Source organism: Natrix helvetica (assembly GCF_964273705.1).
Source record: "Natrix helvetica genome assembly, chromosome: 1".
Lineage (NCBI taxonomy): Eukaryota > Metazoa > Chordata > Lepidosauria > Squamata > Natricidae > Natrix > Natrix helvetica.
In genome coordinates, this window is record NC_138548.1 from 322,441,336 (window position 1) to 322,513,424 (window position 72,089).

Here is a 72,089-nt window from a genome sequence, read left to right on the forward strand (position 1 = left end):
CTATTTATGCAAGTTTAACACATCCCTCACAGATAATTATGGGAGGGAACATCATCTTCCTATAGGTAAATTTCATATAAAAATTCCTACAGTAAGCATTAAATGTAGGTGGAATTGTCACATTATCCTGAAACAGCATTCAATCAATCAATCAATGTACGGTCCAGGGCTTGGACAATTTGTTTAAGGAACCCCACTTTACCCTCCTGGGAGGCAGATCTAGCCAGCAATTTTTGATCTGGAGAGCTAATTAAAAGGTAACATCTGGTTAGTATTTGGATGGGAGACCAGAGTCCAGAGCTGTGGTCTTGACCGGGAAGTTTAAAAAACATAAATCTAGTAAATTGCTTTGGCTTCATACCAAGAATATTGCAATGATCTATCCATATAAATTATCAGGAATCAAGATGAATGAAAAGATAGGATTTCTTTTATACTAGCTTCTCTTCAATGGGTCCATGGGTCTCTTACTGCTGTCTCTGATTATTATTTGTAAAGGAGAGAGATGTGAGTACACAGTGATAGAAAATTATTCTATTTACTATGAAGAGCTTGTATAGCAGTAAGTGTGGAAACTGAACCAAAAGTCATTTGGCTGATTCCTGAATCTGTCATTAATCACTCCATGACAGTGGAAGCAATTCTCTTTTGCCTCAGTGCCAATTTGCCTGTGACCTCCCTGGAAAGAGGAAGCTCAGAGCCCCTTCATTAACTTTCATGGCCCTTGAGTAAATCTTGTATTAATCCTGAGGTAACCCAGGAAATTTGTGTGTTACTTGAGGTCTTGTTACCTCACAAGCTTGACTTTTACCGGTGCATATGAGCAGAAGTTTTGCATGCCTGTAAATAAGGTTATTTATCCAGATTCAAAAAGATGCACTTGCCAGTTAGATAACCTTGTGAAGGGGGAAATGAATAAGTGCTGCCCAGACTCTCCCAGTGATTGTGAGAATTTTCTCAATCCCATTGAAGTCTAGCCATTATGTGTGCCTTGGTCTCCCAAAAAGCCTATTGGGCACTGTTGGCAACAGAGAACTCTGCTTCCAAGTTTCACCCCTTGTCTTTTATATATCTTGTGTTCCAAGCAATCCAGCCTCTTTACTGTGATAGTTCAAGCAATGGACAACCAGCAAGCATAATTAGGACATGTCTACATTTGTGCCTCTGCATCATTCCTATCTACCAGCTCTGAGACTTGCTGTGGGTAGGAACGGGATTGGTCTCTACCTATTGCAGTCCTGTGGGGGGGGGGGGGAATTCTATCTACAAAGTAATGCAGAATAATATTGTTATAACCATAATGGGTTATAGGAAAACCATAATGGGTTATAGGAACAACTATTAGAAAATATACATGAAATACATTTAATTTAGACAAGTGTTTAGTGTTGCTGCTGCAGTGGATTTCTCTGCTAGGCAGTAGTTAAAGTAGATGATTGCTAAATTCTATCCCTAACATTCTATTCCACTGTTTTATTATATATTATACCTATTAGCCCTGCTCATTAGATGCATTAACAGATAAGGAGAGAAATAACAAAGGCAGTGTAAGTAGCTCTAGGTCAGGGGTGTCAAACTCAAGGCCCAGGGGCTGGATCCAGCCCACGGGACACCCAAGGAGCTGCCCTGGAAACAGCAAAGGACTCTACCAGTGAAAACAGAGCTTGGGAGGCTGCGTGTGGCCCTTGCGAGCTCCGTTTTTTCTGGCAGAGGGTTGCAGGAGCCCACCGCAGTTGAAAACAGAGCTTGGGAGTCCATTTTTGCTGGCAGAGCACTTGGGCCACCACAGGCGCCCCTGACATGAGTGATGTTGAGCTGGCCATGCCCACCCCAGCCTCCCAAGGTCAACACAACCCTCATGCAGCCCTCAATGAAATCTAGTTTGACAGCCCTGCTCTAGGTTGTTTGCATATTTGCATCTCATCTTCTAGAGTAAGGACTTACGTGAATCAATCTGCTATCTTGTTTAGGATGTTCAACATTTTCTCAAATATGAAAACTGTTGCTTGAGTAAGATCATCTCTTTGTTCCTACATCTGCTTTACAGTTGAAACTAACTTGGGATCTTTGGACACATTTGCAAAGACCCAGCACTCTGGAAAAGGCTCTGAAGCTGGAAAAGGTGGAAGGAAAGAGAAGACAACCAGGAGCAAGGTGGATGAATTCAATTACCATGGCAATGAGTGAGCCATTGGGAGACTTGAAAAAACTGATTTGGGATAGATCATCATAGAGAAAAATCTACTTAGGTGGTCACTAGGAGTCATTTACAATGACTAAATGGCATATTAATCATCAAAGTCTTAAAGTAATTTATGGACTATTTTTTTCCCTTCTGGCTAGCAGAGAATAGATAACTAGCAATAATAAATGGACTCATATTTAAATCTCTCTATACAACAGTATAGATTTACCATATGCCTTTCAGTGAATTAATTTTACAATATGTTTATTTTTACAGTTTATTTATTAGTTACATCTAGTGAAGCCAAAAAACTATAGCTTCATTCATTTCAGAAAAAAATATTTTCCTTTTGTAAAATAATATTAAATAACTTGCACAATTAATTCCCTTAATTTATTTAGTTGAAATCCTTTGCTGTCACTGCTTTAAAAGTGTCCTGCATTTAGTATAAACATCAAATGTAATTTAGTATAAACATCAAATGTAATTTGTTGTTTGATGTTCTATTTAGTTACTTTTCTCATGCGTTTGACTACACCTCCTTTGGGGATAGAGAAAAACATTCAATATCATTACACCCAACTTCTGGAACAGATGCCAAAGAACCAAACTCCCAGCCTGTAGGAACAAAATGCTCTAATTTGTGTTGTATTTGTCCTCCCTTTTTGTTAGTGGATTGGCAGATAAAAGAAATAAAGGTGTGGAGGAGATGTGAGGTGACGTGGGGTTATAATCAGGGGTGGGTTCTGGCATCCAAATAGCTGACTTTTGGTTAATTTTGTTGGCATTTGAAGCTGGGTGGCTTCTGAAGTTAAAGGAATTGGCAATGGATGTTCTTGTGTGTCGCTGTTCTTACGTCATTTGCCTTGGCACCCAACAAGCTTCCTGCCAGCTGGATGTGTTTTTTTTTACAATGTTTTGCATTAAAAATAATAAACACATAGGAAGCTGAAATCCTAGCCTCCAGAATGATTTTGTTTCCAATAATACCTCTGAAAACAAATAGCTTCTGTAGATATTCTTAGTCAAAATAACTGTGACAACTGTCTCCTCCCTTTTTTGTATGTTTGGATATGTTTCCAGCTGCCCAGGAAAAAAATGACTCCAAAATATCCCAGGGACATCCCAGAAATGCTGCTGAAGGAATGTTCGGCCATATTTTTGCCCATGGTAGTCATTTCATTAACATACCTTCTGCAACCATTTAAAAAGGTCATCTACAGAATAGCATTAACCTCATTTCCTAATAAATTTGAAATTTCACTGATACAATTCATGGATATGGTAAACAATCTTCTTTTCCTCAAACTGAGAGGATCTTCATAGTTTGCAATGAACCATTCAGCACTCTCCTACTACTCACACAATCTTATATTCAGCTCTGAAATAATGTTACCTATTTGTGTCCAAATAGGTATAGGATTCACTCCCTAAAGTTCCTGTTTACAAAACCAGCGAAATGTATGAGAGTCATTGAAGGAACAGGTAAGAAGACTTGCAGTTTGAGCAGATTTTACTGTTTTTTTTTCTTTTGCCTCAAAATAATCTAAAACTCTCCAAACTTCAACAAAACCCTCTAAAGCATCTCCACTCATATGTAGGTGCATTCTTTTAATGGATTTCCTTGCAATGATTCCTTGCAATCATATGTTTAGAAGTTATACAACATTAAAAAACAGGCTTGCATAAGAGTGCAGCTTTGGTGCATTAGGCTGTTACATGGGTTAATTTGCAGATTATTTGCTTCTTAATGTCTGTTGTAGGACCTGAAAAATCACAAAAAACTTCACTGCCTTAATACGGTAATGGAAAGCAGCCGTGAATTGTGCCTGTCTAAGATCATCACATTCAAATTCTGTTCAAAGTACTGTAGAAAAAAGTTAATACATTGTGATACTTGTTCTTATATTGCGCTGTTTTTTTTAAAAAAAAAATCATCTAACGCTGTCATGGGGAATAGTTTCTCCAATTTACACATTACTGGATATATTTTCTGCACAGGTTATTGCTAGTACTTTAATCATTTGGAACTGCAGGTCTTTTAAAATCAGTCTAACTATTGTAAAAGCCAACTCTTCTAGATCCAGTGTTGCTTAGCTAATAGATAGAACCAGAAGGCTTTGGTGTGAACTCTTAAGACTATATGTTGTTGCCCCCTCATTGTGAATCTATACAATTATGTTTGACAATTTAGTGCCCAATTGGAATCATTATTTGGGGATTAGCCTATTTTATTTATTTTGATAAGCCTGCTTTAGGCTGTAAGGAGTTTCAAAGCCCAGTGACGTCAGTGTATTCGTGACATTCATCTCTAATAAGCTATAATACTTGAATTTGAAAAGTTTGTGCATATTTTTTAACCATTGAACGCATATGGTTATATAAAGGATCAGAGTCAAAAATTAGCATGAATAAATGAATATGGTTTTGAACTAGTTTTATTTTTAGGGTGTTTAATGATTTCTCTGACTATTATTTCTTGATTGTTTTTGTACTTTAAAAAATTGTAAGCTGCTCAGGATCATAGCAGTGAGATGGGCAGCCATATAAATTAAATAAATAAACAAACCTTGAAAGGCCATACACTTTATGAATGAGTGGTTGCTGTGAATAGCAATCTCATATACATATCATTTTGATATTTTCTCAGGCACTACCACCAAGTTGATCCACTTTGGAAATTTCTCCTCAGTTCCATTCTGAATCACAACCCACAGTAACAGAAGTAGACTTCCCATCATTTTGTAATGCTTTACCCAATCCAGGATTTTTTTTTTAAAAAAGAAAGTTTATCTTGATTTAAAATAGAACATTCAAAATACTTGCTTAATTTTAACCAGGCTCCAGAGGTCTGACATATTGACCTTTAAAGTAATAATAGTTTTTTTTTATTATGGGGAGGATCACATTTTTATGTTGGTCATGCAAAGGTCACTGTGGTGGGGATGGACATTTTTATGTTGTATATGTATCCCTATACTTATTTCAGCAAGGACTGTTTACACATAAAGAAAGAAGAAATGCATTCATAGAGAATGTACCAAAAATGTTGGTTCAATCAGTAGAAATGGCTTGGTGGAATAAGAATTTATCATTCATATCAGTCACTTTTTAAAATGCCATTTCAAATACACATTCTTTCTTGGCTGGCTTCGAGGCATTCTGACAACCCAATCAATGAAACCAATATAACTGTAGTAGAATATGAAGGTGAAAAATATTTCTGAAATACAGGCTCATATCTAAGACAGTCATTTATTGGGAAGCTTTAAAAAATCACCAAGGATTGGATGCAGAAGATCTCTTAGATGTATGTTATATATTTTGGCCAAGTATTTGCATGACAAAAATAATTAACTTCAATATGATACTTAACTATTGGGACCAAAAATTTTGAATTCGAGGAGATCTAAAAGACAGTACTGCCAAGTTCGTTAAAAATATATATGCTGATAAGCATATTTCCAACATGACCGAATCTTATATTAAGATCAAAATGGTAGCATTCTTCCATACAATCAGAGCATGAGAAGACTGAGACTTGAACAGTTCAGGAATGGTAACTTGGAGAGATTTAGATTGCATACTTGTGGATGCCTAAAATTATTGAACTTTATGTCTTTAAAAAAATTAGAGCCTGACCTGCGTATTTGCATTTGAATTGCTTTTCTTTTTCTTCTCATCTATCTTTTAGTTAAATACATCCCAATTGTGTTGATTTCTGGATTATTGTTGAGTTTCTTCCTTGAATATTTTATAGTCTCAGACAATTAGCAACTGTCTAAATTTATACCTCCCTGGTGGAGATGAAAGCCTAGGCCAGGGGTGTCAAACTGGCAGCCCACGGGCCGGATCACACTGGCTCCACAAAGGCAAAAATGTTGCACTGTATCACACGATGTCACATGGCATGATAGAGTTTGACACCCATGGCTTAGGCCAAATGATTTTCCAAGACTTCAAGACAAAATTGTGGCTGATACTTCAATTACTTTCTTGAATCTGAACATTTTTCTTTTTAGAGAGGTTGACTTTTGAAAACAAGAAGGCTGTTGAAGGCACTGAAATACTAATATCTCTCTTTATAGTTTTCCAGGTGTGCCAGCTTGACATCACTTGTCAAAGTAAGTTTGCAGCTTAGAGAATTCAGTAGAGAGATTTCCACAAGATGCCTGTTTTTAATCTTTTATCAACCGTGCTCTGTGGAAATAAAACATGTGCCAGCTCATCTGAAGTTTAATGCTTGTTGAAATCACCTTTATTTCCCAGAATTTTGGGATGTGCTGCTGCTTTCATTTAGAATGAGAGCCAGGGGCATCTGAAAGGGCAATTTAAAAAATCAAGATGGCAGTCACAACCATGCATTTGATTGATTATGCACCATCAAGTCATTTCCAACTCCTAGCAACCACACAGATAGATTTCCTCCATGACGATCTATTCCCAACCTTTTCTTTAAGGACTTCCAATAGTCACTTATTGCCACTGTAACTGAGTTGCAATGAATATCGTAGTGAATTAAAGAGGAAGGTTTTAATTGAAGGAATATGGCTGCCATACTGACTTTTTAATATCACTTCTCTGCAGACAACCATGAGCAGAACTGTATACTCTACAAACATAATTTGGAATTATATTTTTGAAGACTTTATGGCACTCTGAAAAAAAAGTAAGACTATGTAAGACTGGCATGAGCTTGAATAAGGAAGTTCTCTAAAGCAGCCAAATTAATAGCAGAAAAGTGCTCTGCTTCAGTGTTTCTTCCCAATTATATCTGACATGTGCAAAAGCTTATTTATAACCATTGCTTATATTGTTCTTATTTGAATGCTTGGTCTATTGTATTTTAAGGTAGTATTACCTCATTGGTTGGCACAGCAAGAACCATAGAGTAAAACTTGCAAACTGTTAGTTTTAGAAAGGTCATTAAATGGCCACAATATTGTGAAATGGTTCTTCTCATAATCTAGGAATTGGTTGAAATAGGAGGAAGATGATCTGTTGAATATGTTCACTGCCTTGGGTTGTTTTTAAAAATAATAGATAGGATACAAAACTAGTTACTTTACTGATCTCTGATGTTAAATTTTGATTTAGACCATTGTTTTGTTACTACTTTGTGCATTATCACATAGTTGTGGTACAGTTGCTGAGGGGAGGGAGGGAGAGAGAGAGAATAAATACAGATCAGACCTTATGTAGCTTTTCCTTTTTTCCAAGCAAATTGAATTTAAGCAAATTTAAGTTCATTGTACAGTATGTGAAGTTGTGGATTAGAGTTGTATTTTTCCATTCTGATGCAAAATGGCTAACTGAACTCTATTTTACCTTTTATTTTATTGCTGTAGGAAATTAAATGTTTTTCAATAAAGTTATAGCTTCCCTCAGGACAGCTCAAACTGGAACTGAAGTGCCCGAAAATCTATTCAGGTTTCTGCTACGAAGTTAACTTTAGATCAGAAATGAAGTGTAAAATGAAAGGTCAAAATACTGGAGATGTTTACACTGTGAGTTATGATCTAAAAATCAGACCATAAAGATCATAAAGCCTTGCAGCATTTCAGAAATCGTTGCTTAGAAAGCTAAAATGATAATCTGTTGTGGAGGACAGAGATCAAAATGAATTTCAGTGTATTCCACTTTTAATCCTCAGCATTGTTGTTGCAACACCACTATAATAAGCAGCATTGATTGAACAGAAGTAGCATCATTCAAGGTGTGACAATTTTATCTGCCCGAAGCACCCTTTCAGTTCCCTCTTATTGGATATATAATTCCTGTCCACAAAAGAGTTCCCTTTTTGATGCAAAATATATTCTAGATTAGATAGATATAGAATCTTATTAACTTTACTATTTGATTGCTTGCTTATTCAGTTCTTTTTCTGATTTTGCTAGAATTTTGCCCCAATTTTCCAGTTAATTATTTTTGATGTTTTGCTGAAGTTTAATAATTAAACATCAAGCTATATTTTTGCTAGCTGAACTAAGAGGGGTTGTTTGCTTTGATTTGAATGTTGGGTGCTAATTAAATCAGAAATTACTCACAGAAACTTTTCAACATATTCCTGGTGAATAAATGCCTCTTGATTTGAGAAACTTGAACGTGAGATAAATAATATCATGTTTATAGGGTGCTTTTATTGATGCTAATGCATGTAGAAATTGCATAGTATTCTATGTAAGAAGCAGGAACATTTTATTTCTAAAATAAGAATGGCTAGAGGGAAAACAGGAAAAATCATGTGTAAATACATTTAGTTCTGGAGAACAATTACACGATCAATGTTATGTGCTCAAATATCTTTTTTATCACCCAGGTTAATCCACAATGAAATCATCTTGGAAAGAGATGCTAAAAATGTAGTTTTCTTTGCTGCCTGTCCTGCAAAATACACACTCAATATTTGTGTCAAAATCAATTTTCCATTAGTCACAATCAATGGATACCAGCAGGCAGGATTTCACTACCTGTTCTCCCTAGATTAATTCCATGAATTAGTCTATCACATGGTATATTATTATGGTATATTATTATGTAGAATAGAAAGAAGGCATAGAAATATCTGGACATAAATATTTAATTTTTCTCACCAAGGCATAAAAGAAGACAGTGGGAACAATGGAAATACATGCAGGAACCAAAGCAATCTTTTTTTGGATTATATCATGGATTTTTCTACTTTTATCCAGCATTTACCACTGTAACTTTCTTTGTATTATTTGGAGGAAACTAAATTGCCCTAAATTGTTATTCAGTTCAAATGTTTGCCTAACAGTTTGTTGAATGTGAAGAACAAAGTCCAACATCCTAAAGTTTTGCTTCATGACTACTGTTAGATAGGCAGGTAGAGGGCATGGCTAAGGGGATTTTGCTTAGATCAGCTGGTGTACCCTTGCACTTTCCTGGAACATGATACCCTTGCAACAGTCATCCACATCATCAACTACCCATGTGCCTACATTTGAAAAGTATCCAGAAGCTGCAATTGGTACATAATGCACCAATTCATTTAAAGACAAGAAAACCTTGTTATAACTCAAGTGGTGGCTGTGGCAGTGGTATTATTTCAATTTCGATTAAGGCTAGCCACTCATTTACAGTTATTGCCAAGTACAAGTCAAAGAGGCCTTTGGAATTTGATGACCAGGTAGAACCAACCATTCCAGTGTTTATCTGTCGACATTGAGTGATAGCATGTCATGTATCCTACAGAACACCTTGTCTGCAGAAGGGCAGATGAAGTCTCCCATACTGTGTTTCAGAGGGCAGTCATGACAGAACATTACTGCAGGGAATTTGGTGGTGGATGAATTTTGGATTTGAATGGAGAAAATTTTCATGTTTGCTTCTAGGTAATGTGTTGTAAACTGCCAGTTTGATTAGGCAGTTAATACATTATTAAAGCTGGATACAGTTTGTGCAGAGACCAGCACCTATCATTATTTTGAATGCCACGTTTAGAAAAGTAGAATTAGCAGAATTAGTGTGTTTTTTAAAATTACTGTACTTGACAAATATCTTGGTTCAGACATGAATTAAAATCACTGGATTACCCTGAAATGCTGTAGACATGCTTCTTTATGGTGGCGGGGATAGTGTGTAGCAATTTATGATGTGATATCACTTAGCTGTGTACAGCAAAGATCAAATTCATTAACAATCTGCTTTCAAAAGGGTTTTGTAGTGGAATATAGTTGGGATTCTGTCTATAAGTGAAGAACAATAAAGAAAACTCCTTTTAAACAACTCCACATGTTGTTCTTGGTTTTCAGGCCCTGACAGATTTAGTCCAATCACTGATGGGAAGTATAATCAAAGTTGCACTGGCTAATTGCTTGGGATGGGTCAGAAATCAGCTAAAGCTTTGCTTACTATTTGTAACTTTTAGCTGGCCTAGTAAAACTATTTCCTGAATTAGATTTGAACTGAGGCAAAATGCTCGCATGTATTTTTATGCAGCACATAACATTATTTGTCAAAGCAGTATTTAACAGCCAGAGCTCATACTGCATAACTCAATCTTCAACTTATTGTTCAGCATTCAACTGCCATTTGTGACACTCTTGTGTCAATGTTCATTTGTTTTCACAAAGGGGGAAATTAGACTTTAATTGGCTTCAGAACATTCAGAACAAAACATGTAAAAAAAGAGAAACAATTGGCTTAATCTTGCTTAGCTAGTTACGCTCTGAAAAATACATTTGAATGGCACTGTGGGAGATAACTGTCATTCATTTAAAGTAAAAAAAATGCAGCAAGGTAGATTATACTGAAGGTTAAACTCCTCTGGCTGAGTAGCTTGTGCTTGATCTGAATCACATTGACATATTCATCCATGGTTAGGGTCCCCAAGGGAAAGCACATCCAAATAAATAAGTCGAAAGATTAAAAAGGGAAATATTCTGAAACAAAACATACATAAGGCATTAACCACAGTCACTTGCTAAGCTATAGCATAAAATCTGCAGTGGATGGTTCTCAAAGAATGAAAAAATGGACTTGAATGCAGAAGGCTAATACCAGTGCTGCTGCCACTGATTTTACTATTTTTGCCGCCCTCCCAAAAACCTCAAACTCAAACCTTTATTCACATATGTAGGCATTAGTCCTGTTGAATTAACAAATCACAAAATAATTGTTTCTGTCCACTCAATTTGTCCTAAGCATCCAGATACGTTTTCATCTGCATAGGTCAGGGTCATTATTCTTTGGTTCTATAAAAGGACAGGTGGACACCTATTCCATTTATTCCATGTCACAATTACACAAGTCCATATTTTTTCCCAACATACAGGTTTGAACCTAAGCAAACTGGGCCCAGTTAACATTGAGTGCAGCACGATGAGAAAATATGCACTTTTCATACACTGGAGAATAAGGGCAAAACATACTAGCCATTTCCTGCTTGCTCCATAAACCTATTGCAGAATAACTCCTAATTTTGTTTTATAGAAAATCTGGAACGATCAAAGTGCTATGGATTTTATTTCAGCTGTGCTGTAGCTGATCTGAAAGGATTTAGGAGATCTTCAGGAACATGATTTGTTTCAGATTTGAAACAACACAAATTTTATTTCACTACTGTATGGGAGAGATCATCCGTGGTTTTGGGGTTGAATACCATCTGTACGCTGATGATACTCAGCTGTACGTTTTAACCCCAAATCACCCCAGCGAGGCTGTCGAAGTGATGTCCCGGTGTTTGGAAGCCGTCGGGGTCTGGATGGGGGACAACAGACTCAAACTCAACCCCTCCAAGACTGAGTGGCTGTGGCTACCGGCACCTTGGTTCAGTCAGCTGACTCCAACGCTGGCCATAGGGGGCGAACAATTGCCCCCTGTGGAACGGGCGCGCAATTTGGGCGTCCTCCTTGATGCCCGGCTGTCAATGGACGACCATGTGGCAGCCGTGGCTAGGGGGGCGTTCCACCAGGTTCGCCTGGTGCGCCAATTGCGCCCCCTTCTGGACCGGGATGCCCTACGCACGGTCACTCATGCACTGGTGACGTCTCGCCTGGACTACTGTAATGCTCTCTACATGGGGCTTCCCTTGGGACGCGCACGAAGACTGCAGCTAGTCCAGAACGCAGCCGCGCGGGCAGTCATGGGGAGTACTAGGTACTCCCACGTAACACCGCTCCTGCGCGAGCTGCACTGGCTACCTGTGGTCTTTCGGGTGCGTTTCAAGGTTTTGACCACCATCTTTAAAGTGCTCCATGGCATAGGGCCTAGTTACCTGCGGGATCGCATCCTCCCACATACATCCCTGCGGCCAATTCGCTCTCACAGGGAGGGGCTTCTCCTGGTGCCGTCCACTAGGCAATGCCAACGGGCGACACCAAGGAGTAGGGCCTTCTCTGTGATGGGCCCAACCCTCTGGAATGACCTCCCCCCCAACATTAGAACCACCACTGACTTCCGCTCCTTCCGGCAGAAACTGAAGACTCACCTGTTCCGACTGGCTGGTCTGGCATAATTCTTAACGTCTACCTCCTGGCATATATATTTCCTACTGGTTTTTTAGGGGACTTAATTTTATAAGACACTTGGGTTTTAAACTTTGTATATTTTAAATTATTTATTTAGCAATTACAGTTCTGTCTATTTTATCCTCCTCTTATTTATGTATTTATCCATTTAATAATTTTTAATTGTTATTATATATGATGTTTTTGATATGGACTGTACACCGCCCCGAGTCCCTTTTGGGAGAGGGGGCGGTCTAGAAGTGCTAATTAAATTAAATTAAAAATTAAATATGTTGCTCAATTACATCTTACAGCTAGTGTAGCTTTGTAAAAATGTTAGGGAGTTATAATTAAGCAAGAACTGGATGGGTATAGAGTCTCAACTTCTAATTTTGCTAATGCAACTTTGATTATGTGATTCAAAAATAAATCAGAACCCGTGATTTATATGACTGTTTCATCATAAATACTAAAAAGGGCAGCTGCTTAAAAAATAATAGAAATTTTGGACTATCGACAAAAGAAACTTGACTGGAATTTGACTTAGAACCTCCTTCCTGTCATTTCATTTGACTTTAATGACAATATAGATAGTTGTTAAAGTCATGTTAAAGTGGAATCTGTTTAACTGGACTTTCAAAAAGCTCATTTTTCAAAAGATTCATCAACGTTTTTTGAGTAAATGCAGCAGTTCTAGAGTAAGAACCACTAATAATAATAACTGGCTGAAGAACACAAAGCAGAAGTAAAATAGCCAATTCGTTCTCAAACAAGTAATTAAAAATATGTATTCTTTAAGATCTTTATTGGAAGCAATTAATTCGACGACCAACTTGACCTAACAAAGTTGACCACATTTTCTGCATGTTATCAATAGGGTATGTGGCTTAAAAATGTACTTAAGACTGCAGTGCTAAAGAATATGGCTGGATCCTATTCTCTTTTTAACTTACCTTAATGGCAATGGTAACTTCTGTGTATTTCATGCTTCATGTTTTAGAAAGTAAGCAAAAATAGCAATAAAATTAGCACTTAGACTTATATACCACTTCATAGTGCTTTACAGACCTCTGTAAGCGGTTTACAGAGTCAGCATATTGCCCCCAACAATCTGGGTCCTCATTTTACCCATATCAGAAGGATGGAAGGCTGAATCAACCTTGAGCCTGGTGAGATTCGATCTGCCAAACTGCTGGCAGCCGGTGATCAGCAGAAGTAGTCTGCAGTACTAAATTCTAACCATTGCGCCACTGCAGCTCTAAATGTATTTCTAAATGTAAAAATGTATTTCTATAAGCATAACTATTATGAAATTTATATAAAAGCTAAACTTTTTCTTCAGCAGGCATATTTCAGATTAATCAATATTTCTTAATTTTCTATAGAAACTGTGAATAAATTCATATTTACTAAGGATTTTTGAAAAATGATTCTAATTTGACCTTAGAGAGGTATCATTTTATAGAAGATTGAATATATTTTACGTCAAAATGTAAATCACCCAATAAAGCTGGTGATTCAACCTAAGGATACATTATTGCAACTCTTCTAAAAAAACAAACAACAAAACTATAATTTATTGTACTCTCATCTTCATTCTATGCCAGGTGTTGGTGGATTACACAGAAAAAACTACATTATTTAAAGTTTCTACTAAATATAATAAAAGATAATTAACATTTAGTTTGTTACATTGTAAAAGTGTACATATTTTAATTGTTTTGTTAGCTTTACCTAAGTTTCTTCAACTATTAAAAAAGAAAAATCAATTGTTGATAGTCAAAAACATTCAAATCAGTTGATACAACATTACAGTACAGCCAACTAAAATTGTTCAAAATCTTGTCATCTTATCTCAAGTTTAAAAGAGTCCTTAGACCAGATTATGACAAAGCTGGTTTAATGTATTTTCAAGTTGCAATCATTAAGATTTTGTAGGATACTGTACTTCCTGTTGATGGCTTCAGAAGAAAGGGGACCAAGCGACTTGAAAATCAAAGGGCAATCCTAGCCTTTAATTTTTTTTAATAGTTAGATCAACTTTGTTAAATTAAGCACAACTAAAAAATTGGAAGCTAGGTGAAGCTGCCATTTTTGTGTGAAAACAATTGCGATACGCTATACTAAAAAAAATTGAAATATCCACCTGTCCTCACCACTCTGCCAAAAAACTAGCAAAGTCAGAAAATACAAAAGTCTTCAAACTTGTCACTTTTGCAGAATAAAGCAAAAAAGTCATTGTGCTCCTTACTACCAGAAGCAAAATATTATCTTGAGTTACCACATATAATAGCTTCTGGATGTGTCCACTTGAGTTGGCTTGGTTTCTGCTGAGCCTTCCTTTTCTTTTTCGCAGTCACCTTCCCAGAGATTAATAAGTGGAGGATAGAGTTCATTCAAAGGAATAGAAGAGGTCTTTTGCATATATTTTTTCAATGAATGATGATAGTTCTTCCTTTTAAATCTTTTTGCAACGTAGACAGAAACAGAGGCAAGACTAATAACAGCAAACATCGATCCCATGACTACAGCTAGGGCTGTGCTCGTCTCTTGGTCAGTAATATCAAGGGCAAATGCTGCGTTTTTTGTAGTAACATTTACACAAGACTTCTGAGTTTGCTGATGGATATTAGATACTGTGAGACAGACTTCATAATCTGTGGAGGGTTGCAAATGGGTAAGATTGTATTCATGAACATCAACTGGGACCCTTGCAGTGTATGTAATGTGCGGGTTATCAATCTTCATAGTTGCAGATGACCATTTTAAGTTAGATGTCATAACATTAGAGTTAGCTTTCCAAGAAACCAGGATGGAATGAGACTCCGCTTGCTTGACATAAATTTTCAGCACCTGAGTACCATCAAGAAGTGTTCCATTCACTCTCATAGTAGCCACTCTTGTATCTGCACCTTCTATATTTTGAGCTACACATGTGTATCTTCCTGAATCCTCCATCTGGATATTTGATATTTCCAGTGTGCCTTCACTACTAATCTTATATTTGTCTGAAAGGGTTTCCACAGTTATTTTATTCCCAAGTGGAGTAACCCAATAAATCTCAGGCTCAGGTTCTGCCATAGCCCGACAATCCAAAAAGACAGTCATACCAATGTCCAAATTCAAATGGTTTGGGAAAGTATCATGTGAAATCATTGGAAGACACTGTTCACTGGAATCCTGTACTAATACCTCCTTTACTTGTTGTCCTTTGTATTCTGGTGGCATAGCACAAAACATTGATAAGGGTTCCATGAAACGAATATTGGTCTTGTTTGAGTTGATCCAGTGAATGACACAGTCGCATCTGAGTGGATTACTGTGAATACTAATCTCCCGTAAATTTGGAAGGGATTCCACTGTTTTTTGGTAGACCGCATTCAAGGCATTATTATTAAGCATCAAGCTTTCCAGAGCAGGTACATTCCGAAATGCTAAACGATGTATGTAAGATAACTTTGGATTATTGGTTGCTTCAAGCTTTGTAAGTTCAGGAAGATTGTCTAGTGCATACCTATCAACAGATACCAGCTCTCCCATGTTGTTGATCCCAAGTTCTTTCAACCGAAGCATGTTTCTGAAATCTCCTTCTTGAATTTTATGGATTGGGTTTTTGTTAAGATCTAAAAATTTTAAATTTGGGACTTTCTCAAGTGCAAGCTGAGGAACTTTAGCCAATCTGTTATCATAAAATGAGAGACTTTCAAGACTATCCAAGCCTACTAGACCATTTCCAGGGATGTCAGTCAGATACATTCCAGCCAGAACTAGACTTCTTAAATTTGATAGTGATTTGAAGTTCATATCTAGTATTCCAATCACAGGATTTTCTCCAATCATCAAAATTTCCAAGTTAGGTGTAGAATCAAACCAACGACCATCAATAACTTTTAATTTATTGGAATTAAGATGAAGCCTTAGAAGATTCTTCAAGCCTGAGAATGCATTTGTGGAAATTGTACTGATTTGATTATGGTTAATATAAAGTTCCTGTAGATTGCACAGATCTTGTAGGCAATAATCTGTCATCTCTGTGATCTGATTTTCCTCCAAGTGTAAAGTGGTTAATTGAGAAAGATTTGATAATCCCACATCTTTTATGCTAGTAAAATTATTTTGTGAAAAATCCAACTCTGTTAAATTGAAAAGTTGCTGGAGTTCATCTGTGGTCTTGGCAATATTGTTGCTTTGTAAGAGAAGGACTTGAGTATCAGTGAAAAGGTTACTGGGGATTTTTGTTAAACGAAGATCATTGCAGTCAACTGTTGGAGCTTCCCTGTAGGTTGACTGAGGAGTAAACCAGGGTCTTATTTCACAGACACACAATTGTGGGCATTCATTATTTTGTATGGAAGTTGCTTGAAATGAATTTATGAGCAATCCCAGTGCCAGCTGGCAAATCTTTAATGCGAAACTAATATGAGCCATGTTGTTTTCTTCTAGCTTCTCCTTATTAATCACAAGAGCAGATAAAATATAGCCTGACAGTGTAGGAAATCAAAAGTTTTTGTTTTAAACGTTTGGGCATCCAAAGAATGGAAGATTTTCTTATGATTTTATGAACAGCAAATATTCCAATGATTTTTTCATTAACCTTCTTGTTTCTATTTTCTTTAAGTTGCTTCTGTCACTATAAAGCAGTATGTCTGAAAAGAAAAAAAAATAAATTTCAATTCACACATTTCAACATTAAAATCTTTCTTTACTTTCTTTCGTTTAGTCTAAATATCAGTACTTTTCTGCATGCAGACAATATTTAATGCAAACTTATTTAAAACCTGCTAAAATCTGAAATACACTAGAAATTTACAGAATTGACCATGAAGTGGTTGCATTTTTCAAACAGATTTTTTTTAAATGCAGAGTTTAAATCAGAATCCAAAGTAGTTAATTAAAAAAAAAACCTCTGGCAATATACCACATTTTTGTACTACTTGATAGAGCAGCCTCAAAGCACATAACATTTTTTTTACAATGTGGTAAGATACAATATCTGCAGTATAGCTGCATGGTTTTATTCAACAAATGAAAGTTGTAGATTAGTAATAGATAATGTCTATAATTAGTCCATTTGAAAAGCATAACAGGATGCCACTAGCACATTTTGCTGAAAAAGATTTATAGAAATGTATTAACAGAGTCTGTAGTTCCTTTTCCAAAACATAGAATAGCATCATTTTGTGTTCAGTAGTATCTTATGCTCATTACAAGTACAACCCAAATAGATTTTGAGAGTTTCATAAACAACTAGGTTGTCCATGACAATTTTGAAAGACCTAAAAGAACTGGTTCTATGTTTAGGGCCCTGCCTGTGTTCACTGAACTATTTCTTGGTGTACCAGTGATGTGATATTTAATATTTCTCAGATGCTTTATATTTTAAGTTTTGTAATGCTTGACATTGTTTTTATTTGATTTTAATGCTGGTCACTGCCCAAAGTTGTTCATTGAGATGGTGGCCATATAAATTGATTAAAAAAATTAATTAAGCAAACTATTTTCCTCTGTACATATATTTTTCTACAGAATAATCAGATAGAGATGAGTTTTTGATTAAAACAAAAACATTTTTTAGTTTTCAAATAACATTAGTTTTAGTACAATTGTTTCCATAAATTAACACACTCCTTATGGAAATAATTCAGATTCAATTTTATTTATGAGATTGTTGGTTTTCAAATTTCTATTTAAGGAATAAAAATGATTCTTGCTTAGTTATACTGTATTAGTTAAACAGTAAAACAGAAACACAGCATGATTTAGAATGAATTTTGTCACAAAACCCAAATAAACCATAATCGAATGGGAAAAAAACAATAAAAATAAAAATAAAAAATTAGTTAATTCTAGGTGATAAATAAGTAGAATGTGGTAGCTCTTATAGAATGTTGTCGGTTTTAAAATGTTTATTCGTTGGCAGTTAACCCATTATGACATTTATTATAATATAAATAGGAATGATTCTAGATAAAAGTACTTTCAAACAAATATAGTTAAATGAGAATGTTGGTATATTGACGGTATAAAGATTTTTGATTTAAAATGTACAATTCAATTTAAATGAAATATAAAGAATGATTGTAGTAATGCACGTAATTTAATTGTAACCAACTGACATGCTTGCTGGAAGATGTATTGAAGAGTGTTTTTTGGTGTGTGTTTTTTGTTTAATTAAAACAATAAAAAAATTTCTAAAAAATAAAAAAATAGAATGAATATTGTTCCTGTAATATTTACATACCATTGTTTATCATATATTGTGCGGTTGTATTTTGAGTCCCCCCCCACACACACACAAATAAATATTTATTGTTTTAGGCAAGCAGCACTTAGTTAGCCGACCTTGGTTGGACAAGGTAAGCAGGAATATCTGTCTAATATATGATAATATATTGAACTATGAATGCTAGAGACTAGATTGGGAAATAAAATGAATTCTATCACGTTACAGGAAAGCTTAATTTGCATACTTACCAGGAGTCAAGATTGACTCAATAGTCTTCACCTAATCCTTTACAATGAGGATTTAACAATGAGTTAAAATTTACAAATATAACTTAAAAAGTAAAATTTAATTCCTACTTAGAGAAAATGTTCTTTAGCAATATGTTGCACAATATTCCTATATATACTGTATGGCAAACCATTAATTGTACAAATGAATTAAATCTATTGCATGCTAATAGATTACATACCTAGATTGATTTCACATTTCTTCTTTGTTAAATGTAATTGCAAAGAATCGCTTAAGGTGTCAACAGCAGAAAATGCTGTTATAAATAATGCATTATAAATAAATGGTGGGGACTTGAACATATTGGAGTAAGATTATATTTATAAATACAGTTTTTGGCCGTTCATAATAAATCTCTACTTATCCAGGATATTCTAATTAAAATGAAGATGCCAGTTTACATAGCCAATTCTAATTTAGCAATGGCTCTATTGGAAAAAGATCAAATTTTAGTAAAATACATCATAGAAATAAATATACCAATGAAAACTTATCTGAACAAATAAATCTGCAATTTTCAGCTGACAAACATTTTGCAGAAATAGAAATGCATTTTTATGAATGGTTATAATGATGCCAGGCAGCAAAGTATATTGGATTAAACACTGTTGCAAGCAGCTGATGAAAATCAACTTGAATTAGAAAACTGAAGAGTTTTATTCTATTCAGAATTTTAGAACGTGCCTTAATCAATTCAGGCAAAGTTTTGTTTCTTGCTTTGTTTCTTTAAAAAGTGTGTACAACTTTTATATAGTTACGTATTTTATCAAATGGTGATCTGGCAATGATCTGGACTTGAAAATCTGGTTATGCACAAATATACAGCAAAGTGGATATCTCTTAAGAGTAAAGATAAAGTAATAATAAAGGATTTTCTTTGCTCTGATAATATTTGAAAAGATGTCTCAGTTTGCAAAGACTAATAAAACTGTCTTAAGAAGGAATCATTTAAGGAATTCTTAAATTCTTGTTTGAAAATTGGTGTATTGTGCTTAACAGATCTGCAACTGTTCTTGGCCTGCCTCTGCCTGATGGTTAAAGTAGTTATTATTCTATTCTACTCTTATTTTGTTGATGATTCTATGTCAATGATATGTAAATAAAGCAATTAATTTCATATACAGTTGCTTATATTATACCAAATATGTTTGTGAAATTAGTTTTTAAGTGCTGGATGATTATTAAAATGCTCGAGACAAGGAACTACATGTCAATCACAGAACATGCACACAAGTTCTAAAAAGAGCAATTTTACTTTGATTCAGAAAGCATTTGGCATCTTTCAAGCAATTTTCAAGAGACCTGTTTTGAAATAATTTTCAAACCAAGTCTGTCCAGCAGATCAGAAAAAGCAATGCCCCATCAAATTATGCTGGGGTATTAAAATATGTGATTTCTAAAAGCTAGCATCTTGGTTAGAAAGCTCCCCCTTGTCAATAAGCATCCACGTATGAATATATCTGTATGGTTAATAGCAAAATTAGTTATAATAAACTAAGCAGATTGGTATCTAGAAATGATTAACCATCAGATACTGCTTGAAAGGGACTTTCAGGAATTAAGTACCTTTGAAAACCTTAAGACATTGTTTCCAGTTCTGACTTTTTATGGAAGAAAGAAACCATGCTCTGGAAACTCATATGTTAACCTTCCTCATCTGCTAGAAGGAGCCTAGCAAGAATATTCAATGAAGGGTGCAACATTGTCCGTTCATATTTGAAGTATCTCAATAACTCAATAACTATTTGTAATGTAAATACTCTGTTAAACTGAAATTCCTTTCTTTTCAAGAACTCCAAGTTTAAAAGCTTAAAGCTATTAAAGCTTAAAAATAGCGTGCAACTCAGAATTTTAACAATTATCCTTAAATTCGTCAATGCAAGAGGTCGCCATTACATTTCCGAAGGGCAAATTATCTGAAGCCAAGTCAATAGCACAGGTTTTCTATGGTAGCCCTTCTCCAATTTTGCACCATTAGAACTTATTTAGCCCAAATTCTTAAGATTGGCACTTCAAGCCCCAAAATGTGTCTCTAATGACACTCTGAGGCTAAACACAGGGTTCATGAAAGTAGAGATAACACATACTAAACTACTGGTTTAAACAATTCTTTTTCCTTCTTGGTCTTGCCCTACTAACTATGAGGGATGATTTTTAGTCAACATAGAAAATGATAGGTGACTAATAACATTTCATCCTTGGGATTCTCTCCAGATCTTCTACCAGCATGGGATATGATCAGGTCCGGGCACTCATTAAAAGCGTGTAGCAGGAACAGAGCATCAATTAGACCTAACCAGGTCTCCAATCTAATCTCCAATGAATCCAACAAGTATTCTGCCTCTCTTATGGCATATGTGGCCATTCTTGAAGTATCTAACTATGCAGTGCCTTTACTCTGGTAAAGGCATGCCCTCACACAGCTGTTCTTGAAGGCGGATACAGGAAGATTCCCTATCCAGAGAGACAATGCCTTTGTAACTTTAGAAACATAGAAACCACAGAACATATATTTCTCCAGTGCCTGTATTATAGAGACATTTGTATTAGCCTAATTTTTTTACTTTTTTTACTGAATTAATGGTAAATTTACATAGGACAATTCTACATCTGCCTACTTCTCTTAGATATCAACCTTGCTACAACATTCAGCGTTGCCAAGTTCTGCATAACAGCATTTGAAACATATCAGAAGATGACCTGTGACAAACACAGTTTTAATGACCACCCTAGACAGTTATAGAGATTTTTTTGTATTAGATTGATTGGAATTTTTTGTGTTTTATGCTCTGTCATATTTTTGTGTCCATTTATTTTCACCCTGCTTTTTAGATTGTTTTTTGAGGGTTTGATATATATATATATATATATATATATATATATATATATATATATATATATATATATATATATATATATATATATATATATATATATATATATATATATATATATATATATATATATATATATATATATATATATATATATATATATATATATATATATATATATATATATATATAAGCTTTTTTTGTAATTTTATTTTTGTGTTTTAGATTTTTTTATGGTTTTAAATACCTTATACTTCCCTCCCTTTATGTTGTTCGTTGACAATAAAAAAGTTTGATTTAATTACAATATTTTTTGGCAAAATGGAATGCAGGAATGTGTGCCCACAATAAACTATTTTGAGACTATAACATTATACGGCAATGTAATAACTACTTACGCGTTTCCAACTTTGTGTGTGAATGTAAAGGCACACGATTAAGACCATCCATTCAGGATGATGATTCAGTAAAACTAGCAGATGATCTGAGCCAAATGAGAGCATTTCTTTTTAAACCGTATACATTATGGAAGATAACACAAGATGCGGTGTTAACCACTTGTTTATATGACAAAGTGGAATTGAATTTCAAAGTCTAGTCTATTAATGGTGGTTACTCATGATAAATATATGCAATTTTCAATTTCAAAAGCAGATTGCTTATATTTCTGAATATCAACCGCTAGGTATAACAGCAATAGGGAGAATCTAATTGGCCATTGTAGAAAGCAATATTATAATAAGCTAGACCTGGCTTGATTCCAAAAGGCTCTTTCATTAATTTCTCCATAATATAATTTGCTTCTATGCTATTACTTTTGTTAGATCATTTTGTTGGATTGTTACCATGCCAAGTTTGTTGCCATTTGGGAGGCAACAAGTTTCCATGAGGGAGTGTCAGATCTATTTGGAGGCTTTTTGCTGGCTTGGTGGCACAATTAATAACAACTGCATTTTTAACTGAAACAGTTATGGTGCACAGTCATCCAAAGAAAGCAACCAATAAACTACAACGCTGCTTTTTCCAACAACCCTTAGCTTATTTGGCCTTAGCAAAATAAGCTTCACCAAGCCATATTAGAAAGATAAGAAATAATAATTTCAAGGCTTTCTATGTAACCAAACTGATGTTTGTTCTGTTCCCATTGGGAGCAATAGCCTCATAAGCATTTAAAAACCATGGGGAAAAAATTAACCCTGGGTGGCAAATACAACTATATATTAGTTGATTTTGCCATGGGAAACTATAGTCAATCATTTCATTTCCCCCCAGAACAAAGTCTTATGCCAGAGAGCCAAGAATTTCATCATTCTGTACACACATGGGGATAGGAACGTACTGGTTATGAGATACTTTGAAAGGGAATTAACATTTTTAAAATAACTGCAGTGCAATTGAGAAATTGTTAACACTTTTTTTCAAAGAACACTCAGAAAATACAGTTTCATGTTATTTCCATTACCTCCATATTACAATCACTTTATCCAGTGTGGGGGAAAAAAGCTAATATTAAAATCCTCCCCTCCTCTCAGGTTACTATATCAAAGTAAATTCAAGTTCAGAATTCTAGATACTAATTGCTGTTATCTTTCTTGAAGGAAGATTTAATGCCATTGCCTTTTTCAAATAATTCAGTGTGCATCACATAGGATTCTGAGGGACTTATGTCTCATAAATAAGAAGAAACTGGGGCTCTCTATAGTAGTTAATTGAGCAAATATCTTTCCCTAAGTCTACTTAGGAAGGATTGTGAAAGTTAGATAAGTAATTATATTTATTAAAAACCTTACCATTATACATTACTTGATGAAGGACACTTTCAATCCAATTGCACTAGCATATTATGTAACTATACTGGCATGATTGGATTGATAAATGACAATTTACAAGACTATTATATTACAAAGTTAGAAGCATTGTCTATAAAAAGTTTGAAAGAATAAGGTCATGAATAAGAAATATGATTTTTCAATATATTGGAAAATTCAACAATCTTCACAAATCATTTTGGTTAATTTGCTTAGTCAACCTGCAAATAATCCTCATGCCATCATTTTCTTAACTATCCCCAATCCTCCAATTATCAAATTTCTGAAAAGTAGGTGGGAAAGGAGAGTAGAAATTGCGATTGTATTTTATTTCTCTTTCAAAGAATTTGAAACTTGGGGTATAGCAACCTGATGCCCTGTTATGCAAAGAGTTATATAAAAAACGGTAAAACAATTAGTATTGAAATTAGACTATCTGTTCTATTAATGGGGCGATTTCTACCAATGCCTCCTACAAAATCCAACCCCAAATTATATCCTATTTCAGTTATATAAGGTCTTACAATAGAGCAAACATGAAAGATTAAATAGTCTGTTCATTTGCTTCAGAAATATATTTTTCAATAGGGTAAATGGGCATTAAAATAGTCAATCCTAGTTGGAATAAGCATGAAGTGATGCTCTTGGAGCAGGACAACCTTGCACTCAGATTATTAGGACCTGAGTTGGAGATAACTGAGCAGAGAAGAACTCAAGAGTTATGCTAGCTGGCATGAGTCTAGTTTGTAGTTGCTATGAAGAATCATAAATTCTGTGTTTAAGATCATTAGGAAGTGAAATAAACTATTAGCAGCATCATATGAATCAGTGTTGCATCACATTTTATCAAAAGAAAGTAGTACAATTGGACATAAAGTGCTGACAAAAGCAAACAAATAATCAGCAGTTGGCCAAAGAGAGAGTTTAGGGCAGTGATAGCTAACCTTTTTGTTGTCGTGTGACAAAACTGCACGCACACGTGCGACGGTGCCGCATGAGTGCCCATACCCATAATGCAATATGCACCCCGTGTGCCCTGCCCCGTGCATGCATGTGCAACTCTCCCTCCCCCCTGCACATGCATGTGTGACCCCCTCACATGGTCCATTTTCGGCCTAAAGCCTCCTGGGACCAAAAACGGAGCACAGGGAGAGAATGCTGCATCCTCCTGCAGCTGTTTTGGGCCCAGCAGGCCTCCCTGAATCCTTCTGAGACAAAAATAAATGGGGCACCCCCTCTGTGTTCCCCCTTCCCCCACACATGTGCACATGCACCCCACCCCTCCATGCATGCACACACATCTCCTGCATGCACTCCACCCCTCATGCATTAGCAGCAGAGACCCAAAAATCAGCTGGCCGGCAGGAGGTGCACATGCATGCACGCTGGGGGTGACAGCTCGAGTGCTCCCAGAGAGCGCTCTGCATGCCACCTGTGGCACGTGTGCCGTAGGTTTGCTATCATGGGTTTAGGGTGTTCAATTTAGTTACAAAAATCCATAAAATGATATCTTGAAGAGAAAGTTGAAAACCAGTGGACTGGTTCAAACAAATAATAACACAAACTTGTTCATGCAAATCATTATTGTCGATTCATTATTAATTAGGATTGTATGAAATCAGATCAGTTAAATACATTCATAGAAATTAAAACTGACTATCACTAATGGTTAACAATAAGCAGTAGTAGGAACTAACAATACTGCTCCTTTCAAAGACAATCACTCGGGTCCAATTGCTGTTTGGTATCCTTAATGTGTGCTTACCGAGTACATCAGGTTAGCCATGGTTTGAATTAAGATCCTTAAGATCCAGTATATAAACCTTTGGAATAATTAAGCAATGCAATTATATAATGGCCTTTATATGGCAAAAGCCAGGAGCCAAACAGCATAATTAAGCATTCGTTTTTAATTCTTAAAAAACAAGGATGGCACTTTAAAAGAAAAAAGAAAAGAAAAAGCAGAACTAGAAAAAAATGAAATTAAAAAATATGTTCCAGGTATAAACAATCTTAATAGTTTTACCTAGAATTATTCTTCCTGAAATGCATGCATTCTTATTTGAATGCAATGCAGCTTCTGGGAGTTTCCTACCACCAAAGAAAACATTTGTAGATTTAAGATCATCAAATCAAAATTAATGATACCATTCCTAAATGTGCATTTATTAAATTACTAATGGGATAGGCTATTAAGATAATATAAATTGCGCTATAATAACATATACAAAGTTAATTTGTTTTTTTTATAGCTTGTCTCTTCAAAAATAAACTAACCTGGAGAATATATTTTATTTCAATTTAAATGATAGCAAACTGTTCATGCAGCCAAATTATAATTTACTGGAAGTGTTCTACTTATACCCCAGAATATGATGAAGGAAATGTTCATTTGAAAACTGCAGAAACTGGATAAAAATAAACTTCATTATTGATACAAATAAACAGTAAATTAATCTTGTACTAATTTAAATCTTTGTCAGTTGGAAGTCCTTTTTATTTTTAGTTGAACCTTGATTAACAAACTTTGAAACAGGTTTTGTAACATTATAAATAATACAGCATTAAAAATAACAGATTTTTTTCAGTATTGTGACTCTATATCTCAAAAATATATATTATTTTATGTCTGTCAAAAGATTTATTTTAACTTTTGTCCTCCATTTGCAACAGTACAAATTCATGTCATACACAACTGCCTATATATAAAAACTTGGTTTTCCTGCTGGAAGAAAGAATATTTGGCACTTGTATGTAATATACTGCTAGGAAATATATCTTTCTAACATCTGTTCCATTCACTCTACCTACAAAATATTTTCCAATGCAGTGACCTTTGGGCTATTACTATCTCTTAGTTTGATGTAATTTGTACACATACTAATTAGGCTCCAAAATGTTGCTGTTTTGAAATTAAAGTACCATTAAAATCAGATATTCATAAACTATAGCAGCACAAGCTTTTTATAATGAATATTAAAAAAAATTGCAAGGCATTGTTGTATTTTGTACTTCATTCTATAAGCTTGTTACATAAGCATGCTTTTACATTTGCTTATGGAGATTTATGCTTGTTCTTCTTTATGTTTGGGAAGTATATTTCTCTTCTGTCCTCACCCTGGAAAAATGTGTTTATATGTAATTACTGTATATATACAAATATTTGCCAATTAATTTCCATCTACTAGTCCAGCTTTCCTTCCTTTTTACAAGCTTATGTGAATATGTGCTTGTTTCACCAAAAATGCCTGTCTAATTAACATTTCTTAGAAGGAATATAAGCTTGTTTCTAAACTTATATAAACTCAGTTACTTTAAAACACCAGCTTACAAACATCTTAAAATCTAACAGCTATTCTTCGCATACAATACGAAGTTACCTTTTATTAAGCTTCTGTACAAAGGAACAACTGTGTATTTTCAGGAATCTTCTCAAACATCAAAGTTCAGAAGTGTCAATACTCTTCCTATCCAGGAATGGGACAACTCGCCACAGCCAACTTTCAGTGGCCTAACTTGCCATGGACAACTTGCCACAAGACAACTCGTTGCAGGACAATTTAACAATTCTATTTAATTATTTAAAATAAATAAAAATTATTTTAATTTTTGCCATTCAAATTTCATTCTGTCCCTCCTTTTGCATCCTTCCTTTAATGATTCTATTCCACCATATCTTTGATATAAGATATCTTGTCCCCCAGCGAATTGTCCTGTGGTGAGATGGCTGTGCTGAGTTGTCCTGCAGGAAGTTGGCTGTGGCATGTTGGCCATGGCAGGTTGATTATGATGAGCTGGTGAATTGTCATAGGCCCTTCTATCCTGCTTCTTCATAGTCCATAGGAAGTATTACCAAGCTCCGAAAGGTGTTTAGCCAAACCATTTTATCATGGTAGGGAGACATATTTAAGCATCACTTTTAACATTCCTGCATTGTGGAGTATCTTCATATTATGCATGCAGATCTTGGGTGATGGTAGCTGAACAGGAATACAGTATAAACTGTATGTGATTATATCTGATAATAAAAGATTAGCAATTATGAAGGAATTTGTGTAGGACATGGATTAAGATGTTGGACTTGGATTGGAGAGACCAGGTTTTAGATGCTCTTCTACTATGGAAGCTCATTGGCCAGGTATGAGCCAGTTACCCCCATCAGGGCTCACCCACCATCTTATCCAGTTATGTGAAAAATAGGAGGGAAGTCTGTATGCTTCCATGAAGTCTCAAATTAAAATCAGGCTATACTAATAAATATTCATTCATTCGGCCCTTCTGTTTTTTCAAATATGTAACACTGAATTTATGTGTGTTTTGTGTGTCAAACTAAGATTAAAAAGGTAAAGATTCCCCTGCACATGTGTACTAGTCATTTCTGATTCTAGGAGCGGGACTCATCTCCATTTCTAAGCCAAAGAGCCAGCACTGTCCGAAGACGTTCTTGTGGTCATGTGGCTGGCATGACTAAACACTGAAGGTGCACAGAGCGCTGTTTCCTTCCCACCAAAGTGGTCCCTATTTTTCTACTTGCATTTTTGCCCTATTGTAACGGTCGCGGGGAGGAGGGGATGCGAGGACAGGATAAGATCTCAAGGTCGGTTGGGAGACCGGGGCTGTTGGTTACGCCCGGTCGCTTGTACCAACCCCTGCAGTCTAGGTGGACAGGTCATACAGAGCCAGGGCCTGCGGCTGATGCTTTGTAACGCAAGGTCTGTTACCAACAAGGCCCCCCTCATTAATGAGTTGATTTCAGAGGGGGAGCTAGACCTTGCAGGGATAACGGAGACCTGGTTGGGCCACGAGGGTGGTTTACCCCTCGTGGAAATGTGCCCACCGGGTTTCCGTGCATTCCATCAGCCTCGGGCCCTGGGTAAGGGTGGAGGGGTGGCGGTGGTTATGCGGGAATGTTTAGAGCCGAGGGAGTTCACTGTTCCTCAGATACCCGGGTGTGAGTCCCTTGGTGTGAACTGGGGCCCAGGGAGGCAGTGGGGCTTGCTGATTGTATACTTGGCTCCTCGCTATGCATCAGCAGCCCTGCCCGAGCTCCTCGAGCTAATCTCTGCGACGGCAGTTGAGACTCCCAGACTCTTGGTCATGGGGGATTTCAACTTGCCGTCAATGGGAGCGGCTTCCGAGGCGGCTCGGGAGTTCATGGCTTCCATGACGGCCATGGACCTGACCCAATTAGTGCAGGGCCCCACTCACGAAGGGGGCCACACACTGGATCTCATTTTTGTATCTGAACAGTGGACGAGTGATCTGGGAATAGGGGATTTAGTCATCACGCCCCTGTCATGGTCAGACCACTCATCCCTCCGGCTGGACTTCCCTGGCGCTATCCCCCACCGCGAGGAGGCGGAACCAGACCCTATAAACTGGTACCGCCCCAGGCACCTGATGGAATCTGATAGATTCCAGACGGAGCTTGGGCCAATTCCTGTAGCCTTGTCCCGCTCCCGCTCCGAGGACCTAGTGACCGCCTGGAATAGGGCGACGACTGGGGCCTTGGACCGGGTTGCGCCTTTGCGACCTCTCCTGCGGCATCGACCCACCCGGGCTCCTTGGTTTACTGAGGAGCTTAGGGTGATGAAGCGCCACAGGAGACGTCTAGAGAGCAGGTGGAGGTCCTCACGCTCCGAATCTGACCGAACACAGGTAAGAGCCTATTTGCGGACTTACCTTGTGGCAATAAGAGCGGCCAAACGTAGACATTGTGCTGCTCTTATTGCGTCCGCGGATAACCGCCCTGCCGCCCTGTTTAGGGTGACTCGCTCCCTTCTATCGCAGAGGGTGCGGGAGACACCCTTACAGGGTAGAGCAGAGGAGTTTGGGGAATATCTTCAGGACAAAATCGATCAGATCCGGAGCGGGTGGACCTCCGTCAGTGGACCAGACGAGCCGCCAACAGCGAGTCTTGAGAGACCACTCTGGGAGGAGTTTGACTCTGTTGCCCCCGAGGATTTGGACAGGTTGTGTGGACGGCTGCGACCCACCACTTGTTTAACGGACCCGTGCCCCTCCTGGCTGGTACTGGCAGCCTGGGAGGTGACACGAGGCTGGCTCCTGGGCCTGGTGAGCGCATCATTGGGTGAGGGTTACTTACCAACCGCCTTGAAAGAGGCGGTGGTGAGACCCTTGCTCAAGAGGCCTTCACTCGACCCAATGGAGCTAGCTAACTATCGTCCAGTCTCCAACCTTCCCTTCGTGGCGAAGGTTGTTGAGAATGTGGTGGCGCAGCAGCTCCCGCGACACCTAGACGAATCCGATTATCTAGACCCACGCCAGTCCGGCTTCCGACCCGGGCACAGCACCGAGACAGCCTTGGTCGCGTTGGTCGATGATCTCTGGAGGGCCAGAGATAGGGGTTGCTCCTCTATCCTGGTCCTATTAGACCTCTCGGCGGCTTTTGATACCATCGACCATGGTATCCTATTGCGCCGGTTGGAGGGGATGGGAGTCGGAGGCACCGTTTTGCGGTGGTTCGGCTCCTACCTCTCTGACCGGAAGCAATGTGTGTTGACAGGGGGACAGAGGTCGTCCCTGAGGCCACTCACTTGTGGGGTGCCACAGGGGTCGGTCCTCTCGCCTCTCCTGTTCAACGCATATGTGAAGCCGCTGGGTGAGATCATCCGTGGTTTTGGGGTTGAATACCACCTCTACGCTGATGATACTCAGCTGTATATTTCAACCCCAAACCACCCCAACGAGGCTGTCGAAGTGATGTCCCGGTGTTTGGAGGCCGTCGGGGTCTGGATGGGGGACAACAGACTCAAACTCAACCCCTCCAAGACCGAGTGGCTGTGGTTGCCGGCACCTCGGTTCAGCCAGCTGACTCCATCGCTGGCCATAGGGGGCGAACAGTTGTCCCCTGTGGAGCGGGCGCGCAATTTGGGTGTCCTCCTTGATGCCCGGCTGTCAATGGAGGACCATGTGACAGCCGTGGCAAGGGGGGCATTCCACCAGGTTCGCCTGGTGCGCCAATTGCGCCCCCTACTGGACCGGAGTGCCCTGCGCACGGTCACTCATGCGCTGGTGACGTCTCGCCTGGACTACTGCAATGCCCTCTACATGGGGCTTCCCTTGGGACGCATCCGGAGACTGCAGCTAGTTCAGAACGCAGCCGCGCGGGTTATTATGGGAAGTACTCGTTACTCCCACGTAACACCTCTCCTGCGCGAGCTGCACTGGCTACCTGTAGCCTTTCGGGTGCGTTTCAAGGTATTGATTACCATCTTTAAAGCGCTCCATGGCAGAGGACCTAGTTATCTGCAGGATCGCATCCTACCACACACGTCCCTGCGACCTATCCGCTCACACAGGGAGGGGCTCCTCCTGGTGCCGTCTGCTAGGCAATGCCAGCGGGCGACACCTAGGAGTAGATCCTTCTCTGTGATGGGCCCAACCCTCTGGAATGACCTCCCCCCAGACATTCGAACTACCACCGACCTCCGCTCCTTCCGGCAAAAGTTAAAGACTCACCTATTTCAATCAGCTGGCCTGGCACTGTCTTAGTTTTACCTCCCGGGATTTATTTATTTTAATTGGGTTTTAAGGGTTTTATAGGCTTTTAAAGTATTATATTTATTATTCGATTACAGTCTCATAACCTCCTTCACCAGTATTAATTTAATTGTTTATGTATGTATTTTATAATGTATTTTAGTGACTGTACACCGCCCCGAGTCCTCTCCGGGAGAGGGGGCGGTCTATAAGTGTGAATAATAAATAAATAAATAAATAAATTTTTACATGATTTCGAACTGCTAGGTTGGCAGAAGCTGGGACAAGTAATGGGAGATCACATCATTATGCAGTGCTAGGGATCCAGACTGCTGACCTTCTGATAAACAAGCTTAGCATCTTAGCTACTGAGCCACCACATCCCTTTCCAAACTAAAATTAAGTCCATACAATTCTGAGGTGCAGATTTTAGAGAATTTGAATGGAACAGCCAGAAATACAGAAAAGCAACCCCAAAATTGTTTATAGATATGAATCTGTAACAAATAGAAAACCTTGTTTCGTCTTGTAAGATCTTCATATTCTTGAATGTTACAAAGTCAGACAAACAAGCTCACTTGTTTACCGGAGATGTCAAAAAACAAAATACATTCCATAATTAAAAAATAAAAAATAGTAACTGTCCACATTTAAAATTAACATACTATTAAACCAGTTCAAAAAGTCAAGCCTTTACCGAAAGAAACAGAAGTATCTTTATTATCATCGTTTATTCTGTCCCTACAACTCCTATCTAAATTTATTTTTGTAGAAATTGTTGTAAGCACTGTGTTTTAGTTCTGTACTTGGGTAACAATAAGTAATATTTGTCAATATAAGTATGCTTTTTCTATAAGCAGCTCTGGACTATTTTACAGCACTCCAAAAAATACTTTTTGTTGTTTTGAACCTGTAGCAGTTCGAAATCGTGTAAAAATGCAAGTAGAACAATAGGGACCACTTCATGTTTTTCCCCTCCTCAAATAGAACGAAGAGAGCATTGTTGGGTTGGGTATGTGTTTGTAAATAAAGGAAACAACATTACTGGTTTTGAGGGAAAAAAATTACGTCTCTACAATGCAGCTCAAAGAATTCAGGAAATGGAAGTTTTGGCAGCTCTGTCAATTTAGCTTGGTTCAAAAGGAGACATTTATCTAAAAAGCTTGTGGCAATATTTCAAACCGTGTGTACATAGACGCTGGCATATAACATTATCTGCATTGTAGCTTTTTTAAAAAAAATAATCATACATTGTTAGCAGTCTTTAATATCATTATACCTGGTATCCCTGAGAGCACAATTTATGGTAATTCTCCTTTTTCTTATATTTATTTCTTTTTATATAACCATTTCCAGAGGGTACAATAGGGAGATTACTCCTTAACTCCAAAATAAGTTGTTGAGAGATTCCCTCTCAAATGTTTTAATACATACAAAAGCTTTACTTTTGATATATTCACACAGGTCATTACACTTTTAAATAAAGTAAAAAAATTCAGAGAAGAAAAGCTAAAGAAAGTGTGCTTATTTAACCTTGAGAAGCAAAAAAAAGCAGGGTATAATAGCACTCTTCAAGTATATCCCAGGAGATGTTACAGACATGAAGGCCAAGATTCTAGACAGCAGAAGATAAAATAATGGACTTAAGTTACAGGAAATCTATGGTAATTCCAATTTAACAATATTAAAAATGCTTTCTAACAATAGGATGAAAACTGGTGTCCCTATTCTCTGGAACACTCCCTTCTCCTCCAAGTTACATATGGCCATATTCAAAGAAACTCTGAAAATGACAGTTGGTCTTATCTGAACTGTTATTTTGGGAGGTTTGCAGGATTAGCCAGGATTGGTATTATGATGTCCAATTGGCCTGGAGACAGAGTTAAAACTGAAGCCACGCCTCTGTGCTCCTTGCTTCTGGTTCCCAGATTCAACGGTCAACGAGTCAAGTCCACTGAAAAACACCTAAAAACAAGTCATAAGGGGACACCCCCTACCCCCTGAACTCCCCAACCCCATGGACCAATGCTAGGGTGGGAATCTGGCAAACCTCCCAACGTAACGGTTCAGGTAAGACCAACTGTCATTTTCTAGAGGAATTTGCAGGATTAGCCAGGATTGGGACATACCCAAGTTAACGTCCATCAGGGGGGGCACTATTGGTCCTGGGTTCCTCATGTGCTACCACTTGTTGTAACACCCTACGCCCAAACGCCGCATCAGCCAATGCGTAAGTGTCTAACCTGTAGTGCCTGATAAAGGGAGACGGGGATGCCCACGTAGCGGCCCTACAAATCTCCTCAATAGGCACCTGTGTAGCCCAGGCCAAGGTAGCCGCGCTCCTAGTGGAGTGGGCTGTGATGCCCTGGGGAACTGGTAGGTGCTGAACCTCATAGACCAGTGCGTTGGCCAATGGCCAATTTGATCCACCTCCCTATGGCAGGAGAGGACACCCTCTTCCCCAGGGAAGACAGGTAAAAGGAAACGAAAAGTGCCTCAGATTTCCTGAGGCTCTCTATGCGCCTCAGGTAAATGTGCAAGGCACGCCTGACATCCAGCCTGTGCTAAACACACCCAGCAAATTAAAATCCAATTTGATTTTTGAAGGCCTACTGAATGATGACTAGAAATAGTGGCCTTCCTGACACAGAAGTGCCACAAAACTGAGTTCAGAACAAAAATGGACAATTTAGTTCAGAATCATGATCTACTATAGGCAATTACTGCTTGTTATGGAGAGCAAAAAGCACGATAAAGCCTTCACCAAAATTTAGCACTGTATTTACTAGAAGCTCCATGTACTTGTAAATATTGTATTATCTCGTGTAGCATGATAACTACTGATGTTATTAGATATAATAGGGAGAATTTTATTTTGTGAACATAAATGGAATTTAAGAATTCTCACACCTAACATTTCTTAGATCAGGCATGTCCAAAGTCTGGCCTGGGGACCAATTGCGGCCCGTTTTTAAATTTTGAGCGGCCCGCAGCCTCTTCTCCCCGCTGGAGTTATTTGTTTAGTCTTTCATAAAATAGTTCATTTGCATTTAATGTTAATGATTCAAAGAATGTGAGGCTGAATGGATGGCCCCACACATTTTCACCTCACCAAATCTGGTCCTCCTTGCAAAAAGTTTGGACACCCCTGTCTTAGACCTTTGTATTCAAAATAGAGGAGTCTCTGGAAAAACTCTTTTGACATGCAAGTAGTTCTTAGAATGTCTATACAGGGTAGAATCCTGACATATATTTTAGCAATTTGGATAGGCATTAAATAAGATGTCAAAAGTTTCTTCCCAAAATACAGATAAGGCAAACAAATGTTCCCAGATACAGGTAAAAGAGCTGGTGAATGCATATTGTCAAAGTATACATTGAAAATATCCAGATGAAATTGTACTTCTTGTTCAGAATTATGAAATATACTTCAAGATTTCATGAAACGTATGAGGCTTTTCATTTCCTTGAATCTAACATTTTCAAACTGATACAGCTTGTAAATGTACAGCCTGACATAACTATTTTGCTTCCTAAACATATTATTCCTTCATAGAAATAGACCTATTTTTTCCAGTTGTGTCAAAGCCCGTAAGGGAAATTAATGGAGAGAACCAACCTAGAACTGAAGAGAAATGTTCTGAAAATTATTAATCAGTGGAACACATTGCCTGCAGAAGTTGTGGGTGCTCCAACACTGGAGGTTTTAAAGAAAAGATTGGACAACTATTTGTCTGAAATGGCATAGGACAGGGGTGTCCAAACTTGGGAACTTTTAAGACTTGTGGACTTCAACTCCCAGAATTCCCCAGCTGGCTGGGGAATTCTGGGAGTTGAAGTCCACAAGTCTTAAAGTTCCGAAGTTTGGACACCCCTGGCATAGGATTTCCTGCTGGAGCAGCGGATTTGACTCGAAGACCTCCAAGCTTCCTTCCAACTCTGTTATTCTGATAATTTCCAAAGTGTAGCAGCATGGCCATTGGGGCTGGGGGCCTTGGATTGTCCATAATGCACCACTGTTCAGTATTTCTGGGGGCTATTCAAGATGCTGACTTTAAAGCATCTTGATGTGGAGCCAGGTTACTTGCTGAGCCACCTATCCCTGATGGTATCTGTCCATTCCATTAGGTCAGACAAGATGGGCATATTCTAGGACATTTCTCTTAAATGTTAACATCTAGGCGAACCTAAGAAGTATATCTTAAAATAATGGCTCCTGCCAGGTGAAACATCCTCAACCCTGATAACTGTCATGCCCCCCTTGGTCTTTCAGAAGGCCTTAAAAAGCTAGTTCTTCCCTCAACTGGGTTACAGGTGAAATTGGAATGAATCAATGAAATTGGTTCTCAGGTTTATGTAAAGGGGATTGTTGGTTTAGGGCCACATTTTGGGGGGTAGGTAAAGATAAAGGTTCCCTTCGCACATATGTGCTAGTCGTTCCCGACTCTAGGTGGCGGTGCTCATCTCCGTTTCAAAGCCGAAGAGCCAGCACTATCCAAAGATGTCTCCGTGGTCATGTGGCCGACATGACTAAACGCCAAAGGCACATGGAGCACTGCTACCATCCCACCAAAGGTGGTTCCTATTTTTCTACTTGCATTTTTACATGCTTTTGAACTGCTAGGTTGGCAGAAGCTGGGACAAGTAATGGGAGCTCAGTCCATTACGCGGCACTAGGGATTCGAACCACCTAACTGCTGACCTTTCTGATCGACAAGCTCAGTGTCTTAGCCACTGACCCACCGCATCCTTTTGGGGGGTATGTTTGTTTTATTATTTTATATTCTTAATGTTGGTGTGAGCTGCCCAGAGTTTATATGGGCAGTCATATAAATCTTGTAAATAAATAAAACATAATAACAACCATTGTGTTGCAAGACCTTATAAAAGAGACAGAACAATCACCTGCAAATTATAATGATATAAATATATAGCTGCAAAGGACTCCCTCCCTCTGAGAAATAAATCTTGTATCATTTTCAGACCCCACAATGGCCCGCCAGCTGCAGATGTCTCAAATTTGTACTATAATTTATGCAATATGTTTTCCCAGTTTGTGAAGAAATATAACAGTTTTTGTTACAATCAACTAACCACAACCTTAATGGCTGAAAGAGCAATCGAAACTGCAAAATGAATTCTGAAAAATGATCATTATTTTTTTCCCCTGGTTTATATACAATAGAAACTCTCCACAATGTTGAACAGGTTGGGTCAATTGGCCAATAACTACAAAAATCAGTTCAGCTATTATAATTAAGTATAAAGGCAATTTAATATTGTTGCTCCACTATAACAAATGGGAAAAAAAACTAAGACAGTCCATGAGAAGCAAGTGCATGAAACAGAATCTGACACCTATAGCCTATGTTACCAAAAGTATAAATGGCAGGTTTAGTAAGAAGAAGGTGATACCTATGACTGGCACCACTGAGGTTCTAAAGTCTCGCTTTAGGCATGAAAGCCAGCTAGGTTAACTTCGAGCCAAAAAGTCTCTCTCAGTCCAACTCACTTCATAGGATTATTATTAAGAGGGAAACAGAGTAGTAAGGAGTGCGTTGTGTGGTTTGCCACCCGGAGCTATTTATAAAAATAGTTAAGGCAGAATATAAATACATTAAAAAAATTGAGACAAAAACTGAATACTCTGAGTTGTAGGTGCTGAGGAATTTTGATACCTATTTTGTGACTAATTTGGAAGAGGCTAAGAATTTCTAGTAATCATAAGTCATGTTTAGGAAGAAAAAGTTCCATTCTGTTACTTGGGAATTGGGAAGGAGCATGTCACGTAAGGAGAAACTTTGAAAACAAAATAATACAGGTAGTCTTTGACATATGCCCACAACTGAGCCCAAAATTTGTTCCTAAACAAGACAATTGTCAAATGAGTTTTGCTGCATTTTACAACCTATCTTGCTACAACTGTCACTGCAGTGAATCACTGCAGATGTTAAGTTAATAACCACAGCTGTTAAGTGAGTCTAGCTTTCCCATTGACTTTGCTCATCAGATCACGAAAGGTGATCACATAACTCTGGGACACTGCAACGTCATAAATATGAGTCAGTTGCCAAGTGTCTGAATTTTGATCACATGACGGCTGCGGGAGTCTTAAGACTTAAAGCGTGAAAACCAATTTTGTTGTATTTAAGTACAATGACAATAAAGATTATACTTATACTTATAAAAACAGCCATAAGTCGCTTTTTTCCAGCATCGTTGTAACTTTGAAGAATCACTAAATCAATTGTAACTTGAGGACTACCTGTACTATGTAATACAAATGGCTATACGATCCTTGCTGCAAAGCAGGAATGCCTCTGAAGACAAGTCTGAAGATTAGATGCTTTGGAATCATTGTTTGGTGGATTTATGGGAACCTCTTTGCAATGTTTCACTTTACCTTCTCTCCCTTTCCTTAGTTACTGCTTTCCTTTGCCTATCTGAGCCATTCTTTTTCCTCCCTTCCTTCTGCAATTTCTGCCAAAAAGGAGGGATAGATTCTGTATGTAGTTCCCTTTGCATATGCATATGTGAGAATGGTTTGTGTATGCAAGCCTGAACTATGCAGATGGGGACTAATTAATTTTGTACACGGGTACCTTATTTTACAGGCAGTTAATTTAAATTAGTAATCATTATTCAGAGTAATATAAATGTGTGTTCTTACCCAGGCTCTGTCCTTTTCTTGAGAGTTTGGCCTTTTGTAGAAATCTGCACGATTCTCTAACCACCTTAACTTAAGAATCATCTTTCTTTTGTGCATCTCTCTCTTTTGATACACAACTAAAACACAATGTAGACTATATGTTTAATTTCTTCTGGTTTTCAAGGGACAGGGACATCTCAAATCTCTCCCCCACAATCATGAATAGATTGTCAGATTTCTTGAAAGGGTAATAATATGATGGTATACTAAAACCATAATACATGACTTAGATGTCTTGGAATGTCGTTGTGGTTGGTCTTACTAATCGCTGATGTTCTACTTGGAACCGAAAATAGAGAACTTGGTAGGGCTGTCAATAAGACTTGTAGGTGACTTCTGTGATCTACTTCAAAGATCTTTATACTGAATTTGGAAGTTGAAGTATGAAATAGATCGATAGAGATACGGAGAAAGACTTAATTCCAAGATGGCTCTGCATAAATCTCACTATGAAGTTTCTAATGTATTAAAGTCTGCTGCTGCAAAAAAGTTTTCTTTAGCATATTCTAAACTCAGCATGCTCTGTTGAGTAATTTTGTGCCATGAGGACTAATGTCCTCATTTCTTTTCCCCAAATGTAATTACTGAACTCTTAGAAGCTTATTTTTAAACACTTTTTGCATGTGGCTTTGAATAAACTTACTTGCATAAGAACCAGTTTGGATCATCCCATTGATGCAGAATTAGTTTATGGGGGTTATCTGATAATGCTTCTTATACAGTTAGTTAAGAGCAGTTTCAGTTTTTGGCATTTGCAAACATAGAAAAGAATATTATAATCCCTCTCCTCCGAATTCATCCAAATGTAACTTGCAACTTCTAGTTTTTAAGCTATGAAAGATATCTTAATTAATTTTGACATCATCAATGCTTTTCAGAGAAAGATGAAGGTACTTTGTTTAAAGAAGACAGTTATCAGACTACTTCTACAGAAATCTGCATTACATCCCTTGGAGCCAGACAATTTTAGTCCAGTCTTTAATGTTCCCTGGTTGACAAAAGAATGGTTGCTTTTGAAAGTAACAAGTTAACTTGACCATGTTAAGCCAACTTCATAATGGGCTATGGGATAGAGGCTGCTTTTATGCCATTAATTCCGTTCCAAACTTCCATTAATACATTTCAGATTGATCTTTAGAAGAATTCATAGACACCATATTATACCAGTGCTAAAAGCATTGGGTAGACTGCCAATTTGAATTAAGCCTGAGAGGATACTTTTTTTGTAAGTCTTTCCCTTGGTTTACACACTTTTGCTTTATGTGAATTCAGTATTTTGCAACTGATTGTTTTTGACCAAGAGTACTTGGATAATGTAGTACTCAAGACTAGAGCTGTAAAATTTATGAAATACATGTAAATGGAGCTGGAATTACCAAATCTGACACTCCACTCTGTCATCCTCTTTCTTCCATTCTTTCAAGGTCTCACCTTATCTGGATTTGCTTTTAACCAATTCTTTTTTAAAGAGAATGTAACCCTAATATAAAGAAAAGGAAGCCTGCCCCTCCCCCAATCTATCTATCTGCGTTTCTCTGTATCTATCTGTGCATCTCGGTATCTACCTATCATCATCCATTCATCATTATCTACCTACCTACCTATCTCATTTTTAAACTGCTCATCTTCACAAGGGACTATATTACTTACATGTACCCTTGAGGTAATCTAAACCAGTTCACCTATAGTTGCCCAAGGCCAGTGATGGCAAACCTTTTCGGCACCAAGTGCCCAAACTGGAACTTGCATGCCTGCCCAAAGTCCTGGAAGCTGAAAGACCAGCTGGCCAGTGCGCATGCCACCTGGCCTTTAGGTTTCTGGCATGCACATTCGCACCGGCCAGCTGGTCTTCGCGCGTGCTGGAGTGCTGGAAACCTGAAGACCTGCTGTTCTTTGGGTTTCCGGGCCTCCGGCATGTGCAAAGATCAGAAAGAGCAGCTGGCAGCAGTGCACGTGCCCACAGAGTGGGCTCTGCGTGATACCTCTGGCATGGGTGCCATAGGTTTGCCATCATGGCCCTGGGCTCATGTCACAATAAGCTGTCTATGTTGCAATTCCCGATTTTAGAATGCACCCACTAACGTTCAGAACATTACCCTCTTTACTGACTTTTTAAAGTTCCAAGTCATAACTTTTAAATCAGACTTTATATTCCCGATTTTAAGTGTTTACAATAGTTATTATTCTGCTTTAACAATAGTTTTGATTTATTGTAATGTATAACCGTTCTTAATAATCCGTGGTATAATATGTTCAATTAAAAAACCATGTAAAATATGAATTATTTTACTGAATCAGATCACACTGCGTGGTGGCTCAGTGGTTAGAATGTAGTAATGCAGGTTGGATCAAGATTGTCTCAGCCGATTGTCTCAGCCTTCCATCCTTCCGAGGTCAGTGAAATGAGGATTCAGCTTGTTGGGGGCAATCTGCTGACTCTGTAAGCCATTTAGAAAGGGCTGTAAAGCACTATGAAGCAGGCTATAAGTCTAAGTGCTATTGCTAAACTGATTAGTGATCCCAATATGTTATGCATCTTACTGTTCCATTGAATTATAATCTAACAATTGCTATTCATTTGTGCCTTTTAACAGAAAAAAATGGGCATAGTGATACACTTTAGTAATGAAGATTATGAATAAATGATTTATACCATGAACCTTTTGACTATAAGGATTTTATGGATGTCTGTTTATATATTCTTCCATTTAGTTCAAAAGTAGTAGTAAACTACTCCCTGCAGACTTGCCTTGTGGGGCTTGAGGGTTTTGCCCAAAAGTTTGTCTGAATGGCTTCATTCACTGAAAAGATAAAATAGCCTTAATTGGCATTGGTTTTCCATCATGGCTGCATTTGCAAACCTGTTCTAAAGCAATTAGTTAAATAAAATTTCCAATATTTCAATGCCGTTTCAGATTTATCCATTAATCTTACTGACATTTTTATCTCTCATCTATTATTTCATTCCAAATTAAAATTAATTCAGCAAATGGAGCAAAAACTCAGTAGCACAAGTTTAAACTTCACAACAAGCAGATATCTACTAGATAATTTCACATTACGAAATATAAAAGTTAATGTTCTGATTGTTTCATTAGCTAGCATTAAGGAAACTAAACAACTAATTACTTCAAAATCCCAGGGATATTAGCAGTATAATAGCATGACAACATCTTGTACTGTAATGTGGTTCAGTTTGCTTTTTAATCAATTCAACCAGTTTTATATCTTTAATGATAGCACAGAAAAGGAAATCGTTAGGAAAGTTTTTCCTACCATTCTGAATTCAAAAATTGATTCTCTCTTTATATATTTACTAGGTAACATTTCAAATAATCTTCCTAATCTTATGTTTTCTTTCCTCTTTCCCATTTTCAGATGCAAGTAACAAGAAACCATTCTTATTTACCTAAGTTTTTAAAATGGAAAAGTTTATGTTTGATTCAATTTTTTTCACAATGCCACTACAGTCCTCAGGTTACAACCACAACTCAGCCCTAAAATTTATGTTGCTACGTGAAACATTTGTTAAGTGAGGTTTTCCCCATTTTACAACTTTACTTGCCACAGTTGTTAAGTGAATCACTGCATTTATTATGTTTAATAACATGGTTAAGTGAATCTTTCCTATTGACTTTGCTTGTCAGAAGGTTGCAAAAGGGGATCCCATGACCCCAGGACTCTGCAACCATCATAAATATGGATCAGTGGCCAAGCATCTGAATTTTGATTATGTGACCATAGGGATGCTGTAACGGTTGTATGAAAAACTGTCATAAGTCACTTTTTTCAATACCGTTGCAACTTTGAACAGTCAGTAAATGAACTGTTATAAGTCAAGGCCTACCTGTATAAGACAGCTATATTTTTATATTGGCAATCTACTTATAGCCACATAGTAAAGTTACAAATTAAAACCAAGAATTTTGCAAAATTTGCCCATCAACTGATGAGATATTGAATTAAATGGTCAGGGACGTTAATCTATCAAGCAGTGGCAAGTTCCTGGAAACATACAACAGCCTTTTGGATAAAGTGCTTAATTAGATGGTTGGTTGCAATTAACTTTTACTGAACTGAAAAAAGCACAATGAGATTATGAAAAATAAGTAAAAAAGGAAGAAAGTTGAGATATGTGGTTTATAGCTACCTTTCATCTAATTTCCCCCCTTGCTTTGTATAATTTTTCACTCGCAGAAAAACCTTTTTAGCTTGGATGGATGAAGCATCACACATATATTGTTCATGTAACTATGGTAACCTACAAATGACACCAATGTTCCTGTTTTATACACAAATGAAAGGACAGCTGTGGGGATCACATGCTTGCCAGAAAGAATGATATCTATGAATGCACCAGTGTAGAATAGTAGTAAAAATGTTGGACTGGAAAACACAGGTTCAAATCAATCCTTAGCTACAAAGCTTACTGGATGACTTCAAACCAATCTATTTCTTAGCTCAATCTACCACAAAGTTGTTGGGGGGGGGGGGGGGATAAACATGGAGGACTGTGTATTTCACCCCAAAGTCTTTAAGGAAAGGTGAGATATAATTCCAAGAAATAAATGAATAAACTGGTATAACCTCAGTCTTAAATTTACAACTTGTTTTTTTCTTAACTAAAGGTCTTCAAAAATATGTAAATTAAAGCAGCAGTGGAGGCAACATTTATTCAAAATATTAATTGCCTTTACTTCTGTTTATGTGGTATCTACGGTATTTTCTAATTGAATATGAATGAAAGTTTGGGTGGAAGTTTGCACCCAGCTCACATTTTCTCTTCCTTTGTTATAAATTAATTGTGCCTATTAAAGTTTAAGAAAATTAAACTCTGAGGAAGATGGGTAGTTTATAAATTGGATGGATGGATGGATGGATAGATGCTTAACAATAAAAGCCATATTGTTAGAAACCTTCCACAGCCACAAATTACATAGTTTTTCTAATAATTTCTAGGATTCAAGTAATTAAAAGGATAGGGAATTTCCTATTGTTAATACTGTGCAAAATAGAAATGTAGATTTCCCCCCCCCCCCTAATTTCAGCTATGCTTAAGTCAAGTATAGAAAACAAACCAAATTTTCTATTGGACTGGATACTATATATTTAGCCAAAGCAATATTGATATCTCCTTATGATGCATTACAGAAAGCTAGTCAAATAAATCAATTATCTTCCTCGTTTATTTACATTATTCCCAAAAAAGGATTTTTTATGATGATATGAAACTTTAGCTATGACTACTTCGACCACTTCTTTCAACTTTAGGAAACTCAGAATAGAAGATAAACAATTTATGACTTTTATACTATATTAAATTGCAGTGCTCCTTTATAATTTATGAAGCCAATAATAAAGCACATACTTTCACTATCAGATTACATGGAATTTATCATCCCATTTTCATGAAGAACTTGCCTCATTTCAATAGTCAGGAGTTAAAAGCATTCTGTTACTGAAACTCCATTCCTGTACAAACTTCATTGTTTCTGGCAAAAAAACATTAACTACCAACACAGCAATGAACAAGTATACTAGCAAAAATGTGCCATGAACTAACACCATTAGCAACTAAAGGAAAGATTTCTGGACATCTATTGTATTGTATACTTATTATAAAAAGAGTAAAATAAAGGTACTAGGTCACTGTAACCAACTCTATGATTACGGTCTAATTAGGAGAGGAAAATCGACCTTCAAATAAGGTGCCACAGATTCAAACATTTATTTCTAGAAAGATTTTCCCAATTTTCCATATGTTTTTTTAACTAGAACTCCTGCCATGCCTGAATGCTGGTCATATTATTTGAGGCTACATGATGTGTAGAATACCTGAAGGCCATCAAGCTGGGAAATGCTGATCTAAAAGGAATGTAAGAGGAAAGCTGGAGGGCAAATCTGGACTTGGAGAATTAACGGTTGGCTAAGTCTGTCACAAAAAAGGAGATCACTGAGCACAGAGACCATCTGTGTGTCTCGATTCTTTCGGTAGACTTTTGATTTGTAATTGACTTTAATGACCCATTTATTAATGTTATAGGGTTTTAAAACTTTTTGCATCCCATTAGACACCTTGAATGCTCACTTTCATAACAAAGTGGGACATAAGTCATTCAATACTCAGAAGAAACACTCATTGACTTCAACTGAGATACATTCCTAGGCAGAAGGACTTCAGCATCCCTCAAACATGTAAAAAAAAGCAGACAACATCTGTTGTGCTTTTCCACACAACAATGTCATGACTAAGACAATGGTCCCCCTTCCCCAGTTCTTTGTGTAGACTTCTTCAATACGGCCATGGACTAGAAGGGTTAACTGCTTTCTTGGTAAATAGGGTCTTTTATTTTAGCTGTACAGCTCAACAAAAGAGGCAGCAACTGGTGCCTTGTGTGCAAGGAGGCATATACATCCACATTCACTTGCAGCCCAGACTGCATGGTTTTATCTAACAGGGCTGAACAATATCAAACGGTGAAATATGCAGACCATACACAAACACATGTCTAGGAATCATGAAGGAAAGCTTTAAACTCTCCCTTAATTTTAAATAAATAAACTCCCTAAATAAACTTTTTTTTAAAGGTCATCATTAAAAAGTGACCTTTTAGGATATTGTCTTAACTGGTTTGGATATAAGAAAGATTGCTTCTTATATCTTTTATTTGGGGTCAGTATCTTGAACATAAGTGAAAGAGGGATCATACAAAAACCACTAGAATGAAACAGAAAATGTATTCAGGACAAAGGTAAAAGTGTCTCACAGTATTAAAAAACAACACAAATACTTGTGTAAAAATTACTTTGAAAAAGTGTTAAATACATTCTATAAATAATGCATAGACAACACTACATTAAAATTTTGCAGTGCATCATATTGGCTAGAAATAGTTTTGCAAATAAATATATGTTCTGCTTACTTCATTTATCAAGGAAAGAATTGGTTGTACAATGATAATATTGTTCAAAAGAAAAGGAAGAACTGGAAAATGAAGATTGAAAGTTTGGTCAGCCCAAAATAAAATATACACTTAGCTATATTTTTACTAAGTTCTTGTCTTCTTTTGAATAATTAGAATTTTGTTCAGCTAAAATGAAAAAGCTTTCCTTGGAACTAGATTCTTTTTCAATATGGAGGCCTCTTCCTCAACTTTGCCTTCCGAAGTGATCTTGTGAAAGGCCTAAAGTCCTCACTTTGAGAAATCTCGCACTTGACTTCCAGGTTTTTGTTTCTGCATTAACACTATAAGCATGCAAGTTCATAGGCAGATGTTATCTTCATCTCCTCCTAAGCACTCCTGATCATTTCAACACATTTGGAAAGTTAAAAGGGGTCTCTTTGCACTTTAAACGCAACTTGGAATCAGTTAAGTTATAATATTCCCCAGACTATACAGTAGAAAGAGAGAAAGCCATATAAATTTCTAAGCAGAAAGGTGGGGGGGGGGGAATCCTTAAACTGAGCCTTTATGCCATTTTCTTAAGGTCTATTGTTAAACTGAAGCCTCCTTGTCTGTTTAAATACCTCCATGTGAATGGATGAGCATGACATCTGCCAGGGTCCACTCACATTTGCATGCAAATCAGATATTTATGGAGACACACATGCTGGTCTCTGGACAGGCAACACCAGTCTCTCTCCCCAGACTAAATTGGAATCAAAAAGTTCAGCCTCCTGCTTCTGCAGTTGGGTAGACCTTATTAGGCTTTTTAATGCAAATTCATTAAAAAGCAGAAGGGACAAATTAAGGAGGAGAGTTGCAAAATGCAGAAGCTAAATACATCTTAGAGAAGGAAAGAACTAAAGTCAAGTCCATGCCACATGACCTTCTAGAAAGCAATCTTGCTGCACAAATTCTTTCCCTGCATTTTTTTTAATCTTTGTGGCCAAAAGAGCTTCAGAAACATCCCTCCTGGACAGCTCATATAATAATACCCCAAGGCAACTTTCATAATTTTTTGGACAACTTTCTTGGACATTGATAAAATGGTTCAATGTGCAAACAGGACAATAGGCAGACCACATGGGGGTTTTTCCCCCCACAAAGGAGGAGGAATCAGTCTTTAGGCTGAAACCTTCAAGACCAGGAATCCGGCTCCCCAGAATTTTAGAAAAAGAAAAAATAGTAAAGAAAGGAAGGAGCCACCATTGGTTCTCTCCCATCACAAAGGACACTAGCTGGCAAACTTTCCACACTTTGTCTGCCCGGACTAAATTATAGCTGGCAGGAACAGCTCCCTTTAGACTCTCCACCAGCTGGATGGAAGACAGTAACTCTTTGAAACCCGCAGACACACACCTCTCATCCCCCGATTCCATTTCCCCTTCGGTGAAGTAAACGGGCGACGGGGATCCTTTATTGCTTCTTCGTAAGGAATCATTTCATCCGGCCCTTCCCCGTTCTTCTCTCTACCGTCAGCCTCGGGAGCGTTTGGGACCTTCGCCTCGCTCCCGAAAGTCTTCCAAGCGCGGAGTCCCCCGACAAAACCTTTGCAAAGAACAAGCAGCAGCTGCTGCTTAGGTGACACAAATCTCGCTCGCGTCCCTCGGGGAACTCGCGCACGGCTCCTTCCCGGAGAAAACCCATCACCTAACCTGCATCGAGGGTGCCGTGCTCTTTTTCTCTCCCCCCCCGCCCCGTTTCCCAGTTTTTTACTTCCTCGCTCGCTCGCCCACCTCCTCCTGGAACAACCACGCGCTCCCTTTTCTTGCACTCTCTCTATCGCACTTCGGACTTCTCCGTTAACTCCCCCCCCCCACACACACAAACACACCTTGCCGGCCAGCCCGCCGCCTCCCCCTTTTGCCCCGCTATCAGGTCAGAAATCAGCACTTACCTAAAGGGGGAAGGGCACGAGCGGCAGACGAGGGGGAAATCGCTCTTTGGGTCTCCCCATGCAGAGCCCCCCAGAGCGATACTCCCTTCCCGGGGGGAGGGAGAAAGGGGGTTGTACAGGTGCCACCACCCTTGGAGCAAGAGGATGGTGTGAAAGATGCCTAACACTGCGGCTCCATCAAGTTTGAACTGCTTGGCGAAAAGGTAAGAAAAGCGGGAGCGCGGGCCAGGCGTTGCCCTCTCCTCCTTCTCCACGCGCTGTAATTCCCACACGAAAAAGCCGCGGCTGGTTAGTGTTCTCCCCCCTAATCGCCTTCTTTTCTTTTCTTCTCTTTCTTCCCGCTGCTTATCCGCTCCGCTTTGCCTCCTGCCGCCTCCTTTCCAAAGCTCCCTTTGCCTTAGCCCGCAGCCGGCGTGCAGCTGGTGTAAGCAAAGCGAGTCAGCTGACGAGCCGGCCGCCCATTGGTTGCCCTCCCTCCGGCTTCTATACCCCTCCCTCGCCTCCTCCATCCATCCACCCACCCACCCCCTCCTCCCGCCTCAATACACCAGAGACCCTTAAGGCCGACACCATCTGTAACGGGCTGGAGACAAAGGAGGAAGAGGCCGCCTGGCTTAATAGGGCCGGGTGCCGCTCTTGGCCTGTGGGAACGGAGGGGCTGAGGGAAGGAAATAAAGAGAAAGAAAGAAAACAGCCGTCTTGCTCCCTTCCCCCGCTACCTCCCCCCCCCCTCCCGGTCTCTGGCCCTGGCGCCTGAACGAGGGGGCCGGGTGGGGGCTGTTCCTCTCGTTTTGTGCTGGAACCAGACAATGCGCGAGGGAGGCAACAAAGGCGAACAAAGCTGGCCGAGGGAGAACGCGCGCTTAACGTTAACCTGCGCGCGCGTGTGAGAGGGAGTTTGGGTTATTTTCAAACCGTTCGCTTTGCACCGGGTCCCAGAAGAAGGCTGGGGGTTGGGTGGGTCGCTTTAAAATGATTTTATTTATTATAGAAATCGAGATAAGGGGGAAAAGATTGATACCTTAATGAGAGAAGGCGTAGGATTAGGCGCTGCATGGCGTCCTTTTGGGGGGAGGGTTGTTAGCCTTATGGATAACTCTTCTTTCAGGGAACAAGGAACTAGTGCGCAGTTTGCGGTACCACTGTACAATTTGTACAGTGTACAAAAAAAACCCCCACCACCAATAATACTTGATAAACAGATTTTAAATATGTTCCTGGGGAATTACTTAAAAGATAATAATAATAATAATAAAATTTATTTCTTAGCCGCACCCTCTCCCGAAGGACTCCCGAAGGGCGGCGTACAAGAAAACACATAAAATATAAAATAGACAACACACACACACAATAAACAAATACATGGACATGGAGAAGGGAGGCAGATGAATAGAGACAATTAAAACACAGTAAAATCTAAAAACCCCAGAATTAAAATTAAAAAACCCGTCAGGAGCAGAGTGAACGAACTATGGTTGAGCCAGGCCAGCTATTTGGAATAGGTGGGTCTTGAGCTTTATCCGAAAGGCGCGGAGGTCAGAGGTAGTCCTAATATCCGGGGGAAGGTCATTCCACAGGGCTGGGCCCGCTACAGAGAAGGCTCTGCTCCTAGACACTGCCCCCCGACATTGTCTGGTGGACGGCACCTGGAGGAGATAACCAGAGGGTGAGAATTCCACACTTAAGAGGTCTACTCATCCAAAGGTTTTATCTCTGGTGATCGAAGAAAGAACTTTAGCTTTGGATGGATTTAGATTTAGGTAGATTTAGATCCAGGAGGTTTTATACTCATCACTAGTGCGGAAGAGTAGATGAGTAGTCTGTGAACACACCTTGATCCTGAATAATCTTTAGATTTATTCCTGGTGGTACAGGCAAGGAATATCTTGACTCAGTTCCATCTGGTTCCCACATGGACCTGATCACAGCATTTAGACATTAACAAGTATTCTCCATTGAAGCTTCTGTTGGTGCATCAAGACTTGCTTACCAATTTTAAAAAGTCCAAAATTGCTTTTGATAGTGAGATGGGTGGCATATAAATTTAATAAAAAAATATTGGCAACATCTTGCTCATTGAAAGATCTGTTTCCCAGAGCATTTTGGTCTAGTGGTTAAGGCACCAGGCTACAAAGCAGGAGGCCCATATGTTCTAATCCTGCCTTAGCTATGAAAGCCATCTTGGTAAATTCAGGCCAGTCATTCTTTCTCAGCTCAAGTCAACTTACAGAGTTTTGGGGAAAATGGGAGGAGGAAAGTGTTGAATATGTTCTCTGCTTTGAATTAGTAATAAAAATAATAAAGATGGGATACAATTAAATACATTCATGAATCTATCAACTTTTAGGGAGTGTGATGACTGAAAGACATCTCCTTCCCTTTTCTTTTAATTATAAGTTGTTACACTCTTACCACACTTTAAAAAAAGTCCCTATTTTTTTTATAATTTCAGCACCACGTTGCATACAACTTGCTGATCAAGCATGAATTCATCTAATACATTTTTCCATTAGCACATTAATACTTAAGTGGTGGATTTTTTCCTGGATCTCTCCCATACGTGCTTCTTTTTATTTCCCTGCTTTATCGAATCAAAATTATATTGTGAAATTTACAGTGATTAATATCGAACAGTTAAAGCCTAGTTCATCTAGGGGCTATGAAACCAGTATTCAGCAGAACAGAAATTAAATTACTTCAAATAAAAAACTATTAATCCTAATTGACATTAAAGCAGAATGAAGGAAATTTGGTCTTTACAAGAACAAAAACAGAAAAACTTAAATATAGTTCCTTTCAAATAATTGGAGAAATACCATACATCCTTGCGAATATGGTCATATTTATGGCATTTTATTTATTAAAAATGTTTAATTTTAAAAAAGAAAGAAAATACAAAATTACAACAAAAAGGAGAAAATGAGAGAAGGGAACAAACCAGGAAATTTTAGAACGTGACACAAAAAACCCCTAAGTAATGTATATAAAAAAAGAAAATTAACTTCCAACTCCTTTGATACAGATTCAGTTATACAATGAAATGCCCCCTTGTCTTGGTTTAACAAGAAATGAGATACATTGCTAAAAGCTAAAAGATACATATACCAAATATTCAAATAATTGTATACTTTTTGAAGAATATGTGTGCAGGGCATAACAACATCTATGGAGGTGCTCTGAAACCCCTAGCAAATTTACAAGGGTGCAAGAACTGTATCAAGTAACCATTGTCCCCAGAGGTGATATTCAGCAGGTTCTGACCAGTTCTGGAGAACCGGTAGTGGAAATTTTGAGTAGTTTGGAGAACCAGTAAATATTACCTCTGACTGGCCCCGCCCCCATCTATTCTCTGCCTCCCAAGTCCCAGCTGATCAGGAGGGAATGGAGACTTTACAATATCCTTCCTCTACTATGCCCACCAAGCCACACCCACAGAATCAGTAGTAAAATATTTTGAATTCCACCCCTGATTGGCCCTTATCATGAAGAGTTGCAAGTGTGATAGCTTTCCTGTCAGTGTCACAGAACTGAACTTTAGAGCAAAATATCCCAAAAAACCTTCAGATATCTTTAATTTGCTACTCCATTCGCTCCTTCATTTGCCAATTCTGTGCGGTGTAGTGACAAAAGAGACTTTGTTGAATACAGGAACCTATCCTACCAGCCCTTTAACATGAATCTGTTTAAGATCTTCTGACATGTACAGGAGAGAGCAGGAACCCAGAGGTCTCTGAGTGAAGTTACATAGTTAACCTTACTGAAAACAACGGTATCCTCAATTAGTGTCAGCAAGAGTTAGCTCTCCAGGAAATCCAATTTATTACCTAAAAAGAACTGGGTTATACGTTGTTTCTAAAGGGCAGAGGGCACGTAGAGAGAGTCAGATTTAATCCAGGCTTCCCAGAAGTGACAGTTTATCCATTCATATGTTCCTTAGTAGATGGCGTACTCTCCACCCTAAATTTCATTTTTAAAGAGTCTTCTAATTAAGAAGAATAGAAAACTGTATGTGTTTGCAAAGCAAAGCAAACTTCAGGCATATTCTATATTTAAAATGCCCCTAAACCCCATTAATATTCATAGAAAATAAAACTGCAGCTGCAACCTGGTATTTTGTCTGTCTCTTGATATATCAGTAACTGGGGTAACAGATTTTATCATTTCATATATGTCCCAAAGGTGCTTTTTCAAAGGGCAACTGGACTTTGTTTTTCCTTGAGAATGTTTTATTTTTTCAGTTCTGACTGAATGGTGGAGGACGGAAGGATTTATAAGTCAGAACTGAAGATGCTTCTTGGATGAAAAGCAAAACATCTTCAAAAAAAGCAAAATCCAGTTGCCTTTTGAAAAAACACTCTTGGGACAACCATGACCTGGATGACTGAGAATCTCCATAAACTTTTTATGTGAGTGTGGCAATGATTTTGTCCAAGTAGTCCTAGAATGCTTCCAAGTTCCAAATGTGACAAATGATCCTAAAATTTTGGGGTCACCAGTTGAAAAGCTTCCTTTCTTGTTACAGATATTGTAACATCCTCAATATTTTAAATACTGTATCCTCACAAGAATATTTAATGACACACACACACACACACACCCAAAAAGTGAAGAGATGTACAATACTATAATATATACATGACATGTGATTAGTAACAATTCGTTAGAGGTATGGCTTGTTCATATCAAGTTTATTAGTGCTCTTTTCAAGAGATTCATTTAATTTCCATTAAAACCAGATTAACAAATGTGTGCCACAAAATTCTGCATGGGAGTGAGACCTCTCCCATTAGGTAAAACAAAAGAATCAAAATCAGTTCTGGGTTCCATTTGAATCTCCTACCTATACAAGAACCAAATCAAAAGAATTTTTGAAATGATCAGTTAATTCTTAATTAAAAAATAGAATTAGCTAGCAAAATTGCTGATCAAGTATTACAATCAGAGGGAGAATCAAAGATGCTCTCCCTGCTAGATGGTACCAGGCCAGGAGAGCAAAGACAGCAAATCAAACCAAATGTTGAAGTTCTGGCTAATGAAAGATACCAGCAGCTACATAGGCTAAGTTGCGTTGTTTTGTGGACACGGTGGCTCAGTGGCTAAGACGCTGAGCTTGTCAATCAGAAAGGTCAGCAGTTCGGCGGTTTGAATCCCTAGTGCTGCATAATGGAGTGAGCTCCCGTTACTTGATCCAGCTGCTGCCAACCTAGTAGTTTGAAAGCACATAAAAATGCAAATTATCTTTATGTTTTACATGAAGATTTTTGTAGAGGATATTGTACATTTATGTGTACATTTATGTATAATATTTTATTTTTGATTCATTAGAGAATTTTGTATTGATGATGCAAAACTTCAGTACTAGATTCTTGGGTTAATGAATTAATCTGTCAACTGTCCAGTTGGTGAAACCAGAAAAAAGAACTCCTGGGACATTATTTTACTAAGAGTATAAAACTTTACTAAATAAACCACATTGGGACAGAAGAAGCAAACCCAGCTCTAGGTTTCCTGCGAAAAAGCAAGGATAATTAATTCCTTCTTTTCCCTACAGGCCAGCCACAGTCCAAAACATCCACCAATCACTCCTGTTCATTTTGTTATGGGAAACAGCCAGCCGTGCCAAGACATCTGCTCGGTGTGTCCTTAAGATGCCAGCAATGCATTCCCACACAGTGCCAATGGATGCTTGAATACCACTCTCTCACCCTTGCATTCCATCCACCCCACTCCCTGATAATTGTCAAGCTGCGAGTGAAAGAAACATGTAGGTGAAAAGTGTGAATCTTGACATAATCATCTTTTGACACTTGTGATGATTTGAGTTTGAGATCTCTGGTCAGGGTGCAAAAAACTGGATGGATGAGTTGGGGAAGGGAAACAAATTAGCCTCAGCCTCACATATATAACATTTCTGATTTTTGCACTGATAAATGTCTGACTAAGGATGAATTCTTGGGAGAATAAGAAATCAATTCACTGTATAGAAGGAACCACTTGTTTTTTCAAGCCAAGCACATAATATATGAAAAGCCTTGACTCAAGAACAATTTAGAGAATGCACTAAATAATATACTACCATTTATAGATGTTGTTATATATACATTATAAATAATTAAGATGTCTGTGCCAGATTTTTCCATTTTGCAGGATGGGATTTATTTTAATGGCTTGCTAAGAAAAAGCCAAATGAACAGTTGTCAAGTGTCAAGTAGCAGCTGAAGCCACAAATAGCTTGAGAAAGCCTTCTGGCATCACTCCATCCAACAATTGCTTATTCTAGACATGGTGTCATCGTGCTTGTTTCGTTGAATCAATGTTTGTATATGCATTATTTTGACTTCAGTAGAGATGGTTTAAAATCATTTTTCAGTTTTTTTGCAAAATCCTTAAATCCTAGGGTCAAAAAAAGTATTGTTTTACTAAAATGGAATAGAGACAATAATTTGGAATTAAATAGTAGAGGTTGATAAAGCTATCAGGAACCTATTTTGAACTGAAACCATATACTCTAAACAAAGTTCTGATACTACTTTTTTCTTTATAAGCTTTATTGAAGACATTTTTATGGAGATTAAAAACAAAAGAAGTATTAGAAAAGAAACAAAATAAGGATAGTTAGTAAAAAAGACATAAAATATAAAAAAATAGAAATAGAAAAAAAAAGTAAAGATGATAATGAAGCAGCTTCCAAACTTTTTGACAATAGTTGTAAATGCATTTATATTTTAACTGTTCCATGAAATTTCATTTTCCCAAAGGTGCTTTTCCAAAAGGCAACTAGACTTTCTTGGTTTTTTTCCTTGAAATCATTTTGGGATAACCATAACCAGGATGATTGACAATCTCCATAGACAGGAAGTTTTCTTCTTTCTCTAAGCCACACTTTCTAATTTCTAAACCCATGAATCACAAGTTCATTTTTCTCTTTTTTTCAGGCAAATGGCCATAAAGAGTTTCTAGTCATTGATCAATGTAGTTATTCATCTTTCTCTAATCAAACAAATCAGTTTTGCCATCTACTAATTTTGTCATCTTCATCAGCTATTATTTTGTTTTAGGTCAGGGGTGTCAATGTTGTGATTTCATGTCATGTGATGTATTGCAACTTTCTCCCCCTTTGCTAAAATGGGGGTGGGCATGGCCAGCACGTGACACATCCAGCCTTCAGACCGCGAGTTTGACATCCCTGTTCTAGATATTAGAAAATGTTGCATATAATAATCTTACAATGGTTATCATATACAGAAACAGGGTTCCATAACTCTTTTTTCTATATGATAACTGCTGTGAAAATGTTGATTTTTAAAATTCTTTGTATTATCTTATGTATTTGGACCCAGAAATTTCTGGCTCTTTTACAAATCCAACAAGCATGAGAAATCGTGGTGGGTTTCAAAATTTTTCACTACCAGTTCGGTGGGCATGGTTACGTGGGCATGGCTAGGTGGACATGGCTAAGTGGGCATGGCATTTGATTGATTGGGTGTGGCCAACTTGACCTTGCAGACTTGCAAGGCAATGGGATGTGCATGCGTGAAGAACATGGCAGTTCACAGAACTGAGCAAAATTTCTACCATCCGTTTGGGCGAACTGGTATGAACCGGCTGAATACCACCTCTGATGAGAAATTATTCATATATCATTATAAAATGATCGATAAATATATCATTTTATAAAACTTCTTTTTACCTTATAACATAATGTAAATTTCAATACATTTTCCACATATTTTCCCATTGTTCTATCAGTATGTTGTTTTCAAAGTTTTAGTCCATTTTATCATATAATCCTTCACTTGTTTTTCTTCCACTTCAAAAAGTTCATATAGTGTTGGTAGGTGTTTGTTGGAGTTATTGATATTACTAAAATTTAGACATGGATTTTTTTTGTTGAGTCTTGCTAAATGCTGGATTAAAATCTAAGCATGTACTTGCCATTGAATATAAATCTTTGAGGTCTTTGAAGGAGTTTGTTTTATTTTTCAGAAACAGGGAAAAATATAAAGCTATTAGAAACCATTGTTGTTTTGCCATTAGAAAGATAAAAAAATCCCCAAAAGAAGCATTTTGAAAAAAACAATTAAAAAAGAAATCAATTTTTAAAGATCCACTTTTTAAAGGAACCAATTAGAGAAGGGGAAAAAGTTCACTGGTAATATTAAGGGATAGTCCTTCATTTAATCAGATTCAGAAAAATTCTATTCATAATCAACAAGATTATGATTTAATGCTTCTTGGAACTTAGTTAATATTGCTTTTACGTCCCTAATTTTCATTTATTTTAGAGCCAGAAAATTATTTAACATAAAAATGATTTGAAATTTGTGATGGGATTAAATTTAACATTGACCATCCCTGGTTTTCATAATATTGTTTTCTCTTCTGTATGTGTCTGGAAATCTCATCAGCCAATCTTGGCATTATTTTGTTGCTATCTATAAAATGTAATTGGTACAAATGGATATCACCTGTGAAACTTCCTGCTGAAAAACCTCTCTCCTGAATAGATTTTCATCCCAGGTTTTATCTTTTCAGAAGTTATCAAATCTTTTCATTGGAACAAATTTTACATTACTGTCAAAAAGTATTAGATGTGTAAGATCCCTAAACAATTTTTTAAACTGAAAGATAGGACTTTTAAGTGTTGCCTAGAAAGGAAAAGACATGTAGTACCAACAAATTGCTTCCCCCTCATAGATTTATCATAAGCATTGGAATATATTTTTGTGTTATGTCTGAATCTACAATTAAGCATCTGGGGAAGTAAGCCTATTTAAAATAATGGACATGTGTATGTACACGTATGCATGTGTGTGTTTATTGAAAGGAAACAGCTGTTATGTATATTGCTGGAAGAAAATGTGGTTTGTATATTCATTTTTAAAAGAACTAAGTACTCATCTGTGTATTCAAGGAAGAAAATATATCTCTTAAATTACTTTGACTTTTACATTTACTGTGCAGTCTGGCTTCATCTGAGATGGTTCACATAAAACTTACATAAAAAAACAGGTTTGGGAGGAATATAAGAAAGCTGCCATAAATTGTGTCAGACCATTGGTTCATGTAGCTCAATTGTTGGATAGCTGTACACACTTCTTAAATTTATTTCATATAGATTTAAATAATACTCAACTCCCAATGACTCTGAACACTTTGCATTATAGAAAAACTAGAACAATAAAATACAAGACCAAAGAGATGTACATCCACATAATACTAAATCACGGTTTATGTAACTACTATTAATTAAACAGAGGAGGCAAAATACATCATGCTAAAGTGTAAACTCTGGATTACACAAATAGGTTGCAGATATTAAATTATTTACCAACAAAACACATCAAGAGAAAATCAGTCCCATCACATTAAAGCATGTCTCCATTTTGGTGGAATTGAAACAGGCTCTTCTGATTCTCACATAGTGTGGAGAAGGTTACCTACCCTGGTTGTTGGCTACAAACCATACATTCATAGAGTTTCTCTTGCATGAAATGCATAAGTGGGGTTTGTCCCTAAAAAAGCAAGCTGATTGAATGAATAATGCTATGGATGAAGTTGATTTATCCGTAGCATTACTTTCACAAATGCTTCTACTCTGTGTCTCTAGTAAACCACATACTAATAACATATTGGCACCATATGTTCTATAGAATCCTGCATATTAGTTGGCAAAATGTAGGAAAACTAACTACTTCTATAGAATGTTTTTTGCATGGAGGTAGATAGTTAATCGAGATCTCATGGGAATATAGTTCTTGTTTCAATGGGTTTATGATGCAAAGCTAGAATGTTAATGTGCAAATCACAAATGTCTTCCATATTAACTCATTCTGTATTAACTTTGGTTAATAAGTGTTAAAATGGTTAATTTCTTTTCTTTTCTTGTAGGTTATGTAGCAGCACCAGAGTGACGACTGTTACAACATGTCCTGTTGAGGTTCAAGGAGTGAAAACGGAAATAATCAGATTTGTTTTAAGTTCTTGTTATTCTTTATGATGGAATACTCAACTCAAGTAATCAGTCTGTCTCTCTGCCTAGCATTTAATTTATACTGCATGAGGAATATAACAATGACAGAATATCTACCTATGATATCCAGATAAATAGCAGTAAAAATAAAAGGAAAAAAATAATTAAAGCAATGAAAATAGGACAAGTAATCATGAAAATGCTGTCTAAAATAATTTAGTTTTTAACTAGATTTTGAAAGCCATTAGAGAAGTAGTAAGTCTGATCTCTAGTGGGAAGCACTTTTTCTGAGCATTAGTGCCATCACAGAGAAGCAAATCAAGTTAGTCTTCTGGCCTTCACCTCCCAGGAGTGTGGAATCACTAGGAACTGTTTAAAACAAGTTTAATTGAACCGACCAATATTGTTGGGAGAAAGTTTTATGGCTCAACATCAGCATCTTACACAGTACTGAGAAATATATTGGTAAACAGAACCTTGAAAATCAGTGTAATGTGCTTCAAGTGTAATGAGTTGGTAAGTAAGTAGTTGCCAACTTCTAGACCAGTTACAAGTTCTTAGACTTTAAGGGTAAGCCCATATAAAATACACAACATTAATCTGTGTGTATGAGACTGTGTGTCACAATAGGTAGGTCCTCTTGCACCAGGTAAGTTTGCAATTGACACACCAACTGAAGTTGGACAAAGACTCCTTTACCACATTCCCCAATTACCTTGGGAACATAGAGGGAACAGCAAGACAATTAAGGGAAGCTGTTCAACACAAAAAAACCTTGAGTTCTGGCAAGTGGGGAAAATATGAAAAAGAAACTCAGAGTAACCCTGCTTTAATTACATTAGATATAAGTCGGTAAGCTTTCAAGATTGTGTTATTAACAATACAAAATCTTTCTTTACATTTAAGTGGATCTTGTTTCCTGAGCTTGCCAGCCTAAGAAGGGCTGACAAGAAGGAATCCTCAAATCATGAAACTGCTTCATCATTGCCTGCTTATTCACAGATAACAATTTGTCAACAGAGAGCCATGATGTGTGGAAAACAAGCCAATGTTTCTTTGGTACAGTTTCAGTCTGTTCTCTACTATCTATCCTCTCACTCATTATCTCCAGGCACCAGGACAGGATGCCAGCAGCATCTCCTTTACATTCTGGTAGTGACATAAAACCAATGGCTATTCATATCCAGAGAGTTTGTGTAGTTTTAAAGAGTAGGGGAGAGGGAATTGGTCTCTGTGGTGCTATATATATATATATATATATATATATATATATATATGTATGTATGTAGGTAGGTAGGGAGGGAGGGAGGGAGGGAGGGAGGGAGGGAGGAGAGAGAGAGAGAGAGAGAGAGAGAGAGAGAGAGAGAGAGAGAGAGAGAGAGAGAGAGAGAGAGAGAGAGAGAGAGAGAGAGAGAGAGAGAGAGAGAGAGAGAGAGAGAGAGAGTGTCCATCAAACTGATCCTGTTTACCAACTCTTACTAACTCCAGGAGTGCTGCAGAATTCCCAACCCTTGCAGGCAGTAAGACACCATGGTCAAGGATATCAAAGGTTGCCAAGTGGTCCAAAAGGATAAAGAAGAATGTCCATCCTCATCCTAACAAAGGTCTTTTAACGAAGTGATCAATATAGTCTTTCTATATGTCAGGGCCCGGAACCAGATTAGAAAAGGTCTGCTTCATTGGTGGGGTTCAAATTTTTTGCTAACAGTTCTGTGGGTGTGGCTTTGTGGGCAGGGCATGGTTTAGTGGGTGTGGCTTGGGCACAGCAGGGGAAGGTTATGGCAAAATCCCCATTTTCCCCCAATCAGCTGGGACTCAGGAGGCACAGAATAGATGGGGCAGGGCTAGTCAGTGGTGGTATTTGCCGGTTCTCTGAACTACTCAAAATTTCCACTACCGGAACTGGTCAGAACCTGCTGAATACTACCTCTGGTCTGCATCATCTATGGTGCTGTGAAGCTGGTCTGCCACTGCTGTTTCAACATTAGTTGCTCCATACCCCAAGAACTACAGTTGGCTTCTTCAGAAGACAAGCACCCACAGATTCCTTCAAGTCTCCCCCTCCCAACAAGATTTTTGGGCAGACTCCTGAATCCAGGTAGCTATCTTTCTGGTCTCCTCTCACAAATGCCATTTAATGCTTTATTCTTCCAAAAATAGTTCAGATAATGAAAATACTTTTGACAAAAAATGAGTGGCTGCATTGTTCTATGGTCAGAAGGAAGGATAGAAGGAGCAGGTTGGCATTTTTGGATAGATGAGCTGTTCCCCCATATTATACTTTTGAAATTAAAGTAACACATATTTCAAATTAACTAAAGGATTCATAAAAGGGAGAGAGGAGTTAGGGGAGACAAACTTGATTTCATAGAGACATTTGCCTGTTCACCACTTTTCTGAATTCTTATTTCAACTTCCAATGTAAGAATTAAATTAGAAATGATTGGGGCTATCTCAGCTTCAATATATTATATTCATGAACCAAACAGATTTGCAAACCTGCCCTATTCCACATGACTTCTGTTTGTGTCTGATTTTAATTATCTACTCTTCTGAATGTAGATATAGTGGCTTTTCAGAAGTGGGGATGGGAGAAAGGGAGAATAAAAAAGAATCATCATAGGTCTAATAAAATTGCCCTTGAGCATCTTCAGCCAGAGAGATTTTAGATTAGTTTTGGTGTGTAGCAATTGTGTTTGTTTTGAACTTGAACTTGCAAATACCAACTGATTTCAATAAGGCTAGTACAGTATAGAAATGAAGAAACTTTTGAAGACCTTTCACAATTCTTCATTTATTCTCTTTCCATGTGTAGGTATGGGGAAAAGGGATGAGAATTTTTTTTAAAGATGCTGCTTTACTTGATAGTAAGGTTATGGAAAGGTTAAAATTGTTCTTCTGCAAGTTATAGTACTATTAAAAGAGAAAGCAATGTGTGTTTTGCTTATTATAATGCAATCTAAATTGAAATGTTGAACAAGGACTAACCCTATATAGACCATAATAAATGTTGGATTAAAAAAAATACATTTATACACTATTTTGCATTTAATCCATTATCTTGTCTACATGCGTATTTTAGTAGAATACATAAAACAAGTATAGTAAAATCATAAGAGACAAGTCCTGTTTAACCTTGCACAAAAATATTGCTTTGCAAAAATCTTTCCCATTCCTGTGTGTGTGTGTGTGTGTGTATGTGTGTTCGATCTGGGCAACGAGAGAACAGACTGCGGACACGAAGTGACTTAACAGCTCTTTATTAGTAGTAGTAGTGATCCAGCTTGCTCTGTGGCCGGAGGGTTCCCCTTTTATAGGAATCGGGTACGCCTCTCGACCAATCAGAACGATACCTGTTTCCCGCAATCAGAACGACACCTGTTTCCCCCTCCCCTCTTAGACGGAGCATTTCGGTTAGTTATATAGTCCTTAAGGTACGTTGGTGTTTGCCTTACTCGGGTGGAGCGTCGCAGTTCGGGTTGGTCAGAAGTAGTTGCAGGATCGGTTGCTTTCTCTGTTTCATGTTCGGGAGTTTGCAGGCTTTCGTTGCTTTGGCATTCGGGGGTCTGCTGGCTTTCGTTGCTTGGGGGTTGTTCTGTTTCGCGTTCGACCTCTTGTTCTGTCCTGGGCTCGCAGGTGTCGTAGTTTTCCATGTTGGGGCTCTCGAGTGGCTGACTTTGCATTGGCATGTAGCTCTCGTTCTCGGATCGTAGGTCTGAGTGCGCCAGGCGACCCCGTAGTTGATCGATGTGCCTTTTCCAGTTCCGCCCATCTTCCAGTTCTAACAGATACGATCGTGGACCCGTGATGCCAATGACCCTTGCCGGCATCCACAATGTCCCCCCTGCATAGTTGTGGGCGTATACTGAATCCCCTATGCTAAAACTCCGAATTTTGCTTGTGGAGTCTGGGGGTGCTGTGGCAGAGTAATTTGGGTGAAGACGGTCCAGGTGAGACCGTAGACGGCGGCCCATGAGTAGCTCAGCGGGGCTCCTACCCGTCGTTGCGCTGGGGGTAATGTGTTGGATTAATAGGTAATGGTCAATGCATGTTTGCCAATCACCTGGACCCATCCTAGCGAGGGCCTCTTTTGCGGATCGCACCATTCTCTCCGCCTGTCCGTTTGATGCCGGATGGAATGGCGCGACGAGGGCATGCCGAATTCCCTGACCTGCTAAGTACGTTTCGAATTGTATGGCCGTGAACTGGGGCCCGTTATCGGAGACCAGGAGGTCGGGCAGGCCATGAGTGGCGAAAAGTCGCCGTAGAACCTTAATGACTGCCTCTGCCGTGGTTGAAGTCATTAGGACTACTTCTAGCCATTTGGAGTATGCATCCACAACTATAAGGAAAGTCTGACCTTGGACTGGCCCTGCGAAGTCGATGTGTATTCGCGACCAGGGTGCTTTAGGCTTCTCCCATTCTGTGGCGGGCGCTTCCGGGGGTGCTGGTCTCGATTCCTGGCATGGATCGCAAGTGGCCACCCATTCCTCTATCTCTTTGTCCATGTTTGGCCACCACACGTAACTTCTTGCTAATGCCTTCATTCTAACGATCCCCGGATGCCCGACATGTAACGCATCTAACACATTTTTATGTAATGCATAAGGAATAACAACTCAATCCCCCCACAATAAACAACCTTGCAACACTGAGAGTTTGTCCCGTTTTGACCAAAACATTTTGAATTCCGGGCCCACGTTTCCCTTCGGCCACCCCCTCCAAACCCATGTTTGAACTTGCTTTATTAAATTGTCTTTAGAGGAGAACCTGGCAACGTCGCAGGAAGAAACCGGTCCTGAGTCCAAACAGTCAATGAGCAGCACTGGTACTTCGGGAGTGGGGTCTGGCAAAAGGTCCGGAAGTGGGCAACGGCTGAGTGCGTCTGCGTGTCCTAGAGTGGAACCCGGTCGATGAATTAACTTGTATGAGTATGCGGCGAGGAAAACAGTCCACCTGGTCATGCGTGGAGAAAGGGAGACTGGTGTGGGGCGGTTTCCCGCCAAAAGTCCCAACAGCGGTTTGTGATCTGTAATCAGTTCAAAGTCGCGGCCATAGAGGTATTCGTGGAAACATTTTACTCCAGCTACAGCAGCTAACGCTTCCCTGTCCATCTGGCTGTAATTCCTCTCGGCCGATGAAAGAGTCCTGGAGTAGAAGGCGATGGGTGCTTCGTTTCCGTTTGGCATCCTGTGGCTAAGGACTGCGCCAACTCCAAAAGGTGATGCGTCGCAGGTCAATACCAGCGGTAGTGTCTGGCTGTATTGGACTAACAGCGAGTCAGTGGTGAGCAGGCGCTTTACTGCGGCAAAAGCTGCTGCTTCGGATCATCCCCATCTCCATGTTGCGTTCCTCTGGAGTAGTCGATGTAATGGCTCAGCAACGGTCGCCTTCTGTCTCAGAAAAACGCTGTAGAAGTTAAGTAGTCCGAGGAAGGCCTGCAACTCGGTCTGATTTCGTGGTGTGGGGACGTCCTGGATCGCCTTAATTTTCTTTGAAGTGGGGTGTATTCCCTGACCATCGATTCTATATCCCAGGAATTCTACGCTAGGCACGTTAATTTGGCATTTTTCCTTTTTGAGGCGGAGACCCTTTTCTCTGATTCTGGCCAAAACAGTTCTGACTCTTTTTAATAATTGCTCCTCGTTTGCAGCGGACACCAAGATGTCGTCGAAATAGGGGACGACTCCCGGTATCTCTTGCAAAAGCCGTTCCATGACGCTCTGGAACAGACCTGAGCAATGCTCACACCGAATTGTAGCCGGTTGCATTTGAGTGCCCCTCTATGCGTCACTATAGTTTGGGCCTCCGCTGTGGCGCTATCCACGGGCAACTGCTGGTAAGCTTGTGCCATGTCTAATTTAGCAAATATCTTTCCTGGCCCCAACGAGTGCAATAAGTGTTGTACTACTGGCACAGGATATGCGCTTTGTTGTAGCGCGACATTAATTGTGCATTTATAGTCCGCGCAGATGCGGACTGACCCGTCTGGCTTGACTGGGGTCACAATGGGAGTTTCCCAGTGCGCGTGATCCACCGGCTCAAGGATTCCTTGCTCCACTAACTTATCTATCTCCTTATCTATTTTTGGGCGGACTGCAAAAGGCACTCGTCTCGGTTTAAGTCGGATTGGCGCCACTTTGGGGTCTAAATTGAATGAGATTGGTTTACCCACATACTTACCAAGACCGGGGCTGAGCACATCCTCAAACTCCTTAAAAATCTGCTCAGCGCTGCTGTTCTCCACGGCGTTGATCCCGGTGACTTCTAGCCCCAAGGCTTCAAACCAATCTAGTCCTAGAAGGTTCTGTAACGGTGCGCTGGCGATGGTCACGGGCAGCTGGGCTACGATGTCCTTGAAACGGATCTGGAATGTGCCTTGGCCCACGATGGGGACTCAGTTCCCCTGGTAGTCTCGTAGCAGGATGTCTGGAGCGCGTAGTTGGCTCTTTTTGAGGCTAGGGATAGCCTGTTTCATGGATGCCCATGAAATGATCGTCAGGGACGATCCTGTGTCAACTTCCAGCTCGCAAGGTGAGCCCTCCAAGAGGACTGTGACTTTCAGCTTTTTAGGCCGCTTGGTGCGGACCTAACTTATTGTGGTGAGATACGTTCGCAATTCCTCTCTCTGGGTCAACTCTATCTCAGCATCTGTATCCTGAAAATACTCTCGTTGAGCGTCTTGATAGAACGCTCTCTCAGCTCTTTGTGTAAAATCTCTCTGGGAATACGCTCGCTCAGCTCTTTGGGGATTTTCTCTCTGGGTAAACACTTGTGGATTTCTCTCTGGGCGCCCTTTTTGATTTTGCCAAGCCCCTGGGTTGGGCTTCTGTTGGCGGTATGTAGGTGGCTGCCGTGAGGCAGGGACTTCGCTCCGGCACACTCGTGCGATGTGCCCAAGTTTGTTGCAGTGTGAACAAACAACGTTCCTGAACCTACAGGTAGACCGGGGGTGATTCCCTCCGCAGCTTGCGCAGGGCGGCAAACGGAATCCGGGTCTCCCCCCAGGCCTCATGTGACTGCTCCGCATCAGGTGACTGTCCTCGAACTCGGGATCCTCGTAGTCGGGGTTGGTGTCCTCGTAGTGGACTCTGGTGTGCCTGGGTGCTGGCTGGCTTACGTTGAGACCGCGTTGTATGGTTACCGATGATCTCTCCGCTGACTCGGATGCCCTTGCTTCGTTTAGTGCTATCTGTAGGGTTAAATTTGGGTTTGCCAACAGCTTTTTTTGTAGCGAAATGTCTCTTAACTCACAAACAAATTGTGCCAGGATATGTTCGTCCAGATCCCTGAACTCGCAGTGAGTTGCTGCTTTACGTAGGGCTGCAACATATTGGTTGATTGATTCTCCCGCCTTCTGGTTCCGCGTGTTGAATTCCTGGCGGCAAACGTGGCGGGAAGGTTTTGGCGTGTAATGAGTCTGTAGAGTCTGTTGCAACGCCGTCCATGATACCGCTTGTATCGGAGTAGGCGCGGTGAGGTCTCTGGCCGTGTTGAAGACTTCTTTTCCACAGTAGCCGAGGAAGATGTTTTTCTTTCGGGCGTCTGTTATCCCCGTGTATTCGTTCGCTTCGAGAAAACACTCGAAACGAATCATGAATGCCTCCCATTCGTCGTTCGCTGGGTCGAATGGAGCGGGGGGAGTGTGCATCGCCATCTTCTCTTGTTTGAATTTGCTGCGCTGCGGTGTCCTGAAATGGCTGCCGGAATTTCTGCCGAATTCCTGGGCTGGATCAAATCCGGAGATTCTGAAGTAGCGTTCTTCGTCCTATCTGTCTCTCGATCCCACCTTCGTCGCCAATGTTCGATCTGGGCAACAAGAGAACAGACTGCGGACACGAAGTGACTTAACAGCTCTTTATTAGTAGTAGTAGTGATCCAGCTTGCTCTGTGGCCGGAGGGTTCCCCTTTTATAGGAATCGGGTACGCCTCTCGACCAATCAGAACGATACCTGTTTCCCGCTGTAGCAGCGGACCAGAGAGGAGACTTGCTACGATATATGTTAATATCTAACACCGTGTGTGTGTGTGTGTGTGTGTGTACTTGCTATTAGTTGGAAATCTGATGTCAGAAAAAAGTTACTAGCATTGCTCTGTTATACTAACTAATCTGCATGTACAATGCATAGTATATAATTTAAGTGTCAATGTCAGCTCTGTGTGTTCCTGCATCACACAGGATAATTCATTAATACTCAACAAAAAATCATAGTATACACACGAAAGATAACTTCTTTAGACCTTGTAATTGTTTTGAAGTATATAGAGTAATCATTCTTATCATTTAATATGTACCTTCGTAACTCCAAAAGAACTACCTACTATGGCATCCTACAATGGTTTCTTTTTTTTTTACTTAAATAGTTTAGTTATTTTTTAAATCCAGGTATAATGTTTCCTTAAAGAACTGTGAATAGTTGCTGCTGGTTCCAATGTAGCACCTTATTGCTCAAGGTTCAGGTTTTGAGTGTTGTCATGAACTTTTTGTTTATATAATAAACTGCTCAACCAAAAGTTAACAAACATGGCTCATAGAATTCATGGTCTTCATTGCCTATACACTAATGCTCAGAGTGTGTAAAATAAACAATATGAGCTTTTGCTCTCAGTAAATAAAGCCAAAAATAAGTGCAATGGCACCTTGGTGTGATGATTTCCATGACTAAAATATAGATATAAAATATAAATAAAAGAAACAAAAATGTTCAAAAGAAACAAAAGCAATAGAAAAGGTGAAAGAGTTGTACTGTGTGTTAAAATATCCATTTCCAGTCCAAATTAATTCAACCAAATAAAAATACTTGGAAGTACTATAACAAGCATTTGAATTAAAATAAGCAAATCCAGTTTTGGTCATCACATTACAAAAAAAGATTTTGAGAAAAAGTGCAAAGAAGAACAATTTAAATGATTAAAGGCCTGGAGTCAAAAACATGAACAACATTTACAGGAATTGGGTATGACCAATCTAGAGAAAAGGACAAGGGGTGACACGATAGCAATATTCCAGTATTTGGGAGGCTGCCACAAAGAAGAGGGGATCAACTTATTTTCCAAAGCACCAGAAGGCAAGACCAGAAACAATAAATGGAAACTAATCAAGGAGAGAAGCAACCTGGAATTAAGGAGAAACTTCCTAACAGTGAAGCAATTAACCAGTGGAACAGCTTGCCTTCAGAAGTTGTCGGTGCTTCATTACTGGAGGTTTTTAAGAAAAGACTGAACAACCACCTGTCTGAAATAATATATAGGGTCTCCTACTTGAGCAGAGGGTAAGATTAGAAGAACTCCTAGTTCCTTTCAGTTCTATTCTGATTGACATACAAAATGTTTTTACTCCAGGTTGTAGGTGTCTAATATTTCCTTTCCAAACTAGGACAGGATAAGGATGATACCTGTCAAAGATCAAATCCAGATTTTTCAAAGATTTATAATATATGAGATTTGAAAATATATTGATGATATTTAACAATACCAACCATCTTTTGTGAGACAAACTGCTGAGGAGATTTATCCAACTGACAATTTTCTCCTTCAAAAGGTTTAACTAGCCTTGTATTCTTGACTTGATGCTAATCAGTGGTGAAGACTTAAATGAGAAATTAGAAATGGGAGACATATAGGATGAGGAATTGATTGTGTAGTGCCAGAATTCTTCATTTTAAGAGCAACCACAACTGAGTGTATTCAAATGCTTATATTGGATCTAGAAAAGTAGATTTTAACGAACTGTGAAATTCTTGGCAAATGAAGCTAAGTGAAAAAGAATGAAAATTCCCAAGAAAGAGAGGTTAAAACCCAACTGTGAGTAATTCCAAAGAGGAAAATAATAGAAGACCCCCCCAAAAAAAAACCCATCACCCTGCCACACTTTTATAAAAAGCTTAGTAGAAATCTGACAATAAAAAAGGACAAACACAGAAAATGGAAAGAGGGGAAGTTTAAAACATACAAGAAAATGGTCCAAAATTGTAGAGGTTGTATCAGGAACGTAAAACATGAGAAAGGTGGAATGCTATATTTTTAGATACTAAGGATATTAAAAATGCTTTTCTGAAATCCATGTGATTTGCCAGTTATACAGAGCATGGCAAAATCATTTGTTGTTAGTTCAAAGTCCACATCCGACCCTCATGACCCCATGGACAACTTTCCTTCAGGAGGCCTTCCTGTCCTCTACCATCTGCTGGAGTCCATTTAAGCTCACACCTACTGCTTCGGTGACTCCATCCAGCCACCTCATTCTCTGTCATTCCCTTCTTCTTTTGCCCTCAATTTTTCTCAGCATTATGTTCTTCTCCAGTGAGTCCTTCTCATTAAGAGGCCAAAATATTTGAGTTTCATCTTCAGGATCTGGCCTTCTAAAGAGCAGTCAGGGTTGATTTCCTCTAGGACTGACCGGTTTGATCGCCTTGCAGTCCAAGCGACTTGCAGGAGTCTTCTCCATCACCATAGTTCAAAGGCCTCAATTCTTTGGTGCTCAGCCTTTCTTATGGTCCAACTTTCACAACCATACATTGCAATTGGGAAAAACATAGCCTTTACTATACGCACTTTTGTTTAGAGGGTGATGTTTCTGCTTTTTAGTATGCTGTCTAGATTTGCCATATCTTTCCTCCCCAGGAGCAAGCATCTTTTAATTCATAGCTCTCCCATTTTAGTTTGGACATATTTCCACATTAATCCAATAGAACTGTTTGCATAACTATACTCCAAACAGGTATATTTCATTGTTAAACAATTTGTCATTAGTGTTCCACTGTTACAAGAGATTTAGAAAATAATCTGGGGGGAATATCAGATTCAAATCAGTTTGATCATTAAGGCTTTAATAAATTTGGACTTGTGTTGGTCACTCAACCTAACCTACCTGACAACGTTGTTGTACAGATTGAAGAGTGTATGAGAAGAGAACTCTGTAAATCCTTGGACAAAAAAAATGAGATATACATTGAATGTTTAGCTATGTACTCCAAATATATTTGTTACATGGAAAACTTAAAATCCAGAGTTCTAGAGAAGGCTTTGTAAAAGTATGCTATTTTAACATGGAGATATTTAAAAATGAAATGAACTCTTTATATAAATACTTGATGTAATGCTGGTTTTATTTTGTTCTAATTTAAGTAGTAAGAATTAAATGGAGCCCTAAGGCTAATTTCTTTGAAATTAGTGAATAAGAAGTACAATGAAATTGGAACAGAAATGTTTAATTGAAGAAAGAAAAGTGCTTCATTTCCAAATATTATAGCTGTTGCTTGAAAGAACTGCAACCATTAACTTCTCATTTTGAAAGATGTTTTAAGGTCTTGAAATGATTGTAGACACTTTATGGTGTGATTAAATGTCGTTCCCATGGCACTTAAGCAGTTATAAATACATAGTGCACATAATACATATTTACACAGCTCTTTTCGCATTCAGTGAATAGATATTTTGAACTGGAATTGCTGGCCTATGGCAGCTGTTAACATTATTTGGCATACAATTCCATTTATATGTGCTTCACCACATTCTTTCATATTTTTGAAATTAATGATTTTTCAGCAAAAACCATTATAATATACAGGTGCCTAAAAGCTCTTCATAGGAATTCAGTGACAGGGAGAATTTCCAACCATGATTTTACCTCTTAACAGTCTATTCATAGAAGAAAGTCATAGTGATGCCAACTATTGTAGATACCATTTTGTTTTATTTTATTTTATTTTTTATTGCTATTCATTTTATCAGGTGATAACTTCTTGAACATTAGATAAGCTGTTCATTCAATTTACAACCTGGATCTGCGGAACAAAATGAAAGATTGAAAAAAATGTGTTTTCTTTCTTGGAAAAAAAAACCTGATGAACACTATAGATTTTTCATCACTATGGCTGATGGCCAAATTTCTTTTTTCTTTTTTCCAAGGGTTTTCCTGTACATCTTTTTAATTAACTAAGTGTTGATCTATTGGTTGTGATAGGAGGTGACTGACCAATGCTGATGTCATGGATTGAGAGAGAATGGCAGAACTGAAGTTACCTAGCATGCTTTCATGCCCATGGCTGGACTAGAACTTACAATATTGTTGTTTCTAGCCTGGTGTCTTAATCACTAGACCAAACTGGCTCACTGACAGATGGTCTGATACATAATAAAAAAATAGCCTGCATTGACCAAGAAAGCGATGCAGTGCCAATTTTCAAAAAGATGAGCCATCTTAGTAAGTGGTACAGTATGTAGTAAAGAAAGATTCTCATAAAGTCATGTCAAATATAGGTAGGGATATTAAATAATCAATAATATTGTAACAATATCAGCCTAATATTTAATCTATTTCTTGCTTGTATAAACAAAATTCTATAAAATTGTTGGGAACTGTAAAAGTACAAGATGGTCCAGAGTTTTAAATGCTGCAAATGATTACCTGGTACATTAAACGAAAGTGATGTAATCTCTGCTTGGTCTGTCAAATATTCTGGTTTTATGAAGTCTTTTCAAAGTTCAGATCCCCCTCCCAAAATATTCCTATAAGAAAAGGTAGTAAAATTAAACCATATGGTTTGAACATCTACACATTACTAGTTAGAGTGCCACCTATGGAGTTTATGGTTCTGCATCAAGTTTGAAAATTGCAGCATGCCCCAATTACAGATTTAGAAATGGAAATGCTTTACCAGAATAGGTGAGAGCCAGTGTTCTTTCAGAAAGTCAAGGAATCCACATAATGTGGACACAGTATTATTTTTACTCTTGGCCTTTAATTCACAAGGGTGCAAAGTGAGAATAGAAGTCCCAGAATTGATCCAAAACGTTTAGCTGCAGAGAGCAAGTGGTAGCACCTCTCCATTCTATATACAGAAATTATTTAACAAGAGTCATAGCCAGGGAAGCCATCTCCACTGCAGGCTCATTGATGGGGCAGCAGGCTAATTGATGTAATATAGGGCAACTGCACGGTCTATTTCCTTCCTCTGCCCCTTTGTTATACTGTTCCATGCCCTGTAGATGCCTCATGCTGGCTAATGAAAGGAAAAATCCAGGAATGAATACCATGAATTCATTTCTTTGGATTATGCTCCTTTATAGAGACGATCAGTTTATAGAGATTATCACGGACAAATACTTGTTTAGGAACCAAATTTTACTTTATGGAACAAAATTCCCTCTGAACCTCCCTCCCTCCCTCAATCACAAAAATTAGACAATTATGAAGAAACAGTTTAAAAAATTAGGCCAAATGTTTATACCATATGTTTTGCAGCTCAAAGTCCATCTCGAAGACTGCATGTATAGGCTGAATGTGTTTGTTAATGGAACTGTCACTGACATCGTGTTACACCTAACATTTAGGGACAAAGCAAACAATTGCCCCTTTCAGTTTTGAAAACACTGCCTCCATTTTGTCTGCTGCCATAAGCAAAACTCATAGGTTCTTGATCCAGTGGAAAGAGACATAAAAAAATATTAGAGCTTATATCAGCAAAGGCAGAAAGTTATTTGGGTTGTTTCACAAGGCAAAAAGACGAGTTAAGTCAAATTGTGTAGCATTCCATAAAATCGAAGAGGACCGAATAATCAGTTTAGTCCATTTGATTTTAGAAAACATAAAATATGCTCTCTTCAAAAGGATCAGCAGCTATAACTGAAAACAACACTGAGGGAAACCACCTTAGTTTCAACTGCCCCCCTCTCCTTTCAATCATGTCCAATTCTCAGAGGTCCCAAGTCCCTGTCAAGTTTTCTTAACAAGGTTTTTCAGAAGTAAATTGTCACTACCTTTTCCTGAGGGTTGAGAGAGAGTGACTGGCCCAAAGTCACCTAATTGACTTCATGTCTAAGATGAGATTTGAACTTATGGTCTCTCGGTTTCTAGCTTGATAGCAATAGCACTTAGACATATATGCCAGGTCACAGTGCTTTACAGTCCTCTTTATGTGGTTTACAGAGTCAGCATATCACCTCCAACAATCTGGGTCTCCATTAAACTGACCTAGGAAGGATGGAAGGCTGAGTCAACCTTGAGCCAGTGAGACTCGAACTGCCAAGCTGCTGGCAGCCGGCAGTCAGCAGAAGTAGCCTACAATGCGCTCAGTGCCTTAACCACTATCCCAAACTTGTTTTCTTAGTTTTAGCTTATTGTGATTTGCCAGCTACTGGGAATAATTTTTGTATAGACTAGCTTTTGCTCAGATGCCATGATATTGCTTACCAGAGAGTAAAAACTTTTTTTACCCTGTCCCCAGTCTGGGGAAACATCTATTTTTGCATGATGGAAGCTGTCGCAGTAAAACTGCCTTTTGCCTTATTATTATTATTGATCATCACACAGTCAGCCAGATGTTAAAACTGGGTTTGGCATTTTTGTCTGTCTATTGAGTTATTATTATATACTTTATTCATTAAACATGAAACTCAGCCAACTGAACATTCAAATATGCATCACAAATACCATTGATTGGTGCTAATGGTTGATACAGGTTGCTGCCAGCACCCTAGGTATCAATATTGTTGTTGTTGTTGTTATTGTTGTTGTTGTTATACAATTTAGTTTCCTCATTTTTCAGTTCTTTGCTATTTTGTAGTCCTGCACACAAGAACTGGTGGAATCACAAAATAGACAATGTAGTAGACAATGAAGAAGTTAAAATGCTCTGAGACTTTAGAATTCAAACAGACAAGTACCTGCCACACAACACCTTAGACTTAACAATTGTTGATTTTTTTTAAAAAAAGACAAAGTGATCTGGTATTTTGCAGGACAGATCAACTAGCTCAACTAGTACCAGTTTTCTGTTTTATGGCACTAGCCTGGTAAAAGGTCAATTATGCTCTTACCCATAAAAATGTGATGGAGTTTTTGCCAAACTTTGGCTGTTTTTTAATTAAGAAATTGAAGGAAGCTCTGGAGAGTCATATAAACTGAGGGGGGTTGTTTAAGTGTCCACTTAACTTGGCCTGTAAGTTCCTTTGTCTTTTCCTCTACTCCTCTGCATTATGTTTATCTCGGTACAATTTTCAGAGCTGCTGAAATGAATGCTTTCTGAAAGAAGTCAGTTTCCCTGGGGTCTGCAGCTTTCAGTTCCGCCTTTGTGAAGGTGAAGATCTCTGCTTTCATTTAGTATTCATGAGATGGGGCATTGCTATTACCCAGTGACCACAGTACTGTGTGCACTTAAGAACTTGAAATGAGAAGCTGCTCATTATTTTTTAATGCAAAGGGATGACTGTGTATTCCCCAGCAAAGTTTTTTTCCCAATCAAAGATATAGGTCTTACGGCAGAATGCACCCAGCAACGTACCACTAGATCCACTTTTGTCTTTTCAGTTGGCCTTAGCCTTTAAAAAAATAAAAGTCTTGATTTGATTACCATAGAGAATTTTGATTTTATTTGAACTGCACATAACAATATGTAGCCACCAAGTCTGCTGTTCTATACAGCGATGCCTAATGTCACATGTGCAAAACTGAATACTAAACTGGTTTTAGTATTTTTCTAAAGCCAGTTATTTGATTTAAAGGAAATATGTTGAAGCTCCAGTACATGGAAGTACAATATTCACAAACATTCACATAAAAAAATTTCTGTCACCAAAATTACCAGTTCAAAGAACAGCAGAATTTATGCAAATTGGGAAAATATTATCAACTTTTTTTGTTAACACATGGTTATGATCCCTACATAACAGTGTGATTAGTTTTATAATTGCTCTTACTTCAGAATTCCAAATTCTAGAGTGATTAGAAAATCTCCTTCCCTTCTGATAA

At 38.4% G+C, this 72,089-nt stretch overlaps 1 protein-coding gene across 2 annotated transcripts; it reads right to left on the reverse strand.

Annotated features, from left to right (window-relative positions):
- Positions 1-13,599: 13,599 nt before the first annotated feature.
- On the reverse strand, positions 13,600-46,750 carry LRRN1 (leucine rich repeat neuronal 1). Of its 2 annotated transcripts, none has more exons than XM_081951711.1 (2): positions 46,366-46,750; positions 13,600-16,802 (listed from the first exon to the last, which is right to left on the reverse strand). In XM_081951711.1, exon 2 carries the CDS (start codon positions 16,582-16,584, stop codon positions 14,434-14,436), a length of 2,151 nt encoding a protein of 716 aa, XP_081807837.1. In that variant the 5' UTR covers positions 16,585-16,802; positions 46,366-46,750; the 3' UTR covers positions 13,600-14,433. The 2 variants fall into 2 exon arrangements, with proteins under 2 accessions (XP_081807837.1, XP_081807838.1); XM_081951712.1 differs by lacking the exon at positions 46,366-46,750 and adding an exon at positions 45,828-45,975.
- Positions 46,751-72,089: the final 25,339 nt, after the last annotated feature.

Coding starts and splice junctions, on each gene's coding strand:
- LRRN1 (XM_081951711.1), bottom strand. CDS start 16,584: ATGGCTCATATTAGTTTCGCATTAAAGATTTGCCAGCTGGCACTGGGA.